General features: G+C 39.3%; 2 long non-coding RNA genes across 3 annotated transcripts; both read right to left on the reverse strand.

Moving 5' to 3' along the window:
- Positions 1–12,635: 12,635 nt before the first annotated feature.
- Positions 12,636–44,953, reverse strand: LOC138818403 (uncharacterized). 2 transcript variants are annotated; one of them, XR_011369109.1, is made up of 4 exons: positions 44,786–44,953; positions 43,209–43,263; positions 41,552–41,655; positions 12,636–14,704 (listed from the first exon to the last, which is right to left on the reverse strand). It is a non-coding gene; the product is annotated as an uncharacterized lncRNA (long non-coding RNA). The 2 variants fall into 2 exon arrangements; XR_011369108.1 differs by lacking the exons at positions 43,209–43,263; positions 44,786–44,953 and having other exon boundaries at positions 41,552–42,023.
- A 4,004-nt stretch (positions 44,954–48,957) lies between these two features.
- On the reverse strand, positions 48,958–55,069 carry LOC138818405 (uncharacterized). Its single transcript, XR_011369112.1, has 3 exons — positions 54,042–55,069; positions 51,636–51,753; positions 48,958–49,366 (listed from the first exon to the last, which is right to left on the reverse strand). It is a non-coding gene; the product is annotated as an uncharacterized lncRNA (long non-coding RNA).
- Positions 55,070–72,089: the final 17,020 nt, after the last annotated feature.

Genomic DNA, 72,089 nt, shown 5'->3' on the forward strand with positions numbered 1-72,089 from the left:
ATCTATCTATCTATCTATCTATCTATCTATCTATCTATCTATCTATCTATCTATCTATCTATCTATCTATCTATCTATCTATCTATCTATCTATCTATCTATCTATCTATCTATCTATCTATCTATCTATCTATCAATCTATCTATCTATCTATCTATCTATCTATCTATCTATCTATCTATCTATCTATCTATCTATCTATCTATCTATCTAATCTATCTATCTATATTGGTTCTGGTATGAGGACTTGAACTCACGCCCTAGACACTGACTCTGAGCTTTTTCACTCAAGACTTGCATTCTACCACTTGAACCACAGTTCCACTTCTGGCTCTTTTGGTGGTTCAATGGAGATAAGAATCTCACAGACTTTCCTGCCTGGTCTGGTTTTGAACCAGGATCCTCAGACCTCATCTTCCTGAGTATCTAGGATGACAGACATAAGCCACGGTTCCCAGTAGATAGTATTCATTTCCATTCTTACCTATAAATAGATTTATTGACTGTAAGATGGGACATAGAGCATTGTCTTCAGAGTAATGGCTTTGCCAAGATCTAGCCAGCCTCTAAAGAAAGCCCTTCTTCAGGCTTGCTCACACTAGAGATGAGAGTAGAGGAGCTCGGAATGCTGCTCCAGGAAGGACGCCATCATGTTCTTCTGTGAGGGGAGAGATGTGGCCCTCCATTGGGCTGTGTCTTCATGGGAGGAGAAGATTGTCTGGCCCAAAGCCCAGGTAAACATCTACTTCTCCCACCATGCATCATTCTTGACTGACAGCAGCTTTTGTGAGTGAATAGCTAGGCGTGGTGATAGTCATGGGAGAGCCTGGGAGAGCAAGTGAGGGCCTTTGGCCTTGTGTAGTCTAACCCCCATCCCCTTCTGATGGGGAAACTGAGCTCCTGAGAGGTGCCTCTGTTCTCTCATCTTCTCTTTTCTTAATCTGAGGCACTGAGGGGTTGAGATCACCTTGAAAAAGCAGAGGGCTGTGTTGATCTGCTCAGCCAGGGGCAGAGAACATTCCAGATATACTCCTAAATCCAAGGAGAGCCGAGGCAGAGAAGAGAATAGGAGAGGAGAGAATAGACATGCCTCTGTTTCAGAGAAATAGAATGCAATCCCAGAGCAGAGACAAGAACAGGAGAGACTTCAGAACCTATGTGGAAACTTCCTCGCTTGCTTGCTTGCTTCCTTGCTTTCCTTCCTTCCTTCCTTCCTTCCTCCCTCCCACCCTCCCTCCCTCCCTCCCTTCCGTTCCCTACCTTTCCCTTCCTTTCTGTTCCTTTCACTCCCTTCCTTCCTTCCTTCAATCTTTCTTTCTTTCTTTCTTTCTTTCTTTCTTTCTTTCTTTCTTTCTTTCTTTCTTTCTTTCTTTCTTTCTTTCTTTCTCTTTTTCTCTTTCTTCTTTTTTTTTTGGGTCAGTGATGGGGCTTGAACTCAAGGCCCAGGCTCTGTCTCTAAACTCTTTTGTTCAAGGCTAATTAGCACTCTACCACTTAGAGCCACAGCACCACTCTGGTTTTTTGCTGGTTCATTGAAGATAAGAGTCTCAAGGACTTTCCTTCTCTGGCTGGTTCTAAACCACAATTCTCATATCTCAGCCTCCTGAGTAGCTAGGATTAAAGGTGTGAGCTGCCAGCGTCCAGCTTAGAATTTCTTACTATAAAAACAGAGTCAGTGGCTGGGAAGGTGGCTCAGTGGTAGAGCGCTTGCCTTGCATGCATGAAGCCCTGGGTTCAATTCCTCAGCACCACATAAGCAAAAAGAAAAAAGATGGAAGTGGCGCTGTGGCTCAAGTGGTAGAGCGCTAACCTTGAGCTGAAGAGCTGAGGGACAGCACAAAGGCCCAGAGTTCAGGCCCCACAGCCAGACCCCCCCAAAATAAAGAGAAAAAAGAAAAGAACAGAGTCAGGGGCTGGGAAGGTGGCTCAGTGGTAGAGTGCTTGCCTTGCATGCATGAGGCCCTGGGTTCAATTCCTCAGTGCCACATAAGCAAAAAGTAATAAGCTGGAAGTGGCACTGTGGCTCAGGTGTTAGTGTTAGCCTTGAGCTGAGGGACAGCGTCCAGCCCAGAGTTCAGGCCCCACAACCGGACCCCCCACACACAAAAAAGAAAAACAGAGTCAAGCACCAGTAGCTCACACCTGTAATCCTAGCTGTTCAGGAGACTGAGATTTGATGATCATAGTTTGAAAACATCCCAGGCAGGAAAGTCCATGAGACTCTTTTCTCTAATGAATCAGAAGAAAACTGGTTGCGGAGATTTAGCTCAAATGTTAGCATGCCAACTTTGAACAACAACAACATAAAACTCCTCAGATACAGTGCTCAAGTTTCAAGTTCAAGCCCCAATAGTTGCACACACAAATGAAAAAAAAAAGAATATATTAAGAAACAATGATTGCTTTCTACCGAAAACCTGAAAGGGATGAAGAGGTGAACTTGTTAGGAATCTGTGTACCAGAGCTGGAAGTGTGGCTCTAGTGATACAGTACCTGCCTGTCAAATGTAAGACCCTGAGTTCAAATCTCAGTTCTGCCAAAAAAAAAAAATCTAAGCATTGCTATGGGCAGTATTAAGTTGATCAGAGTGTTTGTCAAGGGGAGTGTTTGTGCCTTGAATCACAATGGGGGCAGGCATTCTCTGTCATTAAAATTTGAAGATAGATAAACAGTAAATATTGCTGGGGGTAATTCTTGCAGTGAGGAAAGACATGGAAGTTCCAACTCTGGCTGGCCCAAAGCCATAGTGCCAGGGGTATTTATCTAAAGCTTAACCAAACCATCTGAGCTGCAGAGGTGAGGTACAATTTGGAAGGCACTCTTTTTACACAGTTATGTTTGAGAGGTGTAATAATAACAGTTTGGCTGGATGCTTGTGTCTCATGCTTATCATCCTAGCTACTCAGAAGCCTGAGATCTGAGAATCGAGGTTCAAAGACAGCCCAGGCAAGATAGCCCGTAAGACTCTTATCTCCAATGAACCACCAGCAAAAGGAAGTGTATCTGTGGCTTAAAGCGGTAGAGTACTAACCTTGACCTAAAGAGCTCAAGGGCAGCACCTAGTCCCTTAGTTTAAGCCCTGAGACTGACAAAAGAAAAGAGAAAGTGGGGGAAGGGAGAAAGAAAGGAAAAAAGGAAGGAAGGAAGGAAGGAAGGAAGGAAGGAAGGAAGGAAGGAAGGAAGGAAGGAAGGAAGGAAGGAAGGAAGGAAGGGAGGGAGGGAGGGAGGGAGGGAGGAAGAAAGGAAGAAAGAAAGGAAGGAAGGAAGAGAGGAAGGAAGGGAGGAAGAAAGGAAGGGAGGAAAGAAAGAAGGAAGAGAACTATAAGAAAGTTATTTTCATTCATGGAGGAAAGTGGCTTGAATGACAGAATGCTCATCGGATGCAGTCTTAACCACTGACTTTGGGAAATTACTTAATATCTCTGACTTTGAACGTCACCTTTACAGTGTGTGAATGAGCCTGGTGCATATCAGGATCATTGTGTGGATGGGCAGCACACAGTAGGATTTCAGTTGATGGCTGTCCCTCCTCTCCAAGTATCTGTTGTCCACAACATTCCACCAGAACCTCTCTGAGATGTCTGTCTGTTGATGAGCTGGCAAAGAGGCCTCTCTGCCAACTTCCACAATGCTATATTATGGGATGCAGAAACAGCTTTCTGCCATTAAACCTGTGAGAAAAGAACACTTGCTCATTAGAACTGCTCAGTGTGACTCTCCCAAAGGTCATCTCAGTTCTGCAATCCAGACTTGTAGGTTCTTGACATAGACCACTTTGTGCCTCTTGACCTATAGAAATGAAAACCTGATACAAACATCTAAATCGAGATCATGGCTGCAGAAGTAATTTTCCTTTCTGGATGGATGGCACAGTCCCAGGTCTTTTGCAATTACAAACAAATGGAAAGCAGCAGGATTAATCAAGAATGGGGAACTTTTAAACCCACAGAAGTTAAAAGCAGGGGAAGTTGACTGACACATGTAATGATAAAATCTAGACTATTTTGGCTTCAAGTATGGCTTGATCCAGGTACTCAATATCATTTCTTAGCATTAAAAGTCTTATTGTACTTTTGATCACCCAAGGTAAATACAACTACTGGAATTGACCCATGAGTTATTAGGCTGTTGAAATTCTTCTGTGACCACCTGCCTAGATGATCATTGTCTTCCTAATTGATGGCTTTGATGAGACCGCCTCCAGGTCTCATTAGAATTTTAGAGGAATCTCACTGTACAGAACCATAAAAGAATATGATACTAGGGTAGAAAAATGTCAGTGTACTACACACCCCCACTCCAAACTCCAATGGTTTCATAGAGGATTAAATCGAGACTTAAAAAGTAGTGATTGCCTCTCCCATCCAAATATACAGAAATTCTATGACATATCTGGTGTTGTAATGTAGATTTCTTGATCTTAATGGAATCAGCTTTTTTTTACTTCTATATTTTTGCTGCAACTGGGGTGGAAATAGGGTTGATAATAATAGCCTCTTGAAGATGAAACTAGCTGTCTTTTTTTTGCCAGTTTTGGGGCTTGAACTTAGGGCCTGGGAGCTGTCTTTGAACCTGTGTGTGCTCAAGGCTAGTGCTCTACCACTTGAGCCACAGCTCTACATTTGAGCATTTTTTGGAGTAGTTTATTGGAGATAAGAATCTCATGGGCTTTCCTGCCCAGGATTGGTTTCAAACTGAGATCCTCACATCTCAGCCTCCTGAGTTGCTAGGAATACAGACTAGCTGTCCCATTCGGTTCCTTTGCTGAGAATTAGGACTCTTCTGGAAACTCTCAGCAAACAGGAGTCAGCTGTGGAGGGTAGTGTTGGCAGATGGCAGCAGGTGGATGTCAAGCTGCAGAGCACAGGGCCCTGTCCATGTTTGCTGACCCCTCTCCCCTGTGAGCCAGAGGCTCCTGGATCTGGTGTGAATTGTTCCTACTTGCACTCTCCAACACGTCTTCCATTAAATGATAACATTGTCCCCACATCATCCACGGTGGTTTTGAACACTCAGATCTCGGTTCTGCTGTGCGGAAAGACCTACTGGGCTAGAATCTCAAATGTTGCTTCCATCTTTGTTTTGTTAGCATCAGGACTGAACCTCTTTGAAGGCTCACTTGGTCCTTTTAAGGGATCTTTTACTCAACATCACCAGACAAGTGAGACAGACCTTCCTTCCTTCTTTCAATAAATTACCTTCCAGCCTTCCTTATCTTCTTGGGGCTCACACCTGTCATCCTAGCTACTCAGGAATCTGAGACCTGAGGATCATGGTTTCCAAACCAGCTTGGGCAGAAAAGTCCATAAGACTCATCTCTAATAAACCACTCAAAAGCTAGCAGTGGAGGTGTGTCTCAAGCAGTAGAATGACAGCCTGGAGCAAAACAGCCAAATGAGAGTTTGAGGTCTTGAGTTCAAGTCCCATTACTGGCACATACACACAAGAAAATTTGTCTTGTAGACTTGGCCACATATGTCTGAAAATTGGTTCTTCATGGGAACCTAGTGTCAAGTCTGTCTAGCCTTGGGTTTGCCTCAGGTTTGGCCTTTTGTTTTCAACATTTTGACTCTTAGATCTTAGATCTGTCATTCCTTCAGAGAGAGAGATCGTATTCCATTCCATTGCAACCTCTAAAATACTACACAGAATGCCACATTCATCTCAGTCACAACATCTTATCACATCTTCACAGGAAAAATGACTTCATGAAGTCTAATTTGCTTCAAGTTCTATTTGAACTGTGTGTGTTTGTGTGTATGACTTCTGGGGCTTGAACTCAGGGCCTAGGCACTGTCCCTTAGCTTTTTCACTCAAAGCTCAGTACTCTACATCTTGAGCCATATGCCTCACATCTGCAGGAGTATTTTGGAGTATTTTTGGTGATTCATTGAGAAATAAAAGTCTTACAGACTCTCCTACCTGGGCTGGCTTTGAACTGTGATCTTCAGATCTAAGCCTCCTGAGTAGCTAGGATTACAGGTGTGAGCCACTAGCACCTGGCTCTGGCCCCATTTGAACTAATTCTGTCTAAGAGAGAGAGAGAGAGAGAGAGAGAGAGAGAGAGAGAGAGAGGGACGGACAGACAGACAGACACACAGACACACAGACAGACAGACAGAGATAGAAGGAAAGACAGAGATAGAGACAAAGATAAAGAGAGAGAGAATGACTTCTCTTTGGCTCCACTGAGCCTTCTTGGGTTAGAAGCAAAGTTTTCCCTTTTTGTTTTGATTTTGGTTTCTGAGGAGTTAGCAGTAGGTCTAATTAATGTCATCAAAAGGACAGCATTTAATTAACTAAATAACATATTGAGTCTAATGAGAACATACTTCAGCACCCACTAGGTGGTAATGGTCTCTGAGACTAATTCCCAAGAGGCCTGTGATTGGATACAGAGAAATCTCTGTCCACCAGTGTCAGCGATCCCCCTAGAGTTGCCAGAAATGGGGCAGCCATGGTGCCATGCAGGCAGAAGAGGTCTTGGCTTTGCAGTCTCCATCTGGAGAGGGCAGTAGGGGTGATGGTGGCTTCACTTGGAAACCCACAGGCATGTGAAAATGAGCTTTGCTTTTCAAAAGCTCTCTCTATTTCTTGGTGTTTTCCAGTCCCCACTGAAGTCTGACCATGACCTGGTAAGGATGGGGCTGTCTGTCTGAAAGCTGTGATTGCCCACTTCATTCCCTTTGTTGCTGCTGAGTGTGTGGATGTGGGTGCCCTCTGCTGGACACTAGCGGATCAACACCCACGTTTCTTCAGACCCCAAAGCCCTTTTACCACCTGGGATTAAACCTTCTGAATAAGAACTTTTAGGGGGCTTAAATAGGAACTACCATGATTCATTCATTAAAAGAAAAAAAAGAACAAATGATAAGGAACCTCAGATCTTTTCAGTCACAAACAGACCCCCTGAAAGGATATCCCAAAGAAATGAACTCTGTGTCTGGGGAATGACATGCATCTGTTCTCCCTGCGTTCACGTGTTTACTGAGACCTCCATCTTGGTCTCTCATTTTGTTTCCCCACAGATGTGAGAATATTTTCCTATAAAGTGATCCTGACCCATACTTTGGAGTCCTGGGTCCTGGGTTTGACTTTGTTATGTAAAAGCTGTGTATAGGGTTGTTGTTGTTACTATTATTTGCAAAAGAAGAAAGGGGTTTGTTTGGGATCTTCAGAATTGCAATTCAGGACAGTAACATCTGCATAGCTCTACAGCCATTTTCTGCAGAAAGCAGGAATGTGGGGGTGGAGCCTCTATTGAGCAGCTGGTGTTGGTTTCTTGCTAGGTGAGGGAAGCTGGTTCATGGGAAATCTTCTATAGGAGTTGAGTGGAGAGACTCTGTGACAGGAGCCATATTACTAATTGGAAGGAAACTCAAGAATGCAGATACATAGTCCAAGGGCCAGAAAAGTATGTAAAAAGAAAGCCTTGGAAGGCATTTTGAGTCATCTTGGCAGCCAGTCTTGTTCTAGATGAGAACGCAGAGGTGGCCCGAATTTACCTTCCCATCAGTGGCTGGTGTTCTGCCTAAGACATGCTTCACAATGGTCTCCTGATTCCCTTTGGGAAAAACCTCTTCCAATGACATCTTCTCCATGAGCCCATGACTCGTGTCTGTCATCTGAGCTACTCAGGAGGCTGAGATGTGAGGATTGTAGTTCAAAGCCAGTGTAGGGCAAGAAAGTCTGAGAGATTTAAAAATCTCTAATGAATCACCCAGAAAGCCAGAAGTGGAGCTGTGTGGCTCGTGGAGCTAGTGGTAGAGCACAAGCTTTGAGTGAAAAAGCTGAGACACAACATCCAGGTCCTGAGTTCAAGCCTCAGTACTGACACCAAAAAAATTTTAAGGTGATTTTATCATGATTTTTTTCCTATTTTCCTCAAATTGAAGCATCTCTCTGAACACCTGTTTCCTTTTCTCAAGTGTCTCAGGGGAGGAACTCTGCTGATGATTTACTTTTCCCAGATTTCCCCGTTATGATGGTGCCATAAAAGCAGCCTTGGTGCTAGCCATCGTCTCAAGCATCTCACATCGAATAGTTCACTGTTGTTATCTCACGCCCAACTTCTAGCCAATGTGAGGTGGAGGAGCAGAGGGAGGAAAGCCAGGGCTCTCCACCTGTCTGTGTCAGTGTCTTTGGTTGACAACATGCTGGTTTGAGAGATCTCAAGCATTTGAAGTAGGGAAAAAGTTCAGCATCATGTCTGACTGATAGAAGGTGCTCAGTCAGTAAAATGTCTTATTCCTTCTAGGACTGGCCATGTGGATTTACTGGAAGGCATTGCCAGCGGTTCTGTCAAGAGTTCTAGAATAAAGTTCATTTTCAACAGTGTCTTGCACAAATAGACACTGTAGAACATCCAAAGTCTTCTAATTAAATATGGAAGTGTGCCCTCCTTCCAGGGAAGGGGATTCTGAGTGAGAGGGAGGGGTGCAGAGAGTTCTGGGAGATTGTTTGAGTGACTGATGCTTAGGCTTCAAGCTATGGCACACAGGTGGCAAGGAGTCTGGTGCTAGCAGATGGGCAGCTTTCAGTGCAGGGTGAAGCTGATTCCTGCATGGACTGAGGGGGCCCTGACTGGATACAGAACGAGGCCATTTTCTCCTTCCAGTTCTCTGTATGGCGTGTTTCTTTATAACTGGGATGCAAAGGCTGACAATTCTGCCCGCCCCACCAGTGATAGCTGTTCCTAGCATGCATGTGCACACAGACATGCCCACCGTCAGCATTTTCAGTATTCCATTCACCTTAGTATTGTCACCAGGGAACACAGTGTGGCTCCCAGCCATGGCAAAAATGAACATTGAGGGCTGGGAAGGTGGCTCAGTGATAGAGTGCTTGCCTGAGGCTCTGGGTTTGATTCCTCAGCACCACATAAGCAAAAAGAAAAAAGCTGGAAGTGGTGCTGTGGGGCAAGTGGTAAAGTGCTAGCCTTGAGCTGAAGAGTTAAGGGACAGTGCCCAGGCCCAGAGTTCAGGTCCCACGACAGGACTTCTCCCTGCTAAAAAATGAACATTGAGCCTGGTTGTCAGGGTCGCCTGGAGGAGGGGTGTGTGGCTTTTAAATGGAAGGTTGGGGTGGGGGAAATCACTTGGGGAAAAAATGGCAAGATGTTGGTTATGGGGACTGAAAGGAGGTACCCATCGCCTGGACAGGGGGGATGGGGAAAGAGAGCTACCTCTCCACATCAGGGAATTGTCTGCGGGCAAGGAAAGCTTCTGTCCCTTCTGCTCCCTGAGGGTACAAAGAGGCTCCCGCTGACTTCCCTCTTCCTCCTTTTGTGGGTGCCCCAGTATTGGGGCTTGAACTCAGGGCCTAGGTGCTATCCTTTAGATTTTCCTGTGCTCCAGGCAGCTGGTGCCTTACCATTTGAGCCAAAGCTCCGCTTTCAGATATATATATATATATATATATATATATATATATATATATATATATACACATATGTATTTATATCTGTATATATGTGTATATACATATGTACAAATACATGTATATGTATATATACAGATATATATTCAAATATATATTATGAAAACTTTATTTATTTAATATATTTTTGTAAAGATACTGTACAGAGGGTTACAGTTACATGAGTAAGGTAATGAGTACATTTCCCATGGAAGCATTGTTACTTCCTCCTCTGTTTTTCCCATACCATCCCTTCCCTCCCTACCTGCCCACTCCTCCCACCCCCCCCCAGAAGTTTTAAACATCATTTTCAACACAATTTCTTGTACATCTCATTGTCACAATGGGTCAACCTGTATCTTTATTTCAGCATTTTGTTATTTCCCTTCCCTTCCCCAAATTAGAAAATTGTATATACAAGATGCAGGGCACTACAATCAGTGAACCAGGGGTTATACCAATGGGGAAAGAACAGACAAAACAAACAACAAAATCACATAGTACATTATACATACATTAAAATAACAGCAAGAAAGATAAAACCTCTTTTTTCCCTATCTTGGGGGGGGGGGAGGCGGAGTTAATTTCACTTAGCATCATATTATATGGTCATATGACAGGCTTTTTTCTAACCTGGGCTTTGAACTACGATCATCAGATAGCTCAGATTAAAAGTGTGAGCCACCCATGCTTGGCTTTGCTCAGAATTTTTATCCCAAGGGTCTTCTGCCAGCTCTCATTTGTCTGGGGGAGGAGGAGACACCAGTGGGAAAAGGAATGTAAGCTTTTGGTGGAGGGGGCTAGTGAAGCTAGAACTTTCTGGAAGATGGAGTTCTGTATCTCCATCAGGGCTTCAATGCTTTGGACTTCCAGTATCCACAATCACTTTTTTGGGGGGCTGTAAATGGGGATTGAACTCAGGGCCTGGATATTGATCTTTAGGCTAGCACTCTACTACATGAGCCATAGCTCCACTCCCATCATTTTGGTGTAAATTGGAGATAAGAGTCTTATAAATTTTCCTGCCTAGGCTAGCTTTGAACCTTGAGCCTCAGATCTCAGTTTCCTGAGTAGCTTGGATTACAGGCATGAGCCACCAGTGCCCAGCTTACAATGACTGTTTAGTGAGAGGTAGCTATAGGCAGCCTGTAGGTAGATGACTTGTTAGATGGGTTTGGTTTAGTACCAGCGAATTGTTCCTGGAACTTAAGCTTGGAGCTTGGGTGCTGTCCCTGAGTTTTTGTGCTCCGGGCTGCTGCTCTATCACTTGAGCCTCAAGTCTACCTCCAGCCTTTTGGTTAATTGGAGATGAGAGTCTCATGAATTTTCAGGATGGCTTTGAATCATGGTCCTCAGATCTCAGCCTCCTGAGTAGGTAGGATTACAGGCATGAGCCAGGTGCCTGACTTAAAAATGAGATATTTTCACATGCAATTCACATGTGTTTCTAGCTCCTCTGGGACACCAGATTTTTTGATAACATTGGTCTTTTTTTGCCAGTCCTGGGGCTTGAACTTAGGACACTGTCCCTGAGCTTCTTTTGATCAAAGCTAGCATGCTACCACTTGAGCCATGGCACCACTTCCGGCTTTTCTATTTATGTGGTACTGAGGAATTGAACCCAGGACTTCATGCATGATAGGCAAGCACTCTATCATTAAGTCACATTTCAAGCCAATATTGATCCTTATACGTCTTCAGTAGAATACTATGAGAAATTGGTTTGTGTGTGTGTGTGTTTGTGCATGCATGCATGTGTGTGCATATGTGTGCGTACATATGAATGAGTATACACCTTGCTTTGCACTTGCCCAGAGCTCTCTAGTTCCAGACCTCTTGACCTGTCTAGCCATTTTAATACTTGATGGCCCAATCATTTATGACACCTGATCCAGGCAATCATTTAACCTTAGAAGTAAGTACATGAGGCCCAGATAAGGTGTGTGACATTATCAGAGTCACACAGCCTCCACCACAGACAGAGTAGGCATTGTTTACATAATATGAAGTGGCCCTGTGGCTCAAGTGGTAGAGTGCCAACTTTGAGCAAAAGAAACAAAAAAGCCAAGAGCAAGTGCAAGATCCAGAGTTCAAATCCTAGTACTGACACAAAAGACAAGGCTTTCTCTGCATCTCTATGTTATGGCATCTCATTTCCCTCAGAGATGATCGTTGTTAAGATTCCTGAGTGCTTACTTCAACATTTTATTTGGATGAATCTAATAAATTCTTTCTCCCCCAGTATTTTAACACAACAGTAATTAGGCCACTCATGGTGTGTGCAGACCTCTTCAATTTTTGCTTAACATTTTTGCTTTCATTTCAGCACACAGGACTCTTTCATTTATCTCTTTTTTTGGCCGGTTGTGGGGCTTGAACTCTGGGCCTGAACACTGTCCCTCAGCATTTCAGCTAAAGCCAAGTGCTCTACCACTTGAGCCACAGTGCCACTTCTGGTTTTCTGGTGGTTTATGGAAGATATGCCAGCCTAGGCTGGCTCTGAACTGTGACCCTCAGATCTCAGCTTCCTGAGTAGCTAGGATTACAGGTGTGAGGCACTGGCACCTGGCTTTATTTATCTTTGATGGTTGCTTATGACAGATGAACGTAGGCTATTAGTCAGGACCAACAAAGTTAATCCACTAAGAAGCACAGACAAGAAACTTCTTAGACTTTGTGGATCCTAGGATCTCTGGACCTACTCTTCTTCCTTCCTCTTCTTTTGAACACTGCTTTAACAATGCAAGGATTATCACTAGCTCACACCAACAGTCTGATGGGGCTACTACCTCTGGTCTCGAATCACAGCTCATTTACTCAGGCCTAAGGTAGAAAAAACAAAATGTAACCACCAGACACTTTGGGGACACATTTCAAGCAAAATCGTGACCAGTCTTGCCTCAACCTTTGCATCTATGAGTAATAGAAGAAATCATGTGGAGACAGTGATTCACAGACTCCGGGCTATTCAGTGGGTACAGCAGAGCTGCTGGAAGCTCTTCAGTCATTCCTTCAGAGAGCTCTGTCCATTGTGATGAAGATTTGTCCCCTGCTAGAGGCTTACCTGGAACTTGTCTTGGAATACAAAATTGGAAAGACTCACCATTTTCTCAATTTGAGAGGGAGGCTCAGAGCATAGCCGCACCCCTCCCCCCAATGCTGCTTTATCACTTTCCTCCTTTTTTTTTTTTTTGGTACCACTTCTGTTGTTCACAGTCTTTGGTGATAGCCCTGCTACCCACACTTTTAGGGCCAGTGAGTGGATCCATGTGGAATGGAGGGGAAAGGAGTTGTTTCATCACTTTGGAGGCTTCTGGCTACCATGAACAGAACCCTGTGGCACAAATGAATTTAAATAAACAACATCAGATATATACCACGTGCAGGTACAGAAGGAAGGATGTGTCAAGATAAGACGCAGAGAGTAGCTGGGTGGGGATGCATCATGGTTTATTTTGGCATATCTATTCAACATATTAAGTCCATCTTTGGGAATAAGATGGGTGGCCTTGCTCTAGGAGACATTGTCTGCTGTTGCTTCACAGAGACAGGAAACTTCTCCCCTCCTCCCTTACACCCTTGACATGCATTCCCTCATTGGCCAGAACTGCATCACCTGGCCAATTCCTGAGCCAATCATTGATAAGAGGAATTTAGAAAACAAGCCCTGGCTGAGAAAAATTCTCTGGGGTTGAACAGATAGCTGTTTGGGCTGCCACTGCCCTTTTTAAAAATTCACTGTGTATTTTTGTTTGTCAAGCAGATCACATCTGGGACACTGGCAGAGAGGAAAGTGGGTAGAACTTTTCTTCTTCAGGGGAGAGATAGGGAGAGTTCTTTCTCTGCAAATCCCTTATCTGAGCAAACCTAGGTCCTGGGAATGAATGGACTCGGAGGAAGGCATTAGAGTGACAGGGAGGAAGAGGAAGAGGTGAAGCTTCAGAGTGAAGCCCGCCTCCTACTTCCTTCTCCATCTTTCTTTACTTTTTCTTCTTCTAAAGTTTCTGTTCTCTGCAGAGACCCAAGCATCCAGAATAGAAGCTCCCAATAGATTTATCTACTCATTTATCCTTCTCTGGGAACAATTGCTTTGTTAGCAGTGAAAAGATTTTTTCACCCAATCTTTGTTTTCACCCTTGTGGGCTTTCTGCTTATTATTGGTTGTTTTTTTTTTTTTTGTTTTGTTTTCTTGCTTTTCCTTTTTGTACCAGTCCTGGACACTGTCTCTGAATTATTTTTTGCTCAAGGCTGGCACTCTACCACTTGAGTCACAGCTCCAATTCTGGTGGTTTCTTTTGTTAAATTTTTTGGGGGGGGTCCTGTCATGGGGCCTGAACTCTGGGCCTGGGTGCTGTCCCTCAGCTCTTCAGCTCAAGGCTAGCGCTCTACCACTTGAGCCACAGTGCCACTTTCTGGCTTTTTTTCTTTTTGCTTATGTTGTGCTTAGGAATTGAACCCAGAGCCTCAGGCATGCAAGGCAAGCGCTCTACCACTGAACCACCTTCCCAGCCCTGGTGGTTTCTTTTGGTAGTTAATTAAAAAGAAGAGTCTCACAGGCTTTCCTACCCAAGCTGGCTTTGAACTGCGATCCTTAGATCTCAGCCTCCTGAGTAGTTAGGATGACAGCGGTGAGCCACAGGCTCCTGGCTCTGCTGATTATATTTTAAGCTTAAAATTGAAAAGCTTCTCTTTGAAATCTTCGCTTATGTGTCAAATGTCACTGGAGAGTTGGAACCAATTTACCATGTGTTTATATCATTTCATTCATTCCCTAATGCATTAATTCATTCATAATCCTGTAATATCATAAGCACAAGTCCAATGCTGTCCCTTCTTTCTTGCCATAGGGGGGATTTGGGCATGCCCTTTGAGGCCAGACTCCCAGGAGAGTCAAAGGAAGAAATACCAAGGACTGAGGCAAGTACTGAGAAATATAGTCCCCAAATTCCTTCCATGGAATTTTGCTCCAGAATCCATGCTGCCTGAATCCTGGAATAGGTCACCTGCCTAATCTTGTTTCACAGACAAAGTTGGCACAAGTCAGCTGATGCTTTCTGTTGATCTATCCTCCACATCGTCAGGAAGGAGACCACATAATTACATGACCAGAAGATCATGTGACCGTGTGACCACACGTCTCTTTCGCTGCTCCAAAGATGGCAGACACGTGGGATGGGGAACCACATTGGTTTCTGCATCAGGCTGACTCATTCCTTCTGTCTCTACTCCTTTCCAGCATCACAAATCTTGAGATAATGTTTGCCTGTTCTTCAGTTTTCTGGTCTACCTAATGGGAACAAAGATAACGTTTACCTCACAGGGTGATTGCAAAGATAACTCATGGGAAGTCTCTGGTCTAGGCCCTGCCTCTAACAGTGCTCAATACACTGTATTCTTTTTCCTATCTGAAAGTGTATTTTGGTCCCAAACAGTACTATTTTCATAAGCAGAGAAGCATGATCATATGCTGTTGCTGTTTAGAAGGAGGTCATCAGCAAAAGGTTGTTGCTCAGACTGGATCTCTCTCCTGCTTGGGGGCTCGAGTTGTTTGGTCACCCCATGCCTGTCGCTCCCTCAACATGTTAGAATTGAGCTGCATGTCTCACTTTGAACTATGATAATTGCCAGTAAACACTGGGCATAAACTGCATTGGAAATGATTCTTGAAGAGTTTAGCGGGACAGAAAATACACAAATGCAGAACATAGGCAACTAGACTAAGAGCCTTGACCATTGCCAAATGTAGAGTAGCAAAGAGATCAAGGAGAAAACTCCATGATTATTTCATCCACATGAGTCTCTCTGCCTTCGTTTGTGTGTGTGTGTGTGTGTGTGTGTGTGTGTGTGTGTGTGTGTGTGTGTGTGTGTGTTTAAAAGAGACAATATTATGATGATATTATATTGTGCTATAAATCCCCCAGATTGGTACCCACAGACGGTTTTGCTTGACCCACAGAAGATTTTAGACTTTCAAATTAGTTTGTCAGGTCTGGTGCCTGTGGCTCACACATGTCATCCCAGATACTCAAGAGGCTGAGATCTGAGGATCAAGGTTCAAAGCCAGCCTGAGCAGACCAACTGGAGAGGCTCTTATCTCCAATTAATCAGCAAAAAAGACAGAGGAAGAGGTGTGGTTCAAGTTGGTAGAGCACCAATCTTGAATTTTTTAAAAAGCTAAATCAGAGCATGAAACCCTGAGTTCAAGTTTCAGTGCCCACTACCACACACAAATTAGTTTTCAACATTTAAAGAATAGATGGTTTCATTCTGCATCTGGAGGAATAGATAGCTGGAGTTGAAAATTGCTACCATTAAAAAATGTCATTCTAGCTGGGAGCTGGTGGCTCACATCTGTAATCCTAGCTACTCAGGGGGCTGAGATCTGAGGATCTCGGTTCAAAGCAAGCCGGGGCAGGAAAGTCTGTGAGACTCCTATCTCCAATAAACCACCCGAAAACCGGAAGTAGCGCTGTAGCTCAAGTGGTAGAGCGCTAGCCTTGAGCTGAAGAGCTGAGGGACAGCGCCCAGGCCCAGAGTTCAAGCCCCATGACTGACAAAAAAAGAAAAAAAACATCCTTGTTATTATAAAATAAATGATGCACAGAGGGGTTACAGTTCCATAAGTCAAGTCATGAGGACAATTCTTCTTAGCCAGTGGTCACCCCTTCCCATGCTCTCTTGCAGTGTTTCCTCCACTCCCATCTCCACCAGTAAGTTGGATAGTTCATTTAAAAGTGTCCATTGAGTACTGTTACAGCATTGGTTCACCCTTTGTCCCTCCATTTCTATGCCTCCAACTTCCCACCATTTGAAAGGCCAGAAAGGTGATTGGGGGGGGCAGGGGAAAGGGGGCGCTACATTTCCTGGAACTTCATCTCCACTCACCCATATGGATCAGTGGAGTTTGCTGCCTGTATCCCTGAGCAGATCATCTGCTTAGCATGATCCAGATTCTTCTGAGGGTTCTAACTACAGCAAGGCTTGCTCCATTCTTCCAGCCAAAAGGGGAAATAAAGGCAGATTGATATTTTCCTGTCTGTCTGACATTTCACCCCCTGTCCCAGAAAGAATGTGTATCATTAACTTTATTGATCATAACAGCCATTATTTAGTAGAATTTAGGATGATTTCAGCACCTTCTCTCAATGGCTTCTTTTGAATTGTAGGCATTAACTTCTCCCACTTGGTAGAAGAGGAGACAGAAGTTCAAAGAAGCTAAGGAATTTACCGGGCCAACCTCTGATGCAGATTGACTGACAAAACACAACCCCCTGCCCTGGAACATTAAGTAAATATGATAAACTGTACTTCTCCTTTTCTGTTCTTTATCATATCTAAACTGCTACAGGCAAAAGAAATAATAATCCTTGGAGAAGTATAAGATGTTATAGTTGTCTAAAATGGTTCTCATATGGGGCTGGGAAGGTGGCTCAGTGGTAGAGTGCTTGCCTGCATGCATGAGGCCCTGTGTTCTATTCCTCAGCACCACATAAGCAAAAAGAAAAAAATCTGGAAGTGGTGCTGTGGCTCAAGTGGTAGAGCGCTAACCTTGAGCTGAAGAGCTGAGGGACAGCGCCCCGGCCTAGAGTTCAGGCCCAACGACCAGACCCAAAATTTTAAAAAATGGTTCTCATACAACAAAAAGAGATGACTATAAGGTCAACAATGAAATTAAAACAATCCTTTGAAAGACTCATATTACTTAAAGAATAACCTAGATAATCATGTATTTACTACTGAAATTAAGTTTTGAATGTATAAAAATGGCACTGAAGCAATAGAGAATGGCCCTAGTTCTCTCTAACCAAATAGACTTAGGGTCCCATATGCAGTTCCCCCAAGAAATAGACAATAACGAATAAACAAACATGCAGAGAATCACAGGAATTTGCACACACAAAGATGGAAAATCTCAAAGTCCACCCCCTGACCCCTCATGGCAGTGCTGTTAAGCATTGAAAGGGGCCCACTGCTTGTGTCTTCAGGAACACCAGCCAATCTCAAAAGGCAGACACAGAAAACTCCCATAGCACTGGACACAGACCAGGCAGAGACCAAGACCAGAGACCAGGCACAGCAACACCCAGTCAGAGACAGCTCCCACTGCCCCACTGCTCAGCCCACAATTGATATGAAGGAACATAGTGGCCTACCAACCTGAAATCTGCAACAATAGATACAGAAATCTGCCACAGCACTGACAGTCAGCCAAAACCAGTTCTAGGATCAGTAAGTATCAGGCTGGAGCCACTCGCCCCACACAGGAGACCAGTACTGCAGCACTGGTTAGTGACCCACAGAGGTTGATCTGGACCTCTCTCCCTGCTAAGAAGGAACAGCACACTTGAAGCACACAAAGAGGCCTGAGCCCTTCCATATTCCCACCACCCCAACTGCTGGCTTCCAGTGGAAGGCTACAGGAACTCCAACTAGACAGGTGCTAGGACCCTGTATCCCCCATAGCACTGGCTATCCAGAGAAAGGTCAGTGTGAGAACCAACGTTCACTCACCCACAGGGACATGCCCCCTCATCCCAGAGTAGTCCAAATCTCGGCCCTCCCTAACAGACAAGACAGGCACTGGTAGAGGGCTCTCCTGTCAGAAAACACAAACATGTGTGCTAACCAGCCACCTGTAGAGCATTTCCACCAGGAACAGCCAAGTGAATGCATGCACCAGCCCTATACAGGAGTGCAAGCTGCCTAGGTGCCAAACCCTGACGAGAACTGCAGGCCCATTAAACATTTGCAGGTCAAATCACAGGTACATGCTGTCCACCAACAGAGCACACCCTTGTTGGTAGCTGCAGCACTGAACCCTGCCAGGACCCACTGGTCCCTGTCTGGAACTGCAAAAAGAGTAAATGTATGAGCAACAGGCAGAGCACATGTAAACACATACAAGATGCACCAGACCAACTGCTGGTCACTTGTTGGAAGAGAACCAACCCAGGGCCAAGGCACAAAAAAAGCCCTGTGCACAGTGAGGACCCCAATCCTTCTGAAGCCAATGCCTAACCCAGACTCCTGAAGCTAACTTCAGTCCCCGCTGCAGACCAGACCAAGCTCCTTTCAGTTATCCCAGGGCTGATTATGCACACAGGTGCTAGCCAGCTTGGGGACCCTGCTTCAGTTACCCTACCCAGTGTAAACCAGCCCAGGCAAAGTGAAGGCTGTTGGTACCTGACAGGCAAAAATTGGGCCAACAGACAAAGATTAGACTACAGCACCGACAATCCCTGAACCCAAATGCATATACCAAAAGGAAAGATTACAAGAGTCATGGACAGTAAAGAAAACAAACCAAATCCAAAAGCCAGCAGCAATCCAGGAAAGAACTACAGTAACAAGGAAGAAGAAATGGAGGACAAAGGAACCAGTAAAGAAATGATGGCCAAATTGGCCAATGAAATAAAAGGGAAGATGGAAAAGCAATTTCAAGAACACAAAAAGAAATATCAAAGAACTTCCAACACTTCAAAAAAGATACAGACAAAAATAGACACAGTATATACCTCATTAAAAGATAGAATTAACAATGAGACCTGATATAGGAACCATAAGTTGTCAATTTCCACAATGCAAACCATAATGGAAGCTATAGGTAACATAATAAGTGAGATGGAAAATAGAATATCAGGAGTTGAGGATAAAACAGAGAATCTGGAACAGCAATTAATAGGTATGGAAAAAAGAACTCAAAAATTACCAAAAGGAAATCCAAGAATTGGCAGAAAAAGCCAAGAACTCAAATCAACATATAAATTGGGATAGGTGAGATGGAAAAATTTCAAAAGAGTTATGGAACACCTATTCAATAAGATCATTACAGAAAATTTCCCCAGTCTTAAGAGAGAAAATCTCACCTGCATAACAGAAGCATATAGAACACCTAGTAGACACGATCCTAGAACACTTCTATACATATCATAGTAAAACCATTAGACCTGAGTAGCAAGGAACTGATTTTAAATGCCACAAAATCAAAGAAGGAATTACATTACAATGGAAAAATCAAAATCGCTGAGGACCTTTCCACATAAACCCTCAATGCAAAGAGCCTGATAATGTAGTTTCCAACAACTGCCTACTCAAATTGGTGTACCCAGAGAAGCTATCGAAATGAAAACCTTTCATGACAAAAATTAAAGAAATTCATGAACACTAAACCCACACTGCAAAAAATAATAAAAGAAGAATACAATCTGAAGAAAACAATTAAGATCAGGGAATCATATCAGACAGAAATCACTAGAAGATCAATTTAGTAAGCGCAGGGAAAGGAAAGAAGCAACAAGAGAACAAGAAAATGGCAGATAACATAACACATCTCTCTCTAATAATCCTAAACATTAACACACTCAAATTCTCCAATCAAAAGAAAAAGAACTACAGACTGGCTCAGAAAAGAAGATCCATGGGGGAGTTAGGGGGTGAGGGGAGATGGGAAGGAATGGGAAGGGATGGGAAGGGGAAACAAAGGAGGAGGCAACAATACTTGATAATAAATGTACTCATTACTTTGCCCATGTAATTGTAACCCCTCTGTACAGTATTTTCACAATATAAATAAATAAATAGCAAAAAAAGAAAGAAAACAAGATCTATTAATTTATTGTCTCCAAGAGACCCATCTCACAGCCAAAGTAAAAACAAACTCCAAGTCATGTTATTGAAAAGATCTTCCACCCAAATGTACCCTGTAAGAAGGCAGTAGTCACCATATGGATATCTGATAAAAAACAGACTTCTCATTAAAATCAGTACAAAAAGACAATGTAGGTCCCTACATATTAATAAAGGGAATGATCCATAAAGAGAAAATCATAGTGGTCAATGTCTGTGCACCAAACAATAGCGCATCTAAATGTGTTAAACAAAAACTCTTGGATTTACAGAACAAGAAAGACCCAAACAAAATAATAGTGGGAGAGTTTCACACTCCATTCTCACCAAAGGACAGGTCAATCAAACAAAACAAGCCAAGAAGCCTCTGAACTAAATGACACCATAACCTCTTCTCAGTAGCTTGTGGAACATTCTCCAAAATAGATAATTTTATAGTTCACATAAAGAACCTAAACAAATAAAGAGAATTGACATAATCCCTTGCATCCTATTAGACCATAGTGGAATTAAACTAGTTTGTAAGAACAAAGCATACTGTAGAAATTAGTCAAATACAGGGAGGCTGAACAGCACACTACTGAGTAACACCTGGGTCACAGAAGAAATTAGAAAGTTCTTCCAATTCAATGAAAATGGAAACACATCACAACAGCACCTCTGGGATACGGCAATAACAGTGCTGAAGGGAAAGACCTAAGCATAAAGAAAACAGAAGCAGCTCAAGTAAATAATCTCATGATATAATTAAAATTGCTAGAAAAGGAAGAAAAAAGTTAAATCTAAAGCTACATGGAGAGAGATGTTAAAAAAGGTTATGGCAGAAATCGAGATAGAAATTTTTTAAATATACCTGAAATTAATACAACAAAAAGCTTCTTCTTTAAAAAGTGATTAAATTGACAGACCACTTGTGAGGTTACCAAAAATGAAGAAGAAGGAGGAGGAGAAGGAGGAGGAGGAGGAGGAGGAGGAGGAGGAGGAGGAGGAGGAGGAGGAGGAGGAGGAGGAGGAGGAGGAGGAGGAGGAGGAGGAGGAGGAGAAGGAGGAGGAGGAGGAGGAGGAGGAGGAGGAGGAGGAGGAGAAGGAGGAGGAGGAGGAGGAGGAGGAGGAGGAGGAGGAGGAGGAGAAGGAGGAGGAGGAGGAGGAGGAGGAGGAGGAGGAGGAGAAGGAGGAGGAGGAGGAGGAGGAGGTGGAGGAGGAGGAGGAGGAGGAGGAGGAGGAGGAGGAGGAGGAGGAGGAGGAGGAGGGGGAGGAGGAGGGGAGACAAACCAACAAGATCTGGGATGCCACATGAAAAATTACAAAGTAGCCTTCATCCCACAGATGCAAGATACATACACAAGATATATACATACATACCTACATGCCACATATGCAAATCCATAAATGCAATTCAGCACATCAACAGAGCCAAGATCAAGAACCACATGATCATCTCAACCGATGTACAAACAGCCTTTGACAAAATCCATCCACTCCTATTCAAAGAATATAAGGCACTTATATTCAAAGAACAGAAGGAAAATTCTTTAAAGCAACAAAAGTAACATATCATAGACCAACAGCCAAAAGAATACTACATGGGGAAAAACTAGAACCATTTTCCCTAAAATCAGAAACAATGCATAGATGCCCACTTTCTCCATTCTGCTTCAATATGGTTACAGGATCCTTAGCCAGAGAAGTAAGGCAAGAAAAGCACATTCAAGGGATCCACATAAGGACAGAAGAAATGAAACTATCCTTATTTGCAGATGACATGCTGTTATATCTGAAGGACCCCAAATACTCCACTCCCAAACTCATAATAGACCACTTCAGCAAAGTAGCAGAATACAAAATTAATCCACAAAAATGAGCAACCTTTGTGTATGCCAACAATGTTCAAGCAGAAAGGGAAATCATGAAAACAACACAATTTGCAATAGCCTCAAATATATATATAGGAATTAACCTAACCAAAGATGTAAAAGATCTATTTAGTAAAAACTATATACATCTAAAAAAGAAATCAGACACTAGGAAAGTGAAAGACCTCTCATGTTCTTGGAGAGGTACAATCAATATTGTGAAAAAGGCTATACTGCCAAGCACCAGTAGCTCACACTTGTAATCCTAGCTACTCAGGAGGCTGAGATCTGAGGATCACAGTTCAAAGCCAGCTCAGGCAGGACCAAGGCCCCGAGTTCAAGCCCCATGACCAACCAAAAAAAAATGAAAAAAAAATGGCCCAATAATATAAACATTAAATGAAATCCCCACCAAAATCCCAATGGTGTTCTTTACTGAAATAGAGAAAACAAATAAAAAAAATTCATGTGGAACAACAAAAGACCTAAAATAGGCAAAGAAATTCAAGTTCTACAAGGAGCCATGATAATAAAAACAGCTTGGTATTAGTACCAAAATAGAACCAAAGACCAATGAGATTAGAAGACCTAGAAGTAACACCACATACTTTCAGTTATCTGATATTCAACAATGGATCCAAATACATACAGTAGGGAAAACATAGCCTCTTCAACTATTGGTGCTGGAAAAACCAGGAAGCCACATGCATGTTTGTCAACATGCACTAACATCAATTCAAAATGGATTAAAGACCTCAACCTCAGACTCAAAACTCTGAAACTACTGTAAGACAGTGTAGGAGAGACTTTAGAACTTATAGGCTCAGGCAGGAATTTCCTAAATCAAATCCCAGGGGAACTACAGATTGGAGAAAGACTCGACAAATGAAAAGACATAGGTACTAAACAAGGAAGACAGCCAATCAATTGGGAAAAATCACTACCAGCAATACATCAGACAAGGCCTAATATTCCATATAAACAGGGAACTCAAGAAACTAAGCCCCTCCCAAGTCTAATAAACCAATCACTAAATGGGCAATGGACCTCAAAGGAGGTTTCTTAGAATACAAGGTAAAAATGGCAAAGAAACTGTCATCCCTGGCCATAAAGGAGATTTAAATCAAAACAGTCCTGAGATACCATCTCACCCCAGTTAGACTGGCCAATATTCTGAATTCAGACAAAAACAAATGCTGGCGGGGATGTGGAGAAAAAGGAACCTATTGCACTACTGGAGGGTGTAAACTAATACAACCACTCTGGAAAGCAGTCTGGAGGTTCCTCAAAAAACTAAACATAGACCTTCCCAAAATCCAGCCATACCACTCCTAGGCATTTATTCTGAGCATCATGAACCAGAATATGAACAGGATACCTGCACATCCAAGTTCATTGCTGCAATATTCACAACCTCCCACAAGAAGCACTCAGATGTCCCACAACAGATGAATGGATACAAAAAATGTGGTACCTATAGCCAATGGAATTTTAAACAGCCATTACAAAGGATAAAATAATGGCATTTGTAGGGGAATGGATGTAACTAGAACAAATCATGTTGAGCAAGGTAAGCCAAGATTATGGAGACAAAAGGTGCATGAGCTGGGCGTCAGTGGCTCACGCCTGTAATCCTAGCTACTCAGGAGGATCACAGTTCAAAGCCAGCCCGGGCAGGAAAGACTGTGAGACTCCTATCTCCAATAAACCACTAGAAAAATGGAAGTGGCGCTGTAGCTCAAGTGGTAGAGCACTCGCCTTGAGCTGAAGAGCTGAGGGACAGCGACCAAGCCCAAAGTTCAAGCCTCATGACCAACAACAACAACAAAAAAGGTGCATGTTCTCTCTGATATGCAGATGTTAGATTTAAAGCACAACAAGATATGATCAAGTATACAGGGTTCTAGACACAGATATATAGTGAGACCAAAAGAGGATAGCCTTAGGAGAAAAGCACCAAAATGTAATACACAAGCAGCTCTTCATATATATATATATATATATATATATATAAATCATAGACATATATATAAAATCATACACATATTGAAAAGAACTCCAAAGAAAACAAAGGACTTTTTCTTAATTTGTCTTATCATTTTTAGATTACTCTATTTTTTTACCTCATATATGGTGTATTCACATGCATATGTGAAAAAAGGTGGGGACAGAGCACAGAATCAGTGGAAGACAAGTAAAAATAGATAGCAGTGGGGCTCATCAACTGCATTGGACATTGATGTAAGTGAACCAAGCAACTCGTGGAGGAGATGGAAAGAAAGGAAAGAGAGAATGAGGGAACAGATGATACTAAGGAAAAGGAAAGAAATGTACTTATCACCTGACATATGTAAATGTAACCTCATTGTATATCACATCTAAAACATCAATAAAGTAATTTTTTAAAGCTATGTATAATGGGGAATGGTAATACTCAGCACTGTGGAGGCAGAAGCAAGGGTACTGCAAGTTCAAAGCCATCTCTACAGTAAAATTTTTTGTCTCAAAAAAACAAAAAAAGGATATGGATGTTACAGGTCTTGATAGACCATGTGAGGTTCTGGGTTAGATCTCTAGCACAAAACAAAACAAAACAACAACAACAAGAACTATTCTTTGTATAATTAATTTACAGTGATAATTACTGAAAGAAATGGCCTATATAGGGCTGGGAAGGTGGCTCAGTGGTAGAGCGCTTGCCTTGCATGCATGAGGCCCTGGGTTCGATTCCTCAGCACCACATAAGCAAAAAGAAAAAAAACACGGAAGTGGCACTGTGGCTCAAGTGGTAGAGTGCTAGCCTTGAGCTGAAGAGCTGAGGGACAGCGCCCAGGCCCAGAGTTCAGGCCCCACGACTGGACCCAAAAATAAATAAATTAATTAAAATGCCAAAAAATATTAAAAAAAAAAGAAATGGCCTATATAAATAAAAACCAAGAAAGAAACCAACTAAAATGGTGCACAATAGAATCTGGCAGGGGGGAAAACTACAAAGGAAACATCACATCTGCAAAATCTAGTTTCAAGAAACATTAGTATGTATAAAAATCTTCAATATATAATTAATTTTTTTTAAAAAGTTTTTAATTCCTCCTGAAACCTCTAGACCAAATTTTTTTTTCACTGAAGAAAAATGTCAGGTGATTTTGACACAGTAAATAATTTTACAATAAATGATGTCCTAGGAGTTGGCACTTGTAGTTTTAAAACGTGGCTTGGGAAAATTGGGAGGGAGCAGAGGAAGGGCTGATATTGTCCAAAAGAAATGGACTCGTTAATTGCCTTATGAAATTGTAACCATTCTGTACATCAACTATATAATTATAAAAATATTTTTAAATATGCCAAGTTAAAAAAAAAAACCTCAGAAGAGTTCCGGGAAGATGGCGGAGGAGAAGCTGGAATCTGAACAAGCTCTCGCATAGAAAGTAGTTTTAGAGTTCCAGTAAACAGTCCTAAGCCAGAGAATCACACCAAGTGTGCCATCACAGGACAGAGAGTTAGACAAGAGAGGGGAAGCCAAGGAAACGCATCAGTTGCCGCTCCGGCGGCGGCGGGGTCGCGGCGGCAACCACCGCCGCGGAGTCATACCTGAGACACAGAGAGCCGGAGATGAAGGAGCCAGACCCAGCGGACGAGCGGATTCTACTCAACACCAACAAGAACCGACAAGAAGCAAACATCTTTATCCTGCTGTTTGCAGACCAGAGACGACCCAGGATCCAAGACTCGGCGTGAGTACAAGCCCGAAGTCCTCACTCCTCAGGGAGCAGAGGAGGGAAGGCCACCCCTCCCCCCCCCAGCACCGGTGATCTCCATCTTGGATACCGACAAAGCTCGGAGGAGCTTCTAGCTCCAGCTCAGGCCTTGGAATAAAATGAGTCATTTAGCAGGTCACAAGAACTTAACGGCAAAGTGACCTGCCAGACTCAGCTCCATCCAGGGAAAAGTCACCCAGCTCAGGCGCCAGCCATCGGAGTGCCTTGCCTCACTGGGTAACCAGAGCCAGAGGCTGCCCCTCCCTCTAGCAGCCACCACAATCAATTGAAAAACAGAAACCCTGAGAATGGCTCCAGGCTGGGCACTGTGAGCTTTATCACAAAATAGCCCCAGGGAAAAGCTACTGTTTGTTGAAAGGCCTCAACTCTACCCAGAACCTAGCCTCATCACCACATCCCCCTCTTTTGTGACTCTCAAAGCAGACCACCCTCCCAGAAAACTAACCTGGGAGGGGGAATCTCAAAATCTTGGGTAAAGCAGAGCATTTTTCTGCCTCTTCCAACCAACCGACTTAAGAAACCAATCAAGCCACAGTTCCTCAAGCTGACCAGAGACTCCAACAAGAGACTGGTGGCAGACAAAAGGGAGATACAGGATTCTTCCCACTCCTCCCCCCCCCAAAAAAAAATCAAAAGACTTTTTTTTTCTTTTTCTTTTTTCTTCTTCTTCTTCTTCTTTTCTTTTTTTTGCTTGTTTTTTGTTTTTTGTTACCTTATATATATATATATATATATATATATAAATTTTTTTCCCTTCTAAAACTTTTATTAATCTTTAATTTTTGCCTCTTCTGAAAAAATAATTGGTTTCCAGTAACTTTTTTTTTCTCATCTTTTAATTTTTATTTTAGGAATACGTGAATGAGAGTTTTCCTTTCTTTTCTTGTCTTCTTTCTCTTTTTCTTTCTTTCTGAATTATCTTTTTGTTTTTTATCTAGCTCTACTGAACTTCTGATCTTTTCTTCTCCCTTTCCCATCCTTAAAGCTTTTCACATCTCCTCTATGTCCCTCCCCTTCTCTGAACATATTCACATTCCTCTCTAAATAGACGGTCTTTTAAGCTCTATAATAACATTAATTTTTACGTTTCTATTCTTTTTCTGGTCTCTCTTTATTCCCCTTTCCGTCTCTTCTTTTTCTCTCTCTCTCTACTTGCATTCTACCCAACCCATTTCCTGCACTGTGATTAGGACATAGTTAACTCTCCCTGTGCCTCCCCACACCAATCTATTCCTATTTTTTACCCACATCTCTCCCTAATCCTAATAATTTCTGGTTTTCCAAATTCTTTTCTGCGGTTCGAAGTCCTTTAACATATAGTCGTTTGATGTTGAATAGATGTATCTGTTGAACTAGATTGTATCTGTAGACTATTGACTGTACAAATGCAAACTTTGGTTGATGGTTGCCTTAAGATATTGTTCTAGCACAAAACTGGTGCAATCTTTATCTCAAATGGGCCGAGTAAGCCGGAAAAACACAAGAAAAATGGCAAATTCGGGTATCTCAATTCCCAACCTGGATAATCAGGGATTAGAACAGATAAAGAATAATCCAGAGGAGAGTTCCCAAATAGCTCTACAAACACTAATAGCAAACATGATAAATGAGAAGTTTGACAATGTACAAAGGACTCTGTATGAGTGTGATAGGGAGAGAGAGGAGGCATCCCAGAAGTTTATACAGGAATATCATAAGCGTGAGGAAGCTTCTCAAAAACTGATACAGGATTTGCGTGAACAACTTGAGAATACTCAAAGAGAAAGGGAGGAATGGCGTGAGCAGGCAGAGAACACTCAAAGAGAACTGCAGGAATCCCACAGAAGGGAGGAAACTAATCAAAGAGTAATTCACGAATTAAGAGACCAGGTAGAGAATACACAAAGATCACTAAAGGCATTCATGGAATCCATTAACAAAGAGCTGAAGGAAGTCAGGGAGACCACAAAGGGAATGCTGAATGGAACCCAACAGAAGGAATGGGAGTCCAAAGAAACCATAACCAATCAACTAAGTGATTTGAGAACAAACACTGAACACCAAATTAAGGAAGTAAAGAAATTCATACAAGACCTAAAACAGAGCTTCAACAAAGAACTTGAAGCCATCAAAGCTGACCAATTAGAAGGAAAAGAAATAAAAAACAAAGTAGAGAGTCTTGATAGCAGGTTAGACCATGCAGAAGATCGAATCTCAGGGATTGAAGACAGCCTAGATATTATAGAGAAAGAACATACAACCATCCAAGACAAGTCCAAGAAATATGATAGGTCTATCCAACACCTGGAAGACACCATCAGAAGGCCCAATCTAAGGATAATGGGTGTAGAGGAGCACCTAGAAACAGAAGTTAATGGTCTAGGAAATTTGTTTAACAGGATCCTAGCAGAGAACTTCCCAAACATACAAAAAGATAGGCCTATTCAGATACAAGAAGCTTTTAGAACCCCAAATAGACCAGACCAGAATAGGACATCCCACCGTCACATTATAATCCACACAGGATCAACCCAGACCAAGGAAAAGATCCTTAAAGCTGTCAAGGAGAAAAGGTTAATCACCTATAAAGGGAAACCAATTAGAATTACCTCAGATTTCTCAGCAGAGACAATCAAAGCAAGAAGAGCCTGGAATGACGTGTGCCATGCCCTAAAAACAAACAACTATCAACCAAGAATGCTGTGCCCAGCTAAACTCTCCTTCATAACTGAAGGCCAAATAAAAACCTTCCATAGCAAAGAAAAATTGAAACAATACATCTCCACCAAGCCAGCCCTGCAAAAGATTCTTAAAGATGTCCTACACATAGAAAACGAACAAGAACGCAACAAAGGCCAAGAAACTGCACCCAAAATGAGAATCCAAGAACCTTAGGAAGAACCCAGTTTTCACAGCCCCCAAGAAGGTGGATAACATGGCAGGAACTCCCAAATACCTCTCAGTCCTATCTCTTAACCTTAACGGACTGAACTCTCCAACTAAGCGACATAGACTGTCTAGTTGGATTAAAAAACAAGACCCTTCTATCTGCTGCCTGCAGGAGTCACATCTCGCCTGTAAAAACAAACATATTTTCAAGGTTAAAGGCTGGAACAAAATCTACCAAGCAAACGGCCCTCATAAACAGGCGGGAATTGCAATCCTAATATCAGATAAAATAGACTTCAAATTAAAATTCGTGAGAAGAGATAAAGAAGGTCGCTACATACTAATTAAAGGATCTCTCCTTCAGGAGGATATTACAATTCTAAATATCTATTCGCCAAACAATGGAGCACCCAAATTTATCAAAGAAACACTACTTTCCCTCAAATCCCATATAGATCCAAAGACATTAATTGTTGGGGATTTTAACACACCACTCTCCCCACTAGATAGATCAACTTGGCAAAAACTCAACAGAGAAACCGCAGATCTATACAGCTGCATAGATCAACTAGACTTAACAGACATTTACCGAACATTTCACCCAGCAGCATCAGAATACACGTTCTTCTCAGCAGCACATGGAACGTTTTCTAAAATAGACCACATTTTAGGCTACAAAGCAAACTTGTCTAAATTCAGAAACATTGAAGTTATACCTTGCATTCTCTCTGACCACAAGGGAATAAAATTAGAACTCAACACCAAAAGTCACCAAAGAAAGCCCGGTATCATATGGATGCTGAACAACACCCTGCTGAATCATGAGTGGGTCATGGAAGAGATTAGAAAGGAAATTCAAATGTTCATGCTATTCAACAAAAATGAACACACAAATTACCAGCTCCTCTGGGACACAGCAAAGGCAGTACTCAGAGGCAAGTTTATAGCTCTGAGCTCCTACATCAACAAATTGGAGAGATCGGAAACTAACAATTTAATGACACATCTAAACCTCCTTGAAAAAGAGCAGCAAGATAAACCCCAATCCAGTAGATGGAAAGAAATAATCAAAATTAAATCAGAATTAAATGAATTAGAATCCAAAAAAACTATAGAAAGAATCAACAAAACAAAGAGTTGGTTCTTCGAAAAACTTAACAAAATTGACAGACCCTTAGCAAACCTTATCAGAAAAAGGAGAGAACACACCCAAATTAATAAACTCAGAGATGAGAATGGAAACATCACCACGGAAACAACCAAGATTCAGAACATTATAAGGGAATACTTCTCAAAACTTTATGCTAATAAGTTTGAGAACTTGACAGAAATGGACCTTTTCCTAGCAAATATTGACATGCCAAAACTAAACCAAGATGAGTTAAACCAGCTTAACAGGCCCATATCAAGCATTGAAATAGAAACAGCAATAAGAGACCTCCCAGCTAAGAAAAGTCCAGGACCAGATGGTTTTACAGCGGAATTTTACAAGGCCTTCAAAGCAGAGCTCACACCAATACTCCTCCAACTCTTCAATGAAATTGAAAGAGAAAGCTCACTACCGAACACATTCTATGAAGCCATCATAACCCTCATGCCAAAACCAGGCAGGGACTCATCAAAGAAAGAGAACTGTAGACCCATTTCTTTGATGAACATTGATGCAAAACTTCTCAACAAAATTTTGGCCAATCGACTTCAACAATTCATCCAAAAAATCATACACCATGATCAAACAGGATTCATTTCAGGGATGCAAAGCTGGTTCAATATACGCAAATCAATTAATATTATTCATCACATCAACAGGAGCAAGAATAAGAACCACATGGTTATCTCAATAGATGCAGAAAAAGCATTTGACAAGATCCAACACCCCTTTATGATGAAGGTTCTGGAAAAATTAGGAATCCATGGAACATTCCTCAATACAATAAAGGCTGTATATGACAAACCTACAGCCAGCATTATACTCAATGGTGAAAAACTAAAGCCATTTCCTCTTAACTCAGGAACAAGACAAGGATATCCACTCTCTCCAATTCTCTTCAATCTAGTATTAGAATGCCTAGCTACAACAATAAGACAAGATGCAGACATAAAGGGGATCCAAATAGGGAAAGAAGAAATAAAACTCTCCCTCTTTGCAGATGACATGATCTTGTATTTAAAGAATCCCATAGAATCCACTCCCAAATTACTCAAGCTGATTCAAAACTTTGGCAAAGTAGCAGGTTATAAAATTAACCCCCCAAAATCAATGGCTTTTCTATATGCCAACAATGAGAAAAGTGTGGCTGAAATTAGGAAAGCAACTCCATTTGTAATAGCCCCACAAAAAATAAAATACCTAGGAATTAACTTAACCAAAGAAGTGAAGGACCTCTATGATGAAAACTTTAAAATCTTGAAAAAAGAAATCAACACAGAACTTAAAAAATGGCAAAACCTCCCATGCTCCTGGATTGGCAAGATTAACATCGTGAAAATGGCAATACTTCCCAAGGCTATCTACAAATTCAACGCGATACCTATCAAAATTCCACCCTCATTCTTCAAGGAAATAGAGGAGGCAATCCAAAAATTCATATGGAACAATAAAAGACCCCGAATAGCAAAAACGCTCCTCAATGGAAAGAACACTGCTGGAGGAATATCAATACCAAATTTAAACTCTACTATGAAGCCATAGTAATCAAAACAGCTTGGTATTGGCATAAGAACAGACCTGAGGACCAATGGAATAGAATTGAAAACCCAGAAATGAACCTACAGACCTATAGCCATCTAATCTTCGATAACGAAGCTAAAACAATAGAATGGAAGAAAGACAGCCTCTTCAGTAAATGGTGCTGGCAAAATTGGTTAACTACATGTAGAAAAATAAAGCTAGATCCTTATATATCACCCTGCACCCGAATCAACTCCAAATGGTTCAAAGACCTTGAACTCAAAGCAGACACTCTGAAAACATTACAGGATGGAATAGGAGAAACCCTAGGTCTCCTTGGCTCAGGTCGAAATTTTCTGAATAGAGACCCGGAAGCACAACAAATCAAAGAAAGTTTGGACAAATGGGATTGCATAAGATTGCAGAGCTTCTGCAGGGCAAATGACATAGCTGGCAAGATCAATAGAAAGCCCACCGATTGGGAGAAGATCTTTACTAGCCATACAACGGACAAGGGTCTCATATCTAAAATATACTTGGACCTCAAAAAATTAAACCCTCCAACAACAAATCCTCAAAGAAAAAACTGCCCAATAAATAAGTGGGCGAAAGACTTAAAGAGAAGCTTCTCTGAAGAAGAAAGAAGGATGGCCAATAGACACATGAAGAAATGTTCAACATCCCTAGCCATAAAAGAAATGCAAATCAAAACAACATTGAGATATCACCTCACTCCAGTTAGAACAGCAAAAATCAAGAACTCTAACAACAACAGATGCTGGAGGGGATGTGGACAGAAAGGAACCTTACTTCATTGTTGGTGGGAATGTAAACTTGTTCAACCACTTTGGAAAGCAGTATGGAGGTTCCTCAAAAGACTTCACATAGATCTCCCCTATGATCCAGCAATCCCACTTTTGGGCATTTACCCAAATGTTTACAAACAAGACCACACTAAAGCTACCAGCACAACTATGTTTATTGCAGCATTATTTACCATAGCTAAGATATGGAACCAACCCAGATGCCCCTCAGTAAATGAATGGATCAAGAAAATGTGGTATATATACACAATGGAATTCTATGCCTCCATCAGAAAGAATGACATTTCCCCATTTGTTAGGAAATGGAAAGGTTTGGAAAAAATTATATTAAGTGAAGTAAGCCAGGCCCAAAGAAGCATAGGTCCCATGGTTTCCCTTATTTGCAATATCTAGTATAGGTATGAGTCAAGCGGAAAAGGTCAGATAATGTGATGTTAGGAAAATGAACCCTTAAATATGTATTTTAATGTTTTCGTTTCTTTCATGCATGTGTTTCTAACGCATTTATAAGATTATTTCTTTGTTGCTTTGTATGTCCCTCCCCCACAGTGTAACCCCTGCTTTCACTATATTTGATGTCAGTATAACATGTGGAGGAGATGGGGACAAACAAGTCGTTTAAGGATTCAGGTGGACCTGTTGCAACAATGAGAAGTACAAAATGTCATGTCAAAACCAGCTTTACAATGTCGGTGTGGGGGGGAGGGGGGTATAATTGGGTGGGGGGAGGGGGGTAAAATTGGGTGGGGGGAGGGGGGAGGCGGGGAAAGGAAGTGAAGGGTAAACAAAGGAGGAGGCTGCAATGCTTGGTAAGAAATGTATGCATTATCCTGCCCATGTAATTGTAGCCCCTCTGTACAGTATGTTCTCAAATAAAATAAAATACAATTAAAAAAAAAACCTCATAGATCTAAACATAACCCACATACTACAACACTTTAAATGAAAGCACATGAAACTTCATGTATTTGTGTTGCTTTGAAAATGACCTCTGTGTACACTTTAATGGGTTTTTTTGTTTGTGGTTTTAGTTTTGTCTTTGGATTGTTGTTCTTCATCACTGATGTCATGAAGCTTGGACTCAGCCTGGGTGCTGTCACTGAGCTCTTTATTTCGAGGATAGTGGTCTACCACTTTGAGCTACATCTCTAATTCCAGGTTTTGAGGACTGTTCATGAGTGCGCCACTAGCACCTGGCTACACTTCGGATTTTATTATTTTATGTCGGTTGTGGGGCTTGAACTTTGTGCTTGGGTGTTGTCTCTTCAAAATTCTACCACTGGAAACAAGGTCAATTCCGGTCTTCTGAAGATTAGAGTCTTACGGACTTTCTTGCTGGCTAATACTAATACTGTGTCTTTGAGAAATCATTAACGACAGCCCGAGATTTCTATAGGTAACAAAGGCCTGGATATTTTTTCATGACAAGTTGATTAAAGACAAAGCATTGGGGAAGCTTTACAGATATTTAAGAAAAGGACACAAAACACCATCTCTAGAAAGATGGCTTACATTTACATTTTCATTCTAAGAAGTCACCCTCTAAAACTTCCTTTCTATTCATAAAGTACAAGTAATTCCATCAAAAGATAGCAGCAGCACATAAATAGTCTGCAATATGATACAAAAACAGCAAAGATGTAAGCCATAACGTATTATGTAAAGAACTGAAAATATTCAAACAAGACCAAGAAAAATGATCCCATTTACACTATGTATCTCCTATATGCTTACTTATAGTACAGCATTATATGGGCCAACCTTGTCTATCTGCTTGTTTTCATTGCCAATTAGGCAGAAAATAGCCACAAGTGAAGGTGTGATACAAGAGGTAGACCTCAAGCCTTTAACAAAAAGCCAAGTAAGAAAAGCAAGTTCCTGACTTCAAACCCCAGTACTAGCACAAAAAATAAAATAAAACTATTATTATCTCGATGAAAATAATAGGGAAGGTAGTGCCATTACATCAGCATTTTAGAGCTTAAATATAAATAAATTGATGTTATTTAAATGAAATTATGAATGTATATGGAGGAAACAGAGATTATGTTTTCTAACTGTGGAGTCAGGGAGGAACTTTAAAGCAAAATGTAAATATCAGAAACAAGAAAAAAGATGGACTAATTTTGGCATAAGAAAGTATGTTGGTATATATCACTAACAAAAACTAGAATAACATATTTGTAAAAAAATAATCTGCAACATATTTGATAGGTAATATATGTTGTAAAAATATTTTTAAGCTTTCAGATGCAGAGTTGTAGCTCAACAAAATGGAGCTGGAAATTGAAATATAACAGGGGAAAGTAAAGGGGAGGAGTGTAAATGAATGAAGAGTGGGTAGTAATGGCAGTATGCAGTGATAATATTCAATGCATATCCTATGAAATGAGGAAAGTTGAAGAAATGGCTTGGGTTGGTGAGAGGGAGTTGGTAGAATGATGATAGGATTGATATTGAGTAAGATACTTTGTACTTATAAACTGGTACATTGACAGATAAACCCTTTGTACAACTACTTGAAGATAATCAAAATATAAAAAACAAAAAAAAATTAGCTGGGTGCCAGTGGCTACAACTGTAACTCTAGCTTCTTTGGAGGATTTGAGTATTGAAGCCAATCTGGGCAGGAAAATCCATGAGATTTTCACCTCTAATTAATCACCAAAATGTCAGAAATAAAAGTTCTGGCTCAAGTGGTAGAGCACTAGCCCCAAGCAAAAAGAGTTCAAAAATAGTGCCCAGACCCCATTGTTCAAGCCCTGTACCAACAGACACACACACACACACACACACACACACACACACACACACACACACACACACACACAAACAAATGTCTCAAAACTCACTAAAAAGAAATCTTCCTAGGCTGGTAGTAGTGACTCACACCTCTAATCCGAGCTACTCAGCTTGATATCTGAGGCACTTAGTTCAAAGACAATCCAAGCAAGAAGATCCTTGAACCTTATGTGTAAATAAATAATAAAAAACCAGAAGAGGGGCTGTGGCAATACACAATACAGGCACAAAAGGCAAAACAAAACTTGTTTCAGTCAAATAACATCATATATTATACTCAGAGTAATATAAATTGTCAAAAAGACCTTTTGAAAATATATACAAAAAGCACTAAAAATACTAGTACCCTTCAACCCACTGGCTGTAACAAAACAATAAAAGAGAGGCAATTGATAAGCTAAGATGATGTTTACCATGCTAATTCATAACTTAAAAAGTGAAGAAACATATAAACTAGCTAGTAGGTGATTGAATAATACAATACTTTTTATCATGACATTCAGACATACAATGATAGTCTACGTATATATTTATGTAGATAGATGATAAATAGCTAGATAGGTAGATATATGAGCAGAAATATATTTGCTGCTAATTATTCAATATTAAAAGCCTCCACAAGCATTTATATATTCCTATTCTAAGTTCTTGTCTCCTGCCTCAACATAAAAGGAAAATAAACATCCATAACTAGCATTTTACTTTTACAGGAACTGAGCACAATCTTCTCAAACAGCTCACTCCATCTTTCACCACACAGTCAAGCCCTCTACTTTTTAAATTTACATATCTCCTTTTTAAATTTGAGGCTAGAATTCTTACACTTCTCCCCCCTCCTCTCTCGTGACAACTAAAAGTGTAAATGGTCATCATGTTTTTTAAATATGCTCATTGAAGCCAGGACCCAATCACCTTCTTAGTCTTACTTTATTTCCATTCTTTTTGTTGTTGTTGTTGGTCATGGGGCTTGGATGCTGTCCCTCAGCTCTTCAGTTCAAGGTTAGCACTCTTAACACTTGATGCACAGGGCCACTTCCAGTTTTCTGAGTGGTTTATTGGAGATAAGATTCTTATGGCCTTTCCTGCCTGGGTTGGCTTTGAACCGTGATCCTCAGATCTCAGCCTCCTGAGTAACTAGGATTACAGGTGTGAGCCACCAGTGCCCAGCCTCACTTTATTTCCAAAAGAAAGCTTCCAGCTCTCAAAGCAGAGCCTTATACAAAACATGTACCAAATAAATTTATTCCATTAACATTTTCTATGTACCTACTGCATGACAGCAGGACAATACAATACTGTGTTTGGATCTCAAAGATCATGAAATATGTTCATGTATAAACATGACTAGTGCTTGGGAAAATTGGGAAGTGGAGTAGAAGTATCAATAGGTTATTGATATATTATTATCCTCACAATAGTATGTATATTAGCTCAAATTCCCAAAAATAGCTCAACAATGTCTTATGCATGTTTTAAATATTTGATAACAATATGTCTATATAAATATATCAAGTATCAATAGATATTTGGGAATAAGAGAGGTAAAATAGAGAAAAAAGGCTTTGATTAACCTAGACATAAACAATAAACAAGTACTACTATACTGAAGCCTGTATCTTGAGAGGTGGAGATTAACACTGTCAAATTCAGATTCACCATACATCTTCCAAGAATACAATTCTGAAGATATATAAGCAAAAGTTATGGTTATAGTTTGGAAAGAATCCAATGATAGATCTGAAGTTTGTCTTCCTTTCTTAGGGAAATAGAAATGTAAGAGGAAGATATCAAAACATTCCCAACACAACAGTTGATTTCCTCCTGGTATCATTTAGTGCAATTTAATCTAACTTGACTCATTTTCTAAATTGTTACAGTTCCTCAAGCTATGGTGCAGAATGACAATATGAAAAGAATGCAAATGCAGTGAGACAAAGGTAATCTCTACAAATTAGTTGATTTAAACTTGCTTGCTATTTTCTCATTCAAAAATGCTATATTGATGCATTTCACTCAAAGTGGATTTCACTCAGTATTCTTTTGCTTGCTTGCGTTTTGAGTTCTGCTGCCTACTTTGTTAGCATAGGGTTGAGTAAGGGCAGTTCATGCTGCAAAACACAAGAAAAAAAACAGAATGTCTGTAATCTTAATGCAAAATGTTGCCATCTATTGTTATAGGAAATGATATTGAAATTTCAAAACCTAAATGAGTAAGATGAATCAGTAACTGAATAGAATTTGTCACATAATGTTTCCAATGGGCATAATAAAACAGTACAATCATCAAGGCATTTTTAAAAAGAAAAGAAAAGGTAGGCATGGTGATTCACATCTGCAATCCCTACTCATTAGACTGAGGAAGATCATTGTTCAAGGTCAATATGAGACAGAACTTTACAAGACCCTATTCTCAACCAGAAAGAGTGTAGAGGTGCACACCTATCATCTCAGCTAGGGCACATAGACACACACACAAACACACACACACACACACACACACACACACACACACACACACACACACACACACACACACACAAAGAACAGGAGGATTACAGCCTATGCTGGCTCATGCCAAAAGCAGATATTTTTATCTCAAAACTCACAAGCACTTCTGTGCTCATAAGAGAGTAATTGAGGGGGCTGGGAAGGTGGCTCAGTGGTAAAGCACTTGCCTTGCATGCCTGAGGCCCTGGGTTTGATTCTTCAGCACCACATAAGCAAAAAGAAAAAAATCCGGAAGTGGCACTGTGGCTCAAGTGGTAAAGCGCTAGCCTTGAGCTGAAGAGCTGAGGAACAGCTCCCAGGCCCAGAGTTCAGGCCGCACAACCGGACCAAAAAAAAAAGAGAGAGTAATTGACTACCATGTCAAAGACTTGATTTCAAATCCTAGTATTTCCAGAGAAAAAATACTTTAAATGATGATAATATAGCAACTTTCAATTGACTTTCCTTTGAAAAAGGGGACTTAAAGATAGATATTTGAGGCATCTGAACACTGGTTTTAAGGTGAAAGTTTCCAAGAGTTGGCTGGGAAGGAATTCTGGACATGGGTTCTCTGCAGTTTTTCAGTGCATGAAAATACCATGGCAATTCAGAAAATTTCGGCATGAGCCAAGGAGACCTAGGGTTTCTCCTATTCCATCCTGTAATGATTTCAGAGTGTCTGCTTTGACTTCGAGGTCTTTGGTCCATTTGGAATTGATTCTGGTGTAGGGTGATATATAAGGATCTAGCTTTAGTTTTCTACAAGTAGTTAACCAATTTTGCCAGCAGCATTTACTGAAGAGGCTGTCTTTCTTCCATTCTATTTTTTTAGCTCCCTTTTCAAAGATTAGATGGCTATAGGTCTGTAGGTTCATTTCTGGGTTTTCAATTCTATTTTATTGGTCCTGAGGTCTATTCTTATGCCAATACCAAGCTGTTTTGATTACTATGTCTTTATAGTAGAGTTTGAAATTTAGTATTGATATTCCTCCAGCAGTGTTCTTTCCGTTGAGGAGCGTTTTTTCTACTCGGGGTCTTTTATTGTTCCATATGAATTTTTGGATTGCCTCTTCTATTTCCTTGAAGAAAGCAGGCCAAAATTTTCTGAATAGAGACCCGGAAACACAACAAATCAAAGAAAGGTTGGACAAATGGGATTGCATGAAGTTGCAGAGCTTCTGCATGGCAAAGGACATAGCTAGCAAGATCAATAGAAAGCCCACGGATTGGGAGAAGGTCTTCACTAGCCATACAACAGACAAGGGTCTCATATCTAAAATGTACTTGGAACTCAACAAATTAAACCCCCACAACAAATCCTCAAAGAAACAACTGTCCAATAAATAAGTGGGCTAAAGACTTAAGAGAAACTTCTCTGAAGAGGAAAGAAGGATGGCCAATAGACACATGAAGAAATGTTCAACATCCCTAGCCATAAAAGAAATGCACATCAAACAACATTGAGATACCACCTCACTCCAGTTAGAATGGCAAAAATCAAGAACTCTAACAACAACAGATGCTAGAAGGGATGTGGACAGAAGGGATCCTTACTTCATTGTTGGTGGGAATGTAAACTTGTTCAACCACTTTGGAAAGTAGTATGGAGGTTCCTCAAAAGACTTCACATAGAGCTCCCCTATGATCCAGCAATCCCACTTTTGGGCATTTACCCAAATGTTTACAAACAAGACCACACTAAAGCTACCAGCACAACTATGTTTATTGCAGCATTATTTACCATAGCTCATATATGGAACCAACCCAGATGTCTCTCAGTAGATGGAAAGATCAAGAAAATGTAGTATATATAAACAATGGAATTCTATGCCTCCATCAGAAAGAATGACATTGCCCCATTTGTTAGGAAATGGAAAAACTTGGGAAAATTATATTAAGTGAAGCAAGCCAGGCACAAAGAAACATAGGTCCCATGGTTTCCCTTATTTGCAATATCTAGTATATATATGAGTCAAGCGGAAAAGGTCAGATAATGTGATGTTAGGAAAATGAACCCTTAGATATGTATTTTAATGTTTTTTTTTCTTTCATGCATTTGTTTCTAATGCATTTGTAAGATTATTTCTTTGTTGCTTTGTATGTCCCTCCCCCACAGGATAACCCCTGCTTTCACTATATTTGATGTCAGTATAACTTGTGGAGGAGATGGAGAAAAACAAGTCGTTTAAGGATACAGGTGGACCTGTTGCAATAATGAGAAGTACAAGTTGTCATGTCGAAAATGAGCTTTACAACGTTGGTGTTGGGGTGGGAGGTGGGAGGATTGGGTGGGGGGGTGGGGAGGAGGCTGGGAAGGGATGTGAAGTGTAAACAAAGGAGGAGGCTGCAATGCTTGATAAGAAATGGACGCATTATCCTGCGCATGTAATTGTAACCCCTCTGTACAGTATGTTCACAAAAATAAAATTAAAAAAAATAAAATAAAATACCATGGCAAGGGCACTGAAAACCAGTGAAATAGAAATCTCACTTGTATTTTACTGCAAGTCTTCAGAAATACAAGAGAAGCCTCATTGGTCTAAAGACTGTAATAAGAGTATTGTTTCATTAGGAGAGAATGGTGTTTTCAGCCACTGTCTTCTTCTAATACATGGAACAGATTTTAGTAAATATTGCGCAATTGATTCTGTACAACTTAAAATTTTGAGGCATGGAGTAAAACCAGATCTTTGGAATCAAGAATCAAAAATAGAGCAGTATAACTTGGCAGAGTTAAAGAGGGAACAAGAAACAAAGGAAGTAAACAAGAACGAATAAGGGAAGGGCTAAGAAAATATTATAAGTAAAAGAATCAACACATTAAAAAACTGAAGCCTATCAAAATACATCGAAGTATCCTATTGACTTGGTCAACCCTTCTACATTTAGTTCTATCCTAGTTATTATGGCTGCTCAGTCTCTGAAAGCTCAGATCTACAATGTTTAGAATTAAGAAGTAAATTGATACAATATAAAAAAATAGGAAAGTAGCACATTTTTTTTCATTTGCAACTTATTTACATCCTTCAATTTTAAAATACATAATGGGAAAATACAGTTAAATAATTACGTGGTAAAGCCAATAAAATTTGACTCAGTTTGGGGGGAAAGATTAAGGTGGTTATGGATTTAGAATTTCTTACAATGACATTATGTACAAGACATTATGTCGAAAAATGAATTTTACAACTTTGGCGGGGGTGCGAGAGCACGGGATGGGAGGGCAGGGATGGTAAGGAGGAGGCAACAATGCTTAATAAGAATTGTACTCATGGGCTGAGAAGGTGGCTTAGTGGTAAAGAGCTTGCCTTGCATGCATGAGGCCCTGGGTTTGATTACTCAGCACCACATAAACAAAAAGAATAAAGCCGGAAGTGGTGCTGTGGCTCAAGTGGTAGAGCACTAGCCGTGAGCTGAAGAGCTGAGGGACAGTGCCAGGCCCAGAGTTCAGGCCCCATGACCGGACCCCCCACCCAAAAAAAAGAATTGTACTCATTACCTTGCTCATGTAATTGTAACCCCTCTGTATGGTATTTTCACAATAATAAAAACTTATTATTAGTAAGTTTTAGCAATGTTTATCTTACATCTCTAATTTTGATGATCATCAAAAGAAGTCTGACTCTTAAAAGAACATATGTTTTTATACAAATAGAATATTTATCTGAAAAGTAAAGCTTTCCTTTAAATGCTAATTTCTTCAATTGGCTACTTCATGATGAGATTTGAAGTTTATTGTCTTTCTTCTAGAGTTGATTTTTTTGTTATCAGCAGTTATAAGAATAAGTCAAATGCATGATTTCAAAAGAACATCTGGATAGTAGAACATTTGCCTAGCACAAGTGAGAGGTCCTGAGTTTGATCCTCAGTAGCCCAAGAGAAGGTGGAGGAGGAAGAGGTAGGCAGAAAGGGTGTGATGGGTGTGCAGAAGGATAAAAAGGAAGAGAAAGCAGAAGTAAAGCATCATATTATTCACTGTGAAACTGGTAGAAAAGCATGACCTTATTCTGTTATTTCTGCTGACACTATAAGCAGGAGGATTCATAGATTTCTCATAAGGAACAAAAGTGCTGAGCCATACCCAGGATTGGAAAAAGCAATTGTTCCTGTTTCCATCATGTTAAATGTTTGTATGTTGGTTACCCTGAGGATAATTTCTTTCAAAATTATCTCTATTTTTCCTGCAATTAACTTCATGTCTACGTATCTATAGGTTTAACTTACCTAGGTTTTAGTTTGATGTGTTTTCTCTCTTGAGTTGAAGAGGTAACTGTGAAGAGTATGGGGCTCTGAAATGGAATTAACTTTGTCCAGAATGTTATCTTGTGCTGTCAAAATAGTTACAATAAATATTTAAAGATCTGTGATGTATCATGCATCATATAGCAAGCAGCTAATGTATTAATGACATACTTCTGGTGTACATTAATGACTGAAATTTCTGATGTACTTATTAGTAAAGTTTTTTAATCTCTCTTGTGTACTTATTTGTAAAGTTTTTTTTACTGTCTTCAAGTATAGCTACATATGCATTTGTCTGACCATATATCATTGCAAGTATGGCTAATTTCTTAGGGTTCCTCATTACATGGTCATTTTATGGTATCTCCAAATTTTTTGGTTGTCAGAGCCAAGGGTGTTTTATTTCCCGTCTAACTGCCATGAATTCCCACAATGATGAAAACTCATTGGGTGGTTAGTTGAGATCCTCAGTAATCCATGGCTTATATTTACATTTTTCTCTTAAGAAGAATTTTTTATTAATATCAGAACTTAATATTAATATTACAATATAATATAATCATATCATAATAACATTATTAGTATTGAGGCTTTTCTTGGCCATTCCTTGAGGATTTTCCTTGGAAATCTATTGTCTTTTTCTAGGTATAATTGTGTATCCTACCCCCAAGGATTTTGAGATCCGAGGTTTCAGAGATCCAAATTTCAAGCAAATAATTCAGAACTCTGTTTATATTGCCTACTTTTATATTAATTTACAGCACTATGCCCCATTTGTTAGGAAATGGAAAGACTTGGAAAAAACTTATATTAAGTGAAGTAAGCCAAGCCCAAAAAAGCATAGGTCCCATGGTTTCCCTTATTTGTAATATCTAGTATATGTATGAGTGAAGCAGAAAAGGTCAGATAATATGATGTGAGGAAAATGAACCCTTAGATATGTATTTTAATGTTTTTTTCTTTTATCCATTTGTTTCTAATGCATATATAAGATTATTTCTTTGTTGCTTTGTATGTCCCTCCCCCACAGTATAAACCCTGTTTTCACTGTATTTGATGTCGGTATAGTTTGTGGAGGGGAAGGGGAAAAACAAGTTGTTTAAATAAGGATACAGCTGGACCTGTTGCAACAATGAGAAGTACAAGTTGTCATGTAGAAAACGAACTTTACAACTTGGGGGTGGGAGAATTGGGGGGAGAGAGAGGATGGGTATGGATGGGAAAGGTAAACAAAGGAGGAGGCTACAATGATTGATAAGAAATGTACTCACTATCTTACCCATGTAATTGTAACCCCTCTGTACAGTATTTTCACAATTAAAAAATTAAAAAAAATTTGGACTTCAAAGATTGCAGAGGCGCACCTAGGAGCTAACTGAGATATCATGAAGAAACCAGTTTTAGTGTTCCAGTGAAAAATCCAAGGCTGGAGAGTCACCCAAGTGAGCCATCATAGTACAGAGAGTTTGGCCAGAGAGGAAAATTTCAGGCAGCCTGTTTAAGGAGGCAGATTTGAGCATACACCAGTGACCGAGGTGGCAGTGGCTGTGGCTGCCAACATAACAGTAGACCGAGCCTGAGGAAAAGGTGACAGAAACAGAGTGCAAGCAGCTTCTATTCACTACCAGTGTGAATTTACCAGGAGCAAAAATCTTCATCCTGCTGACCACAGATGGACGCAGATCACAGATAGCCTGAAAAACCAAGGGAAGGTAAGTACCCAAAAAGGCATTCCCATTCCTTCTCACAAAACAGAGTTTGGAAGGTAGCTCTTCCCCTATCATCCCAGAAGAATGTCATCTTTCATATTGGCAAAGACGGAGCCAGGGAAGCCAGTAGATACCTCAGGCCTTAGAATTAGACACTGCTGAGCCATTCAACAGTGCAAAGCAACCCAACCACTGGCACTCAGCTCCATACTGGGGAAATTTGACCTTTCCAGATGGGGGAAGGACCATCCAAGGCAGGGCAACTTTCTTCACAGAGTAAACAGAGCCAGAGGTGGCCCCACCCTCTGCGGCATGGCAGCAGCAGCTCTCCATGCTGCAGGATGTTAAAAATAAATAAATTCAAAACTGGAGAGTAAGAGAAAAGTCCAGGACTAGATGCATTCACAGCTGAATTCTACAAGGCCTTTGAAGCAGAACTCAATTGATACTACTCCAACTCTTCAATACAAATGAAAGTTCACTACTAATCTCATTCTAGGAAGCCTGCACAACCCTCATTCTCAAAACAGACAGGGGATCATCAAAGAAACAGAACTCAAGACCCATTTCTCAGATGACCATTAATGCAAAACTACAAAATCCTGGCCAATCAACTTCAACAATTCATCAAAAAAATCATACACTATGATCAAACAGGATTCATTCCATGGATGCAAAGTTGGTTCAATATACACAAAACAATAAATGTAATACATCACATCAACAGGAGCAAGGATAAGAATTACATAGTAATCTCAATAGATGCAGAAAAAAGATTTGACAAGATCCAACACCACTTTATTAAGAAAGCTCTGCAGAAACTAGGAATCCATGGAATGAACATTCCTCAATATAAGAAAAGCTGTGTATGACAAACTTACATTATAACTTATACTATAACTAGTATTATACTTAATGGCAAAAGTAAAGCCATTTCCTCAAATTTCAGGAAGGAGACAGATTGTCCACTCTCTCCATTCCTCTTCAGTATAATATTAGAATACCTAGCTAGAAAAATAAAACAAGATGCAAACTTTAAGGGGATCTAAATAGAAAAACTCTTCCTCTTAGTAGATGACATGATTTTGTATTTAAAGAATCCCCTAGACTCCACCCTCAAGTTATTCGAGCTGATCTGAAACTTTGGCAAAATGGCAAGGTATATAAATTAACCCTCAAAATTCCGTGGCTTTTCTGTATGCCAACAATGAGAGTAACCCTATATCCTCAAATAGTTATACTTTCTTTCTGTTAAAGCAATCAAACTCCTCTCATTGCTCTTTTGGAAACATGTAGTATATATTTCCGTAGTCAGTCTACCATGAACACTACAAGTTACTTCTACTGAATTATTAATCTCTACATACGGAGCAATATTTTTCCATCTCTCCATTCCCATTCCTAACTTCTATTTCTTATAAAATCACTGTTCTATTCTCAATTTCTGAACATTTAAGTCCTATCACGAGTGAGATTATGCACATTTGCTTTTTTGTTCCTGCCTTACCTCACTTAACATGATTTCCAAAGGTCACAGTAATGTCAGCATCAAAGGCCAACACTGTTCCAACCACAATAGAAAACAGTTCTATTCGACGTTCTAAGTAGGTGAGTGACTAGTGTCCCTCCATAGAAAACAGTCACAGCTTCTGGTTCTAAACCTTTGAAAGGCAACTGTAGCCAGAGAATAGGATGAATTAAGCAGTTAATAAAATTTAAAATCCCTACCTAAGTCCTAAGTAACATATTAACCTCAGATTCCTAATTAGAAAATGCATGGCTTGCAATAAAAGCATTTGCTATTAATGAATGTAAATTATGCAACCAGTTTAATAATGTTTAACTATTGAAACTAATATTGAAACATTTGTTTGCCCTCTTTCTTCACAAGTTAATAAAAAACCAAGTAAATTAGAGCACTGTGACGTATCTCAATTGAAGAAAGAAAATCCTTCCTTTTAGAATGACTAATGAAACTTGAATTAAAATCAACCTCAAAGAAATTATGAGTGAAGGGGCTGGGAAGGTGGCTCAGTGGTAGAGCACTTGCCTTGCATTCATGAGGCCCTGTGTTCGATTCCTCAGCACCACATAAGCAAAAAGAAAAAAGCCGGAAGTGGCACTGTGGCTCAAGTGGTAGTGCAGTAGCCTTGAACTGAAGAGTTGAGGGACAGCGTCCAGGCCCAGAGTTCAGGTCCCATGACCGGACCCTCTCCTCCCCCCCAAAAGAAATTATGAGTGAAAACTATTGTCTACACTACTCTAGAAGACAAAGCCAATTTCAGTGTAGAACTTTTCTGGCATACAACAAATTCTTACAGTCTCACTGAATTATTTCACTACTATAATATCCTAGGTGTTACATATAGAAGGCACATAGGATGCGTATACAAATAAGAGATGGTGTTAATAGTCCTGTAGTTAGACTTTTCTTCATGTATCCCATTTCAAACACATCTATCCTCAAAACCTTACCCATGGCTGCACATTGGTGGATATCCATAAAGTAGGCAAATAGCTCTCAAGAAAATTCCACAGCAAAGTCAGACTATGCTCAAGAAAACTCTTAAAACTCATTTTAATAATATTTTTTTTCATTTCTCCTCAGTACTATTTCCAAGTTCCTTCCAAAATTTTCCCTTGTCCTTTGATTGTCACCTAATTAAAACTATTAGTTAATGCACCTAATTCTACGTTTACGAGCCTATAATCATAAATTTAGAAGAGATGTTATAGATGTTCAATACATTTTCCTAAAATTGAACTACACACTATGGAAGCAATAATATCAGGGAAATCTCTAATCTTTTGCCAACCTAATTACTTCCTCAATGTTCTAGTGTCACTATTTTGAAAGAGCTATATAATCCATTCCCTGAGAGCTTCTATCTACTGATTGAATCTTGCCATTTGAAGCAGATATCGTGTTCTATAACTTTGTTTTCCTAGAGTTTCAGAAAACATAAAATTTTAGCTTCGTTTCCTATAGCACAATAGGAAATTTCTTCCTATCTTGATTTCATTCCTCTGAATATTCTGAGACAACCTTATACTTCTTCACTAAAAGCTATTGTTGGGTTGAAACTGATGCCATCCCTTTCACCTATTAGACTCATTTTTGTAACTTGAGTGCACATTTACTGTATGGGTAAGCCCAGGATATTTTTGATACTTGGTGCTAAGTAAAATTATTCTGCTCCACAGTGAGTGAGATAGTTAACAGTTCTAAATAGAGAATATAACATTTACCTCTACAAAATTTAGTCATTTCATCCTGTTCAAATTTCTTGAAATTCAAATTCCGTAATCCAGCATTAAAAATATAAGTAAGTCACTATTTAAACTTACGGAGTTAGATTTGCATAAATAGGTAAAACATTCATGTGTGTGTGTGTGTGTGTGTGTGTGTGTGTGTGTGTGTGTGTGTGTGTGTGTGTGTGTGTGTGTGTGTGTTTTAGAAAACATTGGTTTTCTGTGGTTTTTGCCTTTTCTAAAAGTCCATTATATATGTCTAAAAATACTATTTTAAAAATACAATAATAAGTAGCTTTCAACTGCTATGGATCTTAATATTAAGACTCTATTAGCCTTTGAAATTCTAAATTTAGTCACATATTGTTAATCTAACAAAACTATGTACACCTTCTTTGGAATTAATCTATGAATTAGCAGAGTATGTCAACATATATAGAAATAAAATTAGTTCTATTATTCACTTCATCATGTAAATCATATTAATGATTACAATGTCATGTGCAATTTCAGAAGACACATATGATTTTTGGTAAGATTCTAGAAGTCATTGATAAATACTCAACAACCAGCATAAAGTCTTCATGCTCTGTGCCAAGCAAGTAAGGTCTAGTTAAAGTGTGATGGGAAGAGTCAGAGTACAATATATCCTAAAGCCATCCACAGCAATTCAGAGCCAGTAAGTCCCCTAAGATTATTCATTTTTTTTGGTGGGGGGAATCTGGTCATGGGGCCTGAACTCTAGGCCTGGGCACTGTCCCTCAGCTCTTCAGCTCAAGGCTAGCACTCTACCACTTGAGCCACAGCGCCACTTCTGGCTTTTTTCTTTTTGCTTATGTAGTGCTGAGGAATCGAACCCAGGGCCTCATGCATGCAAGGCAAGTGCTCTACCACTGAGCCACCTTCCCAGCCCAAGAATATTCATTTTATATGTCTTAAAAATAACCTGAATTTCAATGGCTTTGCAGTATCCCACTGTATTTGATTTCAACTAGAATTTATGCCTGAAAACTCTTAACTTCTAATGTTAAAACATGTTAGTTTTATGTACCCAAACATTTTCTTAGTGCTCCAAATGAGGAGTTCTGGTCCTCTGACCTACCCCATGAAAAACATTGTGTGGTCAAATAAGCAGAAAATCTATTCCTTTTGGGTATCTATAATCCTCTTTGTCTATAATCCTCATTAGCTTTCTGTTTAAGATGGGTAGAACATTCCTTAACTCACCTAACCATATTAACTTTCCACAGGCTACCCTCAACATTTATTAACATTTCACTGACCTACAGAAACGTGGGGAAATTTTTACTTCTTTTCTTTAGTTATACATTTATCCCAGTACTATTCCATAGAGCTTTGTATTTCATATTTTAAATTTGTCCAGATTTGTGAAGAAATCCCTCCTCTTCCTTTAAGACCCTCTAAAGGTTAGATGCACATACTATTTCTTTTCTAAAAGAAGTTGGCAATATAGGTGGGAAAAAGAAAGTTTAGTGATAATCCTTATCATCTGAGACACTGAAGATCTTTAATTACTTGGATCTTTCTAACATATTCAGAGAGACTCAGAAAAGACATCAAAACAAAGAGGAGTCACCAATACTTTCTGGAAGTCCCTTAAAAGCACTAAAACCCTCATTTCTGTTTGGCTAAGAAAAATTCCCTTTCTCATTACCTAAAATGCTTGACCAACCTTACCTCTCTGAAATGAGGGTTTTTCCCCCCCTTTTATTAAAAAAAAAACAGTCTGTTACAGATTATTTTATTTTATTATTTGTAGTTTTTTCCTAGCTGTTCTGAAAGAAAAGGAATTTCCAAAACCATAGAGAGCTAATGCTATTTTTTCAGAAGTACACAGCAAAGAAGAATGAATTTATAAATAAAAAAAATGTTTTGACAGGACATGTGACTTCAAATTCCAGACTTGTTTAGAGCTTGTACAAAGTTTTTGATAGACTGATAGAATCAAAAGATGGTAAAATTCTTTAAATGACTCTATGTGTGAAAGGATCCATTTGAGAAAATAATCATAGGTTAGCTGAAGAGAGGGAAGGAACAAATATCGAGAGTTCTTTTGGACTTTACCCTGAAGCAAGCCAAGTAAAACGAAATGTTTAATGAAATCTGTCTAAATCCAACCAACACATGCAGAAAAATGCCAAGAGGTCACTCACCCGGGGATACTACTAATGGTGGGACAAGTAAAGCAAAGGATGGACTTAATTCTGGGGTGATTTGAATCATAGCCACAATTAAAGCTTCAGTACCATGTCAAATACATTTCAACACTTTAAAATCCTTTGCTTGCATAAAGGTTTTCAAGTCAACTAATGACTAATGACTACGTGGAACAAAAGCAATGTATGAGAATTGCAATTATCACAACAACAAAGGAAAGAAAGCATAGGTGATATTAATGACCCACTGTATAGAACTCACATTAATTTATCTCCATGAGTAAATGAAATAACTTCTTAAATGTGACTCCCTGCCAACATTCAAGCTCAATGCAATCGATCTTTCACACTGTAACCAGAGGAACCTTACAAACCTCATCATGGTTATTTCCCTACCTAAATAATGTCACTAGCATCCTGCTTCTCCAGAACTAAACTACAAATCACTGGTTTAACCTGAAAATCCTTCCCAGTTTCCCTTTGTCCCACCCTCTTCAGCTACATCATTTGCCCTAACTTCTCCATCCTCACCCCATTTCCACAATTTATCCAGAGCTCCACACATAATACACTTCTTAATTTTTTCATACCTGAACCATTTCATCAGCTTTCTCTCTTCTTGGATTGCCTTCCCTTCATTGCATCCCTTAGGAAATGATCTGTTGATCAAATTTATGTTCAAAGATCATTATCTCTTTAGAGGTCTTCTTTGCTCCCCTAGGTCAAATTAATGTTGATCTTCTTGTACCCACAGGAACCCCTTACAATAGATAATAAATTCTAACACATGAAAATTATTAAGAAATGATTTTCTAGACATAGTTTTACTCAATTAAATCCTAACAATAACCTCATGAGGCTGGTACTATGATTATTATCATCAATTTTCAAATAAGACAGTCTGAGATATACAGACACTGAGTGTTCTAGATGAGGTCATTCAAGCATTCGCTGACAAACACAAATTTGGATACAGTTGGTCTGTCCCATTTACAGATTATCCCACAGTTCCATCGCTTGAGGTTCTCCTGGGATCAAGCTAAAAAGAGAATCCAGGGCTTTGTTTGACTAGAGGTTCCATGAGGCAGGAGTCAACTTCCAGAGGAAGCCTCAAAATCAGGGGGAAAAAAGCAGATCCATGTTCTAAAATGGGCGATTAAGTCAAGCAAACCAAAAAGATAAGATTTCACAAGCCCTCAAATAAAGAGCAAATACAAATGTCAGAAACTGGGCTCTGAAATAAATAAAAAGTGAGAATAAGTCTGGTTCCATAAGCAGGGTAATTTCTAACTCCTTATGTCCTGAAAAATGAGTTAGGAGTTCTCCCTTAGAGGAAGTAGAAATAAATCTATCCATGTGCTTCAAAGTGTCAGAAAACTATAAACTCCCCCTTCAAAGCTTCTTCACTTCCCTGTTCAGGATAGAGGAGGTCAAATTTTGAACAGCTCCTCACTGGCCTGGGCAAGGTTCTCTCCCATCTGAACAGCACATTCCCCATACAGCAAAACAAGAACCACAGTCATTTATTTATAAATCATAGACTACTCAATTTTAAGTTTTCTGTGCATGATGCTGGGATTAACTTCTTGTAATTGCTAAACAAGCACTCAATACTGAGCCAAGTCCCTAGCCCTCATTTATAACTTTTATCAGCTTGCTATTTGTCTTAATTGGCACTGCATTTCAGGTCAAATTTCACCAAATTTCTTCAGCAATATCCTTGTTCCCTCTGGCACCCTATTCTGCAAATTGCATTTTTCTTCACAGATTTAGTGGAAAAGGAACACATTTTTTAGGACCCTACTCAAATGCATTTTTCTTCATGAATTGTTACTTTTTCAACTTTACTGAAAGTAAGCTGATTCTCTCAAATTCCTATACACATTCTTTGTACCAATTAAAGGTATTCTCTGTATTTTTTATGTCAATAGCCATGATTGATGATTCTATTCCCAGTGCAACTACCACTAATACTAGAATCTATCTCTTTTTTTCCTGTGCTAGAACTGAGTTTCAACTCATGGCTTGGAATTCTCAAGTTCTCAGTTGACCATACCTTCACTTCCAACATTTTTCTGATTAGTTGAAGGTAAGAATCTCACTGATTTTACTACTCCAAACCCCATGATTCTTAAACTGAGCCTCTTGAGCAGCTAAGCTTATACATGTGAGCCCCCAGAACCTGGGTTCACTTCTTAAGAATATGCTATGGGGGCTGGGACGGTGGCTCAGTGGTAGAGCGCTTGCCTCCATGCATGAGGTGCTGGATTCGACTCCTAAGCACCACATAAGCAAAAAGAAAAAAGCTGGAAGTGGTGCTGTGGCTCAAATGGTAGAGCACTAGCCTTGAGCTGAAGAGCTGAGGGACAGCAATCCAGGCCCCAAGTTCAGGCCCCACAATCAGAACACCCCCCATCCCCCCCAATAAAAAGAATGTGCTATGTGCCTTTACATATAGTCACTTATTCAGCAACCTGAAATGCAGTTGTTGTTTCATGTCAGTAAATAAGAATAACTTTGAAAAACTATGAAATAATCTTTTGCTGAAAAGACATATTCTTTTTTTTGGGGGGGGGGTCCGGTCATGGGCCTGAACTCTGGGCCTGGACGCTGTCCCTTAGCTCTTCAGGTCAAGGCTAGCGCTCTACCACTTGAGCCACAGCTCCACTTCAAGCCTTTTTCTTTTTGCTTATGTGGTGCTGAGGAATTGAGCCCAAGGCCTCAAGCATGCAAGACAAGCGCTCTACCACTGAGCCACCTTCCCAGGCCTGAAAAGTCATATTCTTATCCTTATTTTATAAACAAGAAAACTAAGATACTAAATTATTGACAATCTTGTCAAGTTGACACAGCAGTTAGCCATAGAGATGTGAAGTGACTCCAGGCCTGATTTCTACATACAGTTATACTTACTGTGTGCTGACTCACTTTTCTTGTCTCCATGTAATAAGGCTAATATCATGTGAACATGGACTGAAAGCAGAACAAATTATAATCAGTAGAAAATGAGTCTCTCTTCTGAGCTGAGGCATTTTAGAGTACAACCCTGGAAACCACAAAAGAGAGAGCCTGGATCTAAAAAACACATTACACAATGCAGATGTGTTTTACATCAGACCTTCAGAAAGCAAAAGACAAACCAGCGATGATCCCTTAGTTCTCTAATTTGTTTTTCTTGTTGTCAATGCTGCTATAATAGAGACTCTCAAACCTAGTTTCTCAACTCTAACTCTACTCCAACTTCTCATTCAACATTTCAGAGTATTTTTCAGCTAAAACAGGCAGAAGAAAGAAGAGAAGGAAATGAATACAGTAAAGGCTACTAGCTTCTTCACATGGAAATAAAACAACAGTGAAGCAATCAGATAGAATATGTGAGGAACTCATGGAGAACCTCACAAATCCTATAGTACCTCAGGTGTAATCTCAGATTCCACAAGATCATCTCAGAGTAAGAGAAGAGGACTGAATGCAAACAAGTTATGCAGTTGTCTTACTCCAACAAAAATCTTTTCTAGTCTTTCTACCTATACTACATTTACATATTAGTTTCATTTCCTGTGTATCAGGAAATCTTGTCTAACATTGGAATACAGAGACTAACATTGGAATACAGACTCTAACATTGGAATACAGGAGTCAGAATAGCTTTTAGAAACAGCACAAATTCATTCATGGCCTTCTTTATTTCAGTTTCTATAATAGTAGGCATTATCCTCTCTACTGCCTTTCCTATGCATTGGTCATAATACATACACTCTTTCCAATACTATTAAATTTAGAAATATTAAATGTGTTTTCCTCCCTCCAAGCAAATTCACCATGGCAATTTACACTACTCACAAAAACCCAAATATATACACATTAGTTAATGGCAGTATTTCTCACAATGGTGAAAAACTAGAAACCTCAGTGTTCCACACTAGTTATATTATTGTATTTTCTATAAAAGATTATTTCATAGTGTTTTTAAAGTGATTCTTCTTTACAGACATGAGACAACCACATTTCAGGCTTGTGAGTAAAATTGTAAATTACAAACATCTGTATTTTGATTCTATTTATGTGTGTGTTTGTATATATGTCTGAGGACTATTTTGTGTATGGAAATAAAGAAGGCATAAAAATCTGCTTCAGAATTTTAACAGTTCTTTATTATTGATAGGTTTTGAGATGCACTTCACTTCTATACACTTCTGTGTTGCTTCTGTTTTAAATGTTCATATATCTTTGTGTATATATATATATATATATATATATATATAAAGGATTTTATATATATATATATATATATATATATATATATATATATATATATATAGGATTAGAGATATAGCTTAATGACAGTGCTTATCTAGCATGCTTAAGATACCAGGTTCAATATCCACTAGCACAAAAATCACAAATGTAATACAGATTCATATTGGGAAAATGTTTAAGCTGTATCTTAACTGCCACTTTCCAGCACACCAAAATTTCATTCAATGGATACACAAAGTGAAATAAACTAAGGTTAGCAATTTAGTTTACAGAGATCATTTCTACCTAGTTTCTATAATCAGAATGTTGCCTGTTATTACTCAATCTATGATGAAAATAATGAGGTTTCAAAAGTACATTCAGAGTTAATTCTTTCACTTCAGATTTCAACATTAAACCATCAAGGTAGATTCTATATATAGACCATAATTCCAATGAAATCTTGGGTAAAAATCTTGTTGCAGAATGAGTTCCTAAGTGATAATGGTTTTCTCTTTCTGACCACATTTCCAATTTATGAAGTCATAAATGTAACAGTACCAGAAATCTTACTGGCTGTCAAATAAAGAAAAAATAAGAGAGGCTCTAAACTATATTTGTTAACACACCAAGCAGTATATCAGACAAGATATTGTAAAATAAGATCTATACTTTAAGCCTCTTTTACCAGTTAAATGATTTTTTTCAAATAAGAAAGTAATAGACAAAATACACCATCAAGTTTTCTATTTTAAAATCTAACCACCAGAATTTACCAACTAAGATTGAAAAATAGGAGAATAAACAGGAAAAGGTTCTAAAATCCTATTGGAACAATAACCTGTGATATCACGGGTTATTCCACCAGAGTATGAATGAAGTTTTATTTTAGGGCTAGCCCATCCATTAAACAGATGCTACATTAAACTTAAAGTTGCTTAATAACAAAGTATTTGTGTCATTGGCTATTCTGGTTAAATACACACTATGTTCATTATGGTTAAAACAATAAATCTTAATTTGTACTTTAAGTCATAGTTCAGTTGGTTGCATAGCTATTCAGGAATGCTCTCATTCATCTAAATGGTGACTTACAGAGACAGGATTCTTCCATATTGCAGTTTAACATTTGGAATATGTAGTTTCCAAGGTTGCCACAGAACAGATGCTGGGGAATAAAATACAGGATTTTATGGATTGAGCTGGAAATTGCATATACCATTTACAACTATGTGCTGTTTTCTAGAATTTAACCATATTATTTTACCTTGCTCCAAGAAAGGATTGAAAATATAGTTTATGTACCTAGGAAGACAAAATGGATTTGTGAACATGAGGAATGCTGCTGTAGTTTGATGTTAACTGTTCTTTTTATCTTTGTAGAACATATTAGATACTATGGTAATTTCTTTCCTTTTCTGTATGCCTCAAACTCATGTGGCAAAGGAACACTCACTGCTCTAAAGTATAGACCTAAAAGTTATCTCCAGCTTCTCCCTTTCCTCAGTGCTCCCACAGTCATCAACATTCCCGTGGCTCATTTTTTTCAGCCTATTCCTTTATCACCAGCACCACCAGCTCACGTGTTCAACTAGCCTCTCCTGGAAAGAAATCTCTGCCTCCACTCTGACCTCAACCACAATTTTCCCACCCCATCCATTGTCACTTCCACCAATGCAGAAACAATAACAAATCTTTCTTATCCTAAGACATATTACCACTCTCCTTACCTTTACACTTCAGTAGGTTTACTTCAAGCTCTATAAACTGAGACAACTAACTTTTTGATCCTTTTGCTCAATATTATAGTTTAACCAGTTGTATTATATTCTGACTCCAGGACGTCTTTACTGTCTATATTTTGCTGCACCCTACTTTCCAGACTCTTGTTCTCTATTACTTAAACATATGCTTCTGTGGCAGAAAAACAAACATTTTATTCTGCTGAAAATTTTCAGACTATTTTCTTCTAGTTTCAGGGAATAACCAATAAATTCTCATCATCTAAATCACCTATCTCCATAATGGCACATCAGAATTTCTTGATCCTAACTGTAAGTTGGTACTTACTGTTGAGCCTTCCTCTATGGTCACATTCTCCTTATTCTCCCCAACTTCTAGTAACTACAATTCTATTCTCAACTATGACATCAGCTTGGATAGGGTGGGGAAGTGAGGGTGGGGACGTTTTTTCTTTTCATCTTCTCATGACAGTTAACATGATATACTGAGTTTTATTTTAGAAAGGTATATTGTTTTGACTAATAAACCAAAATTAATAAAAAGATAATAATGATAATAACAGTGATTTGAAGAACAAAACTAAAAAATCAGTGGCTTGACAGAAGTTTGTTTCTTCTCTCCTAAAGTCCAAATTAGGTATTCATGATAGTCAAGCAGCTCTTCTCTTGATGTAGGAATACAGATTCTGCCACGGATTCTGCTTAACTTTGATATTTGGCTTCCAGTGTCACTAGTGCAAGAAGAGAAAGGATAATGATTAGGAGAGTTTTGTAGATGAGGCCTGAAAATAGCACATATCATGGGACTGACAATATTACATGGCTAGAACTCTTTTACATGGCTACACATAAAAATCAAAGTAGGGTGTGAACTCAAAGGATACTGGATCTGAAAAATAGCTTTCCTTTAACTATTTTCCTATCACTCCAGCTCCTTCCTCCTCTGCATATTTCTAGTATTTTCTAGAACCTTCCTGATATGCTGCATCAAACTCTGAACTGGACTCTGTTAAATATCTCACAATATCTCCTACAACTACAAAACTGCTCTGCACACTAAATGAGTTCCTTACATATGGACTAAGGAGACAAACAATAATCTCTTAGGAGCTATTAAAGTATATATAGGCATTTCTTCATATTCTAAGTGGTCCCAGACTTCTAGAAATAGAGAGTTTGGCTCTACACATTTTATTATTCCTTTCCTTGCCATATAGATATACACTTGCAATATTTTAAAATATGATATGCTTTAGCAATTTGTTTGTCATCCTTATACAGTAGACATGCTAATCTCTGCATCATTTTGATCTTAGTATACAGTATATGTTGCTGTAGCAAGTAGTTGATATTGCTTGCTATTGCCTTCAGCATGTTGATGCTCTAGCCAGCCCTTCTTTACTGTTTCTACAATATGCAGCAATGGGTTCTACAACATATACAATCAAATAAATACAATCTCTAACAAATGTAATTATTCCATATTATATATTACATTGTTATATATTAATGTAATTACTAACATATATTTGATTATAGTTTACAAGAGAATAAATAAATGCGAAATTGTTCATGCTGTGGCCCCTGGGAGCACTTGTTCACTTTGCAGATGCCCATCCCTAAAATAATATAAACTTGTCTTCTTTCCTCTCTTCCTACCATTACCATGTGTTCATTGAAGAGTATTTAATAAATGAAGTCATCTAAGAATTCTAACCAAATCTACAATTTTATCAGCAATTCACCTTTATATTATCCCAATAAATCAAGACAGAAAGAGATGAAGAAGAAGAAATTAGAGAGCTAAAGAAGTCTTAAAAGTGTGGTGGATATTAAAGCAGACAGTTGTGACAGAGCTATGATAGACTTTTCAATAGCATCCTAGTTAAACCATGACAAGTCTATACATCCCAAGAATTTCATAATGCCTCTTCTTTAAACACAACATAAATATGGAAACATACATATAATTGCATCAAATCAACTTCATGAAGAAATAATATGGCTTGTCAGAGGTGTCTATCTGAATAGCATTGAATAGAGGCACAAATCTATTTCTAAAAGGAAACTAGAAGAATAATTCATGTATTTTTTAAACAAAAGTGGTAACAATTTCCATGATAAAGGGAAAAATACTTCAAATATTTCCAAGAATATTAAAGTCCATGGGCTCAGTCAAAATTTCTATGTACCAAAATCAATATCATTGTATAAGTTAATGTTTGTAGAAGTTGTCATTTTAATTGACTTCTGTTCCCTTGGCCATTATTTTTAACATCACAGTGATTAAGGTGCTTTGAACTAAATGTTAATTCAATGTAGTCTGAAATGAAGCAGAACAAAATTTCTTTAAGCCACACTGACCGCTAGAGACACAAGATTATAAATATGCTGGAGTAAAATAAAAATGCATCTCAACAACATCAACATGAGTAAAATGGGTTTATATTTTGTCACAAGTTAGCACAATAAACTGAACTGTATGTAATACTCCACTAAATATACAGCATTGCAAGTTATTAAAATTTCACTTCAAAGACAAAAAGACAGAGGCAAAGAGAAATAATCTAGACCAAAAAAGACTTTGCAACAACTGAAAATGCCCAACTTTGCAAACAATTGAAATGTATGTACCGATTCAAGCCAGCCCAGGCAGGAAAGACCGTGAGACTCCTATCTCCAATAACCACCAGAAAACTGGAAAAGGTGCTGTAGCTCAAGTGGTAAAGCGCTCACCTTGAGCTGAAGAGCTGAGGGACAGCACCCAGGCCCAGATTTTAAGCCCCACGACTAACCAAAAAAAACAAAAACAAAAAACTATTTTCCAATTTGAAAAGCAACAACAAAATCAAAAAGAAGTCTACATTAAATTTACCTTTTAAAAATCCTCTATTAGCCAGGTGCTGGTGGCTCTTGTCTGTAATCCTAGCTACGTCTGTAATCCTAGCTACTCAGGAGGCTGAGATCTGAGATTCATGGTTCAAAACCAGTCCAGACAGGAAAGTCTGTGATACTCTTATCTCCAATTAACCACCAGAGAACCAAAGTGGTGCTGTGGTTCAACTGATAGAGCACTAGCCTTGAGCTGAAAAGCTCAAGGACAGCATCCAAGCCCAGAGTTCAAGACTCATGACCAAAAAAAAATCCTCTATTATTATATAATTAAACTGGTTCATAGAGTACATCACTGGTAAAGATGGTTATATTTGGTGTTGAATGTCACTGTAACAAAGGATAACAAAGTGAGCAGCTTGCAGCACACACACAGAAAAATGAACACTCTCACAGTTTTGGAGATTAGAAGGCTGAAGTCAAAGGTGTCAGCAGAACTTTGCTCCTCCTGCTTATTTCTAGCTTTTGTGGTGGCCATGAACTTTTCACATTCCTTGTCTTGCACTTTACCACTCTGATATCTTCTTCTAGTATCTTCTCTCTGCATGTATCACTTTATTTTTCTCTTTCCTTTTAAGGATGCTGATCATTTCTGATAAATGTACCACTCTACTCTCATGTTAATTTTAAGTAATACTACTTCCAAAGAAGGACATACTCTGAGATACTAGGTTAGCACTTTATCATACTTTTGAGAAGCATACATTTAAAAATGATGATATCAGGCAGGCACTGGTGGCTCACACCTGTAATCCTGGCTACTCAAGGGGCTGATATCTGAGGATCATGGTTCAAAGCCAGCATGAGCAGGAAAGCCTGTGAGATTTTAATTTCCAATTAACTACCGGAATTGGTGCTATGTGCCGGAACTAGCCGGCAACGAAAGGAACTCCTGATTTAGGGGGCGAGGACGGAAAAATAAAGACATAAGACAAAGGATGGGGTTGGGAGGTCTGCAGCTCAAGACTGCAGCCCCGTTTATTTTTAACTCTCCTTATTTATACTATTAGAAGTCAAGAGGTAACCTAAGGTCACCATAGTGCAGAAAAGCAAGAAAAGTCTTTAATAAAAACAAGGGTGCAGAAAGAAACAAGACAAGGTCAACTGATAGAAAGTAAAGAAAATTCTACAGACATAGCAAGGCAAACCCGGACACCTGGTGTTATTCATGAAAGCCAGGTCCTTGTATGTGCCTTCAAGTGAGCACAAGGGTAAAGATGACCTTGGAGTTTTACTGTCGGCTCCCAACAGCTATGGGTCCAAATGATGTAGTGCTAGCCTCAAGTAAAAAAATCTCAGGGAAAGCACCCAGGTCCTACGTTAAAGCCCAAGACCAGCAAAACTAATGATGATACCTATCACTGATTATGGGAAAATACATGTGCAGAGAAACCTGACAGATCTACTCTAATAACAACAGAGGCTGGAGGGGATGTGGACCGAAGGGAACCTTACTACATTGTTGGTGGGGGTGTAAACTTGTTCAACCACTTTGGAAAGCAGTATGGAGGTTCCTCAAAAGACTCCACATAGAGCTCCCCTATGACCCAGCAATCCCACTTTTGGGCATTTACCCAAATATTTACAAACAAGACCACACTAAAGCTACCAGCACGACTATGTTTATTGCAGCATTATTTACCATAGCTGACATATGGAACAAACCCAGATGCCTCTCAGTAGATGAATAGATCAAGAAAATGAGGTGTATATATACACAATGGAATTCTATGCCTCCATCAGAAAGAATGACATTGCCCAATTTGTTAGGAAATGGAAAGACTTGGAAAAAATTATATTAAGTGAAGTAAGCCAAGCCCAAAGAAACATAGGTCCCATGTTTTCCCTTATTTCCAATATCTAGTATATGTATGAGTCAAGCAGAAAAGGTCAGATAAGGTGATGTTAGGAAAATGAACCCTAAGATATGTATTCAAATTTTTTCTTTCATGTGATTGTTACTAACACATTCATAAGATTATTTCTTTGTTGCTTTGTATGTCCGTCCCCCACAGTATAATCCCTGCTTTCACTGTATTTGCTGTTGGTATAATTAGTGGAGGGGAAGGGGAAAAACAAATCATTTAAATAGGGATACAGGTGGACCCATTGCAACAATGAGATATACAAGTCGTTATGTCGAAAACGAACTTTACAACTTTGGTGGGGGGGCAGCGCGGGGAGGATTGGGGGGGCGGGAGGAGGATGGGAAGGGCTGGGAAGGGGAAACAAAGGAGGAGGCTACAATGCTTGATAAGAAATGTACTCATTAATTTAACCCTTCTGTACAATATTTTCACAATAAAAAAAAAGAAAAAAGAAACCTGACAGTTCTAAAATAGGAAACAATTTGGGCATGATGGCACTCACCTGAAATCCCAACTCTGGAGGTAGAGGCAGGAAGATGAAGACCCATAGACCAGCCTGTTATTAGTAGTTGGACATCATCAATAATACAGATAATAACAGATTCTAGTATGAATGTGAGTGAATAGTAACTCTAGTACAATGTTAGTAAGAGTGTAAACTTGTTCAACTACACTGGAAAACAATATGGAAGATCCTCAAAGAACTACAGTAAAATCCAGCAATTCTATTCTTAAAAATTACAAACTAGGATACAGTAAAGTCACTTGCACAACCATGTTTATTGCAGCACTGTTCACCACAGCCAAGGTATGGAATCAGCCCAGGTGGCCCTCAATAGATGAATGGGTAAAGAAATTTATATAACTAAATTTTACTCATCCTTTAGAAAGAATAATATTGTATCATTTGCAAAAAAATGGAAAGACCTAGAAAATATCATACTAAAAGAAATCAGGCTCAGGGAGTCAAAGATGTATGTTTTCTCTCATATATGAAAGCTAGAATTCATTTATAAATATAAGTAAACATCTTCAATGTTATGCAAATATACACAAATGTATCAGCCAAAATCTGGTAGAATCAGGAATGAACTCAGAGTGTAATTGCTAAGAAAGGCTGACTCACAGTCCAACAAAATAAACAACAGGAAACGAGTATTCAAAAGTGAAAAGGATCAAAGAAAGGGAGCTAGACAAATGAAGAACAGGGAAGAATGCAGTCATAAAATTCAATGTTTATCTTACAAAACTGAGAAAGGGGTGAAATTGGGAGGGATGGGGAAATGATGAAATGGATGATATTAATCAAGATGCATTGTACTCATATATTGCTTTGTTGAACGGCAATTCCTTAACACAACTACTTTAACATACTAAAAATACACTAAAAATAAAATATAAAATAAACATAAAAAAAGGTGATCTTTACTCAATCTACATATCAAAATACTAATCTCTCATGTGAACATCCTCATATTCACCCAAAAATAGCTTTGTCAGCTATCTGGAAATCTTTAGCCCACTCAACTTGATGCATACAATTAGCCATCATAATTAAGGCGATGTGGTGAGCCTTTTCTTTTTTTTCCTTTTGAAGAATAATAGAGAAGTACATCATTTTGAAAACTTGCCAATAAAAGTCAAAAATAAAATATCTGTCCTCCCTTTTTTTCTGTTGGTCATGGTCTGTTGGGCCTGGAAACTGTCCCTGAGCTCTTCAGCTCAAGGCTAGTGCTCTACCCACATAAGCCACAGCTCCACTTCAGTTTTCTGGTGGTTTATTAGAGATTAGAGTCTGACAGACTTTTCTTCCTAGGCTGGCTTTAAACCGCAATCATCAGATCTCAGCCTCCTGAGTAGCTAGCATTACAGGCGTGAGGCACCAGTGCCTAGCTTGGTCTTTCTTTAACTACACAAATTACAACCGTGTTTTTAAGCAAACAGTGCATGTTTCTCTTTATAAATGTATTCTGGACACTCAGCAAATGAAAGAGATCATAGAATTATAACATCACCATTGGGCAGCCCTTAATGATTTAATGTATCTATGCACTGACCACCATTTTTCTCATGTTAGAAAGACACAGAGAGAGAGAGTCAGAAAGGCAGAGGCACAACCAGACCTTGTAAGTCTGTATCTTTCTTATACTGAGGATGGAGGGCCACCTCCTAACCTATGAGGTAGATATAACCAAAATAGTCTAACCATAATTGGATAAAACCTTGAAAACTTAATTATCAATTTGCAGAAAATAAACAAGGCAGAAGAATTTATTAAACTATACCATGAAACACTAAGAGAACAATCATAGAGAAAATCTGGGCATGGAAAATTCTAAAGGGCAAACCAAAACTAGGAAGAAAAAAGATGCAGGGGGTGAACCTACAAAGATTAAAAGGTGTCAAACAATTATTGGGGTGTATTTATGTCATTTATAAGAAAAATGTCAGCATGTTAAATGGCATTAAGATGCTGCTGTTAGCTGCTAAGAGTAATAACTATTCTGTTTTTTGTAGAGTCCTGTCATTTTTGGTTGCACCATGAAGGTTTCCAGGTAAAGTCATATGTCTGAGATTTGATTCAGTATCAATTAGTGTGAAAGGTAGAGGACAGAACAGAATTTCCCACATTTGATTGAAGATAGATATAGAGAGGTCACTAAAGAATTCTGTTTACTTTTGTATGAATGTTTAACTTTTTCATAAAAACTTGCAATTCACTGACATAGCTCTTGCTTAGCCTGGTTAAGGCCCTATGTTGAATCTCCAGCACCGCCAAAGACAATAAATGAGAGAAAAAATATCACTTCAATTTTTTTTCATATGTAGAATAAAAAGGAAACTAAGAACTAAATTTCTTCTATGACTTTGTGATCTGGGAAAGTCATACAAGGATAAAATTTCCTCTTCTGCTATCAAACCATAAACTCTGTGAGAACAAAATCTGTTTTCTTCCTTTTCTGTATTCTTGAGAGATAATTCAGTGCCTTGTATACCATGGACATACAATACATATATGTTGAATTATGTTGAAAAACCTGCTAATATATTAGCTGCTTCAACGAAAAATCCTTTTGAAATTCTCTTTCAGATGTGATCTCTAAACCTGTATAGGAAATATTGTTACCCAGTGATAATTCTACCGGAGACCTTGATTCCCACCAAATGTAATCATAAATGAATGAACTCATATAACATATGCACTACTCAGGTAATATTCTATTTTTAGCAAGGTCTAAAAGTGAAGAATTTTACTGCAGTTAGTAGAGACTCTCAACATACATTTTACATATATATTTTTTCAGTGTTTTAAATATGTTGTACTAAAATGAAGCCAGGGAATCCAGGATTGGGGGAGAGTCATTATAGGCAGCCCAAGCAAGTCAGGCCTGACCTCTCCACTACCATGATACATATACCACAGCAAACAACTTTACTTTTTCCACCTATATTATTATGATAGTTTCATATAATGGTGTAAATTTTTTAAAGTTTCCTTATTTTAAAAAGATTTTTTAAAAAAACATTTGTTTTCAAAGAAGTTAGAAACCCTGAGCAGGGTACTGGTGGCTCATAACTATAATCATAGCTACTCAGGAGGCTGAGATCTGAGAATCTTGGTTTGAAGCCAGTCCAGGGAGGAAAGTCGATGAGCCTCTTACCTCCAATAAACTACCAAAAAAGCTGAAAGTGAAGCTGTGACTCTCAAGTGGTAGAATGTTAGCCTTGAGCAAAAGAATCTAAGGGACTGTGCCTCTGGGCCTGAGCTTAAGCCACAGGACCAGCCCCCCCCAAAAAAAGGAGTTAGCAACCTTATTTCAGAGTATCATTATTATAAATTTTTCTTCCCCATAACTGTATAGAACTATAACAGAGCAATGGGGTAACTAGCATATTAAAGAACAAAACATTTGGGGCTGGGAAGGTGGCTCAGTGGTGGAGTGCTTGCCTTACATGCATGAGGCCCTGGGTTCAATTCCTCAGCACCACATAAGCAGAAAAAGCCGAAAGTGGGGCTGATGCTCAAGTAGTAGAGTGCTAACCTTCACCTGAAGAACTAAGGGACAGCGCCCAGGCCCAGGTTTCAGGCCCCACAACCGACCAAAAAAAAAAAAAAACATTTGTTAAAAATATTTTTATATAATGTAAAGTTTTCTGACAATCAAAAATGCCCACTTATTTTACCTTCTTTAATATTCTTGTTATTCTGTATTCTAATTAACACAAATACATAAATCGTGTTCACAGTCTGTAATTAGGCAGTGCTTCTGACATATCCAAACGATGTGAAATTAATAACACAGGGAAAAAGTTCTCAGAGCAAAGCTGATTCTGTTGAGTATTGAAAACCATTCTTCTGCTGTGAAATATACCCCAAAACAGTACTGGGAATTCAGTATCTGTAAGGATGAACAGTATTTTTTATTATTCAAAACTATTTCAGCGTTTGAATTATTATTATTCTAACTCCAGAGAACTAGAAACTTTAAGATGTCAAATGTAAAACCTACATAAAACCATGTATTTTTTTGTTTAAAAGGAGATCCAATAGCTTTTCACTGAAGAAAAACAAAGTATTAACATATCAAGGCAGAAAATGAAAAAGAAGACAAAAATTGGGAAGAGATCATAGTGAAATACAGAAAGAGGTAGAGAATATCTAAGAAACCAGATCAGCTGAATCTTAGTTACAAGTATATCCACACAATCATTTCAGTACTCATTGTCAGTGGGAGTCTTATCTCTGCTTCCTTGATTTGATCTCCATCTGGTATTATTTTCAGAACATATCACTGTGATCTCATAACTCTTAGTAAGCCATTATAAAGTTGAAGATTTGCTTTTCTGCTTTAAATAAATATCAGGATTATTAAATATACTATAAAATATTATGTCAAAAATCTGCCAGTCAAGAAGAGAGGACTGCACTGCATTTGCAAAATCAATAATGGCTCTGTGTGTGTGTGTGTGTTTAGTGTGTGTGTGTTTATGTACAAACGTGTGCATGTGCCATTAATGAGGCTTCAAATCAGGGCCTGGGAACTGCCTCTCAGCTTTTTTGCTCAAACCTAATGCTCTCCCACTTGAGCCAGAGCTCCACTTTCAACTTTTTCATAGTTAATTGGAGATAAGTGTTTCATGGATCTTCCTGTCCATGCTAGCTTTGAACTGTGGTCTTCAGATTTCAGCCACCTGAGTAGCTAGTATTAAAGCATAAACCCTAGTGTCTGGGTAATAACAGACTCTTAATCAGAACACCGGTTAAATGATCTCACCACCCACTCTATGACATTAATGTTTTGATCAATTTTTTAAGAAGAGAAGACCTTAAGTCAGTCCTACATTTCCATATAATATTAATAGACACAAAATGTAGAAACTCAAAGCCTAAATCTAAACCTATATACCAGAATAAATCATAGCTTCCAGCATTAAAGTACTCAGTTCTGTTTTTTGAAAACTATTTCTCTTAGGGTGAGATTGTGATTGGGACACATTGTATACATGTACAGAAATGTCACACCAAAATTCTTCTTGTGTAACTAATGGATACTAATAAATTAAAAAACAAAACAAAACAAACCTCTCTTGAGCCAGGCATGGGTGGCTCACAAATTCTAACTACTCATGATCTAGGATCCCAGTTCAAAGCCAGCCAGGGCAGCCATGAGACTCTTTTCTCCAATTAAACACCAGAAAAACGGAAGTGGATCTGTGCTCAAAGTTTAGAGTGCTAGCCTGGAGCAAAGAAGGTCAGAGACATTGCCCAGGCCCTAAATTCATGCCTCACGACTCACAAAAATAAAAAACAAAACAAAACCCCTCTCTAATTTTTTTTCTGGAATCCTAAATACGCTTACCAAAGCAAAAATTACACTGAACAAGAGATAGTCAAAATTGCATCATTGAACATTCTGGATCACCACAATAATCAACAGAACCATCATCTTAACCATAATAAGCACAAGGTTCTAGTGTCAGATCTACACTGAAGGCCAGTCACAGGGCCTTAGGCCTCTTATCTATCTCTAATTTCTCATCTCTAAAATATATAAATTGGATACAGCCCTATATAACACTAAAATACTCTGTACAGTTATGTTTCTGCAACTTCCATTGAAGTGCAAAAAAAGTATTCAAACATAAATATCTAAAGTTTACTGACTTTATGAATTACAATGACCTTACAAACAGTTTTACCTAATATAAGTTTTTGAAAAGCTATAGAAAATGTTATCACAAACATACATTCTCTATTAATAGGGGTTAAGTTATTTCTTTCTTGAATTAAGAAACTATAACAAAGGGACTTAGAAAGTTATAATATTGGTAAAAGCTAATTTGTGATAAGGTATGAACCTGAGCAACCAATGTCCCTTCATATATAAAATTACAACTGGATATCTGTTGCTACTGATCTATCAAAACATCCTATAAACTTAAACTCTCAGAAGAAAACTATAAATTCACTTCTTTTATGATTCTATGAAGGTTTAATTATTATTTATATTTATTCAGCATTTTGTAACTACTGAAAATGAGAATTCATAATTAGGAACTGAAGTCCAAAAATTCTGGATATGAGTAAATTCAACTCTTTCACATTAGAGGCCATCTATGTTTCTATATACACATTTATGCAAACAAATATCTACATATACACATATACACACCACCCTCCAACTAATTAACTGAATTTCCCAATATTCCATAGCTATATATCCCAAGGCTATTGCTACTATAAGCATAATAGATCAATATATGCAGTTGACAAGGTTATCGTCAAAATTCTTTCGGGGCTGGGAAGGTGGCTCAGTAGTAGAGTGCTTGCCTTGCATACATAAGGTCCTGGGTTCGATTCCTCAGCACCACATAGGCAAAAAGAAAAAAAGCCGGAAGTGGCGCTGTGACTCAAGTGGTAGAGCACTAGCATTGAGCTGAAGAGGTGAAGGACAGCGCCCAGGCCCAGAGTTCAGGCCCCAAGACCGGACCACCCCCCAAAAAATTCTTTCTTGACTAAAATCCTAGGCTCCTTGGAAATACTCACTGTCCTGAGAGAAATTAGATATTCCATTTCCTAAAGAAATGAGCTGAGAAGTTTCCTAGCCTTTGTAGTTTCTTAGTGTGTGTGTGAGGGGGGGGGGGGGGGCGGAGGGGGATGATCCCAGACAGTTTAAAAAAGAAAGGAACATTTTGAAGTATTATTTGGTAGCTTCCAAAATAACAGGATACTGACTGTGAAGTATAAATATGAAGATAATTGCTAGCAAAATACCCATTATAAAGGAAGCTAGGCAGCTTCTAAGGCCAAAATAGAAATGAGGTCATAGAGCAATAGGTGGGCACCCCAGCACTGTAAACCATGCACACCGGACTTTGGGTAGGACTATAAAGCAAGATGAAGAACATCTGGAACTTTCAGCTCTGTCCATAGAAGGCAGGTTTTGCACGGGACTTCCCAAAACAAAGGGTCCAAATCCAGTGAAGTCGGGCACAAAGAAAATTGACAGACAGCCATAAGATAGATAGGTGACAGAAACTGACATTATTATGAATAAGAAGACTTCATTAGCCTTTAAGGAGAAGAGGGGGAAGGGGATGAAATGAGGACAGGAAGCAGGGGAGGGACAGGGGGTGGAGCAGGATAGAGGGAAGAGAGGAGGGGGAAGAGAGGCAGGGAAGGGAAGAGGAGGGAGGCAGCCATGGGCTGTAGTGGCTATGCCAGGCCAGAAGAGAGAACAGCAGGGTGAAAGCTGAGCACAGAGTGCAGAACTGAGGGCTAGTGGGAGAGCAAGCTGCCTGCCAAGCCGGCCTCTGCTGCCTTCTCTTGCAGGTAGCAGCTCCAGCCAGGGCACCAGCCGCCTTGCAGCTCTGCAACAGGCAGCCAGGTCCAGGTTGAGGGAGCCTAAGAGCCAGGGAGTGGGCGAGCAATTGAGCCTGGGTATTGAGCACTGCAGCAGGAGGCAGCCAAACCCAGCAGGCACAGTGCTGGTGGCCTTGGGAGTGGGAGCCCATCCCTTGGCCTGCTTGGCCCCTTCTTCGCCTTCCCTGCACTCCCGCCCACAGCACCTGCACGGCCCTACACATCTTACATAGAGCCAAAAATAGTGATTTAATTCATAACTGATCACATGATTGGATATTAGAAATAATCATCTTTATTTTACACTCATTTACAGTGAAACAATGTTCCAGTTAGCTTTAAAAGGCATATGGTGCCAATTAGTAAAATACTGAAAGCAATATTTTACTGTTATCTTGCAAAATCATAAATGTTTAAAAAAATGAAAACATTTTTTAAAAAATAGCAAAAGTAAGCCTAAATTTTTAAGAAGAATGTTACAGGTATCCGGAAAACACACTTCAAATTATGCTACAGAAACAGTATACAACCAGATTGGTACTGGCACAAAAATATACCCAAATACTAATAAACCTTAATAAGAAGACCAGGAACAAAACCACACAGCTACAATCACCTAATTTTCAACAAGGAAACGAAAAACGTGCAGTAGAAAGCAATCGCATCCTCAACAAATAGTGCTAAGAAAACTGGTTATCCACTTGAAGGACACTGAAAGTTGACATCTCTCACTTTCTCCAAAAATTAATTCCACATAGTCTGAAAATCTCAAAAATATGATCTAAAACTCTCAATCTACTACAGGAAAGTCTAGAGATTTCCCCAGAAGATAAGCGGCACATCTAATTATTTTCTGAGTAAGATTCCACTTACCCAGAAAACAAGAACAGTAACAAGTGGGACTGCACCAAATTAAAAAGTTTAAGTACAGTAGAAGCAACAATCCACTGAAAACAAACAGTCCACTGAATGAGAGAAAATATTCACTAGCTATTCAGGTAAATGAGTAAATGTCCAGAATATACAAAGCTCTGAAAAAAATAAACAGAAAATGAATAAATAATTCAACGAATTAATGGGTAAGAAAACTGAACAGTTTCCAGATTAAGAAATCTAAAAAGTATTTTAACATCCTTAGCTATAAAGGAAACATGAGTTAAAAGTCCTAAGGAAACCTCAAAGGTTCCATCTCACCACAGTCACAATGACAATCATCAAAAAAGCAAACAACAAATGCTGGTAAGTATTCAGGGGGAAAAGACCCTCAAACATTGATGGTGGGAATGTAAACTAGTGTAACCAAAATTATTATGAAGCTTCCTCAAGAAAGTAAAACTAGAACTATCTCCTAACTCTGCCAACCCACTACTAGGCATATATCCAAATTAGTGTGAATCAAGAAAACCATCTGCATGCCAGATACTGTTTATTATAGTCCTATTTGCAATAGCCAAATGACTAAATCCTCTGAATTAATACAACAGATATTGTACATATACCATCAAATATTATACATCCATAAAAAATATGAAATGCCCTTTGGAAGGGAAAATGAATGGAATTGGAAAACATCATTTTGATCCAGGCAAGTCAAGCGAAAAAAGACAGCATTGTGTGTTTTTGTCTATATACATATGTCTATATTCCCATATATATATGTATATATATATATATATATATATATATATATATATATATATATATATACACTTATAACATGATTCTAATTATGTAGAAGGATAAGGGGAAAGGGAGGTAAAAGAAAAAAATGATGGCGAATAATTTTTGGTTATGTTTATTCCCCCTCTCCAAGTTGTATAGTTCATTCCAATATAGCATCTACTGGGTTTCACTGCTGAATTGGTTCATCTTATGTCCCATCATTTCTGTCTTTCCCCTTCCCCTCACCAAGTCAGGTAAACTTAAGAAAAAGGGTACAGAAATCAAAAACAGCAGCAGAAGGGAATAAACCAACAGGGGAAAAAAAGGACAAAAAGAAAAAATAGAACACCAAACAGTACAATAAAAATCTCTTGCTTCCATTTCTTGGAGTTCATTTCTATAAGTATCATTTTATATAATCACACATAGCCATTGAGCTTTTGCAATCCTCTCCTAATAATATCCTCCTTTGTGAATGTCCAAGTGCAATTACCAGTCTTTTACTATGCATTGGGATTACTTGTAGATTTATAGGCACATTCTAATTACCACATGCAACCTGTTAACTTTGGGTTAGTTTGTTACTTTGCTTAGTATAATTTTTCATAAGAAAATGAAAAGATGGAAAAAGTACAACTGTTTATAATAACGACATAAAGAACTTCAATGAAAGCTGTTCATCACTAGGAGATTGAGAAAGCCAGGGAATAGAAAGCAATTGAGGCTTATTCTGTGTAAAGCACATCTGAAATAACACAAAAAGAAATTACCTTAACAAAAGCTAAATACAACAAAGCTGAAGCCAAGATCATACTAAATGAGGAAAACAAATCATTTCCCCTAAAAATCAGATGAGAAAAGGCAACTTCTCTAAGTACTCTTATTCAATACAGTGTTGGAATTCCTAGATGAAGCAATAAAACAAGAGAAATTTAAAAAAATAACTCAAATAGGAAATGAAGAACTCAAATTATCTCTATTAGCAAGTAATAGCCTATATTTAAAAGGCCATAAATATTCCACCAATATTCCCCCACATCTTATAACTATTTTTGGCAACCATAGCAGGATATAACACCAGCACTCAAAAAGTCAATAGCTTCTTTATGTACCAAGGAAGAGCAGGGTGAGATGGATCAGGACAGAGGGACTGTGCCAGACCTGCTCCCAAGGGGCCCTTGGCAGCAGGTTTCTCTGGCCTCTGGATAAGCCTGGGAATGCAGGATAAATACAGGAACAGGAACAAAGGCCTGCAGCCGTGAACCAGCGATCCTGGGATGTGAGCTATGGACCCTGGGAAAGGCCACAGCAGAGTGACTAAGGACAAGCATTCAGCAGAGCTCCCCAGGGATCCTTGGTCAGGCCCTCCACAGGATAACCCATGGACAGGCCTTTGTAGGGTGACTGGAGACACAGGGACAGACCTCAACCTCTATCCTGGAGCCCTCTATTCCTTGCCTAGCCCAGGGGAGGGCCCCACCAGACTGCTGACAACATGGCGTCCATGGGCTGCCGAGGGCTGGCAAGGTGAGAAGAACAGCAGAGGCCTTCCGGAGATGGAGGACAGAGAAGGCGGATGACCTAGAAAACTCACCGGCATTCTTGGCTTGGGAGCTCGCTGATGCATTGCCTGGGGTGTTCTCCTTGTCCCAGAGAAGAAGATTTCAGCCCATAACAAGGGCAGATGAAGGTCTTAACAGTCCTGGAAGGTCAGCCAAGTCCCAGATGATGTCAGGTGCCACGTGAGGCCCTGATGGTGGCAGAAAAGAAATCCCTGATGATGGCAGATACACCACAAAACCCGGGCATCATAAGAAGGCCCTGATGGTGGTGGGTACAAGGAGAAGCCCCGGATGATGGTGGATGCATCACAAAGACCCGGATGACTAGGGTGCAGTGAGAAGCCCTAGAGGATGGCAGTTGCAACAACAAGCCCGATGTTGGCAGGTGCAACCATGAGATCCCCGTTGATGGATGATGCCTGTCTGATGCAAGAGGTAGGGAATATACCACGAAGCTCCAGATAACTGGAGTTCAATGAGAAGCCCTTGATGACAGCAGAACAACTCGAAGTCCCAGAAAAATAGTGTTAGAAATAGCTCTGGATGTCAGAGTGTCGCATAGGAAAGAAAGGAAATCTGCAAAGCAAAGTTTACTTCTGCAAAAGGGTAAGTCATAGACAGGCATCTGGCAAGCAAGCACACAGAGCTAACCAAGCAAGCCCTGCCCCTCTGCTCACATTGGCTGAGTTCAGGTTCACAATCTGCAAAAGTATGTGGCCTAATTAGCAGGATGTAATTACACTTCAAGGAGCTTTAAACAGGATGTCTTAAAGTGCTCAGGAAAACTAAAATATGATTAACAAGACCCAAGCCACCTAGGCAAAATCAAAACCCTTCAAAAACAAAAAAATTCTCCTAAGATTAACAAAGGAAACAAACTACTGTACTTGTATAGAAAAGACTTTTTCTTACACTGGGTGCAACACTAAACTCTGGATGGAGCTGGGACTAGTGAATCAGGCTTTGATCCTAGCTATTCGGGAGACTAAGATTTGAGGATCACAATTGCACGCTAGTCAGGGCAAGAGAGTCCTTAAGATTCTTAACTTTAATGAACTATGTGGAAAAAGTCAGAAGTGGAACTGTAGCTCAAGTGGTAGAGTGCTAACCTTGGGCAAAATGAAGCCCAGAGAGAGCACCCAGGATTGGCACCAAAAAAAAAAAAAAAAAAGGAGGAGGAGGGGGAAGAGGAGGAGGGGGTAGAAGGGAGGAAGAGAGGAAGAGAAGGAGGGATGGAAGAAAGGAAGGAAGGAAGGAAGGAAGGAAGGAAGGAAGGAAGGAAGGTAGAGAAAAAGAGAGAAAGACTGAGGTGCAGTGAGAACTGCTGGCCCTAGACAACTGGGGTGAAACTAGAAGTCCTGGATGACAGCCTGTGCAATATTTCATGGCCAAGACAGTAGTGCTGGTGCCATCCAAGGAATACTAGAGTGACAGCCACATATGCCCACCAGAATCCCCTGAAGATTCACTGTGGATTTGATATGAAAAGCCTTCTCTCAAGTTCTCCAAACCTTTTCAAAGACCACATTTAGTCCATCTAGACATACCAGATA

Source organism: Dipodomys merriami, unplaced genomic scaffold (assembly GCF_024711535.1).
Source record: "Dipodomys merriami isolate MVZ:Mamm:240054 unplaced genomic scaffold, mDipMer1.0.p SCAF_750, whole genome shotgun sequence".
Classification (NCBI taxonomy): Eukaryota; Metazoa; Chordata; class Mammalia; order Rodentia; family Heteromyidae; genus Dipodomys; species Dipodomys merriami.